We start from the raw sequence: 72,089 nt of genomic DNA, 5'->3' as shown, positions 1-72,089 counted from the left end.
GCAAAATCAGGGTTTTTCATTCAAGCATTCTCAGATGCTGACCTTGGAGGATGTGGACTGGATAGGAAAAGCACTACTGGCGGGTGTGAATTTCTCGATGGCAAACTTATCAACTGGCAGTCTAAGAAACAAACGTGTGTATCTCTATCCACAGCTGAAGCTGAATATATCGCTGCTGCATCATGTGCTTCACAGGTCATTTGGATTCAAAGACAATTAAGAGACTATGGCCTAAACATGAAGCGAATCCCACTTTATTGTGACCCTGAAAGCGCAATCCGTATATGTCACAACCCAGTGCAACACTCAAAGACAAAACACATCGCACTGAGGTATCACTTCATCAAGGACCATGTAAAAGATGGAAATGTTGAAATACACTTTGTTAGATCAGATGATCAATTGACTAATATTCACGAAAGCCTTGCCTGAAGCAACCTTTAATAAGATACTCCAAGGCTTAGGAATGATGGAAGCTGAATCTGTTCCACAACCACTTTCGCTTCAATAAGTGTTACTTTACTTTCGCTTCCATGGAGTACTTTCGCTTTCGCTCCATAAGCATCACTTTCGCTTTCGCTCCGTAAGTTTTTATCAAGTGAAATAAGGCGAACGTTCGCTCTATTTCGTTTCCGATTTTTTCGGGATCCGAAATGGACCGAACCCTCATTCCTATTCGCTTCACTCATTCTTCATAAACAAATGGTTGGTTAGTGATTTTACTCTTTACCTGTGGTTTGGAACTCCTGTATCCTTTTGTATATTATATATTCTTCTTTATTTCATCTATTTTCTGTTTTTATTTATTTTCAGAAAATCCAAAAAGATTTTTCTTTTTGTTTTTTAATTATTTTTCAGAAAACCTAAAATACAAAAATATTTTCCTTTTGTTTTATTTAGAAAATCAAAAATATTTTTCTTTGTATTTTCTTTTAATATTCTTGTGGTATTTAATTTCTTGTAGAAAATCAAAAAAAATTCCAAAAATATTAGATAATTGAGACATACTTGCAGGTAAACATTTGTTTCTAATTTCAGTCTTCATCATGGGGAAGGTATAATTTCTTTATCTCTATACTAGCTAAGTGTCCCTAGAAGCATGTTGTAGCATGTTGTCCAAAGCCTCAACGACTCTAAAGTGAAGCCTTACTGGTTCGATATATACAAATTGTTTCTTCCCAATCAGGCTACTAAATTCACTTGAGTCATGAGCTACCTTACTCTTCTCACACTGAGTTAAGAGTTATCTGCTTGGTCACTTTCTAATAGCAGAGGTACTTTCGTTTCTTTTACCACCTCAATACTTTTCTCCATCACTTTCGTTTCATGAACGTAACCCTTGAGACTCTCAGAATTTACCACTAAGGTTTACGGTTGCACAATATCTGTGTTAATGATCTTAGTTTCATTTCACAATGATCTAAGTGAAACCCACAATCCAACACCTTTAAATGAATTGACGGTGAATAAGTGAATGTTCTAGTTTTCACCAAAACAATAACGATGAACACTTTCATTTGTTGTTTCAAGAAATCTCTTTTTAATTTTGCGAGATCTTTATGAATTTGTCTAAAACCAAGACTTTTCTACCCAAAAGATCCAGTTTCGATTTTGTTTTTGAGATTTCTAATCTATCACCAAGTCACTGAAAAATGATCAAACCTACTTGTTGTTATAGGCTACACTGGCCTCACAAGTACTTCATCCAACTTTCGGTCTTATATCAAGGTCATAGTTAGATTGAAGCGAAACCACCCAACAAGCCTAAAATTTTTTTAAAAAAATACCTTTCAATGTTTCTTAACAAACAATTGATCGTTATTCAACGGGAAACCACACAGACACTTCTCAGTCTCTCTTGAATTTGAAGGAAGAGATTCGTGTCCGGGATCCTCAGTTTCGTGTCATTAATGACATCACAAAATCGCACATATAATATTTTCTTTATTTATTTTCTTTGGCACACTCTTGCACGAAGATCTTTATGATTTTCCAAAAGTCTCGTTCGTGGTACAAATGGCATTTTTCAGATTCATAGTTTCGCTTCCTCATGCTATGGTGGTCTTATATGTTTAGAAGCGAAAGGGGCTCAGTCTATTTATTTGGAATGTGAAGCGAAAGGGGCTCAGTTTATTTAAATGGAATTTGAAGCGTTAAGATAATGTGAAGAGACGGTGAATGGATAAGATTTTGAAAACGGTGCATGAAAAATTGAACCGTTACCTATCATCACGCCGCCTGACACGTGTAACATCCATAAAAATCAGACCAAATTTAATCTTTTCAAAACATTAAAGATCCATTAATGATTACAAATTCATTTCCAAAATAGTTTATATCAGAGTTTTTCCCAGAACCATAAACAAAACAGGAGGAGCTCTACGATCATGCCTTCGCCTTGCCGTGATCCCCTGATGTACCTGAAACAATAAACTGAAACTGTAAGCCCGAGAGCTTAGTGAGTTCCCCTAAAATACCGATACACTGCATATATCACATAAATATGCAACAACATGAACTGGGTCCACAGCTTTGCAGACTGGATCACCCCTGAGCCCACAGTGTAAGTCTGGATTGCGTTACGGGCCCACAGCTCACATCTGGATTGCCACCGAGCCCACAGTACGAGTCTCCCTTAGCCCGTAACTGGAATGCTCTCGGGTTTGTTGGTTACCGCACGGAGCAGTATCGCCTCAACCCATCCCACATAACATATCAACATATAACACAACCACTGGTATGCAGATAATCATATAACAACACAGGTAGTCCTACAAGTCTACCTAATTGGCATAACCACTGAGCATGCAAATAATCATATAACAACACAGGTAGTCCTACAGATCTACCTAACTGGCATAACCACTGGCATGCAACATTAGCTTGATACTCAACATACTAACACCGCCTTGGTGCCTTAGACCCCTTAGTATAGTGAGGTAACTCACCTTGCGACTGCCGACTGGAAATAGAAAGTTCAACTCTCGAATCACCGCCACGAACCCCACCACCTATACCCAACACATCATAAGGTTTATAAATTCCTGACTACCCCAGAAGTCAACTGGTCAACCCTTGGTCAAAGTCAAAGTCAACTGTCAAGGTCAACAGTCCATGTTGACCTCAACTCGTCGAGTACCCTCAGCTACTCGCCAAGTTTCTTGCAATACTTGTCCGCTCGCCGAGTCACCAGAGTGACTCGTCGAGTTCCTAAGGCTCGTGGTCGAAGCTCCACGGCTACTCGTCGGGTTTCTTTCTTGCACTCGACAAGTCCACACGCATCCATTAATTGGAAAACCCTAATTGACTCGCTGAGTTGTTCATCCAACTCGTCGAGTCTACGGCAATCTTCATCGGGCTCGCCGAGTTGTTCATCCAACTCGTCGGGTCCATGCCCATCTTCATATGACTCGCCGAGTCGACCATGCGACTCGCCGAGTCCCTTCAGTCCTTTAACCATACAGACACTTTTTAAACCATGCCAAGGCTCCAAATTGTAGATCCAACTTCCTTAGGCATGCTTATCACGTGAAGTTGCAAACTTTACGTGCATGCAAGGCTTTTAAGACCCTAAAATAACAAAAATAAGCTTGCAATGAAGTTACACACTTGAGGGAAGGCTCATACTAGGCAAAGCTGATGACTTTATGAATCTAGACGCCAAGGGGAGTCCATATATGAAGTTACAACTTCAGATCTTGGCTTAAGCACAATAAACCTTTCTTAAAACTCATGCAAAAGAGGGTTTAGGTGAAAATGAGCCAAGGAGAACGGTCTAGTACCTTCAAGAGAGTGCCTACTGATGCATATCTTGAATCCCATGAGCTCTTGCTTCCACTAGCTTGTTTCCCCAAGTGTTTCCTTCACCCAAAATCCTTCCTCCAAGCTTAAACTCTCCAAAAGAGCACACACACACGACTTAGGGTTAAAGAGGGACAAGAAGAAGTAAAGGGGAGGCTGGGGGAGGCCAATGATCCTTTAAATAGGGTGCAATGCCCTGGGCTTTAGGGTTTCATCTGCCGGCTCCTACTCGTCGAGTCCCTTCTTGGACTCGGCGAATAGGTCACTAAAATACGTGGACCAACCCTCTGCTACTCGACGAGTTCGGCAACCAACTCATCGAGTAGACCCAAAGACCAAGAAGGATTCATACCAAAAATCAACACCTGAGAATCGGGGCGTTATAACACGCCTTCGGGAGTGACAGTTGTCACATCATGCCTTTTCTGGCGTGGTTTCAGAAAATCGTGCAATCATCATTAAAGATTTTCTCTCTCCTGGTAATTGTATAAAGGGTTTTCTTGCATTCATTTTTCTTCTTTACCACTCACAAATACTCTCGAACATTCAAAAGACAATTGCTTCCTCTACTGTTCATCTTCTTTCACAAACTGCAACAATGGTCGACTCATCATCTGTTCAAGAACACACTGCTCAGTCCTCTCTCCTCACCATCAAGCCCAACATGAACTTGATCATCGACTTAGCTCCGTTCAAGTATGACACCTACATGCTGCCCATCGTCGAGTGCTTGAAGTACTCACCATTGGTTCCTGTTATGACCAAGGTTGAGTCTATGCCAATGTCGATCCTGTCCAAAGCTTTTTCTACTGCTAAATATGTCAAGGAGGAGGAGAAGATCATCTTCGAAATTCATGACAAGAAGCACTCAGTCTCCAAAAAAGGTTTTTCTCTCTTCTAGGGCTAACCTTTGTCGAATCCATGGTTCATCCGGACTCTATCTCTACTGCCCAGATCTTCGAAATGTTCTATCATATGGGGTACACCGAACTTCTCTCCACTGTCACCAAGTTCAAGAAATCGTTTCATCCACCTCAATGGAATGGTCTCTTCACTCTTCTTTTCAAAGCCTTTTCTGAGAGGGTTGCTGGATTCGACGGTGCTAGCAAACCTTTTATGACTATCCTCTACGGTCTCTATCACAGTATTAACCTGGATTATGGGTTCCTTCTTTGGGCTCAATTGGTACAAAGTATGAATTCTTCATCCCGTCACTGCGAGATCTCTTGTGGTCGCTTCTGGACGATTGTCATACAGAGGGCCATGGAAAAGTTCAATGTTCCGGTGATGGCGGACTCATTAATGTCATCGATTGCTACCTTCCACACCACAAAGATTATCATAGCTGATAATTCTAAGTTTTCGTTCATGGGATCTATTCCTGAGACGATGTACATGTGTGTTTCTGGGGCTAGCAAAATAATGAATGAGTATAAAAAGCACCCTGTTTCGGGTCCTAGGGTGCTTACCGTTGAGATGCAGCGCTCCTAGGATGATGCTGACAAACCAAAGAAGGAAGGAAAGAAAGGGGAGAAAAAGAAAGAAGTCCAAAAGGGACCATCTACTCAAGCACCAACCCCCAAAAAGCGAAAGACACAAGGTGCAGCACCTTCAGCTCCAAAGAGGCGAAAGCTTAAAAATATGAACCTGAAGCCGAATTCACCTTCTACAAGCGATACAAAGTATGTGCCTTCGGATCAAGAAGCAGTACCATCGACCGAAGGCGAAAGCTCTCAATCTGAGGGTTCGCTTCATTGTGATTTGCCTCCACATTCTCTTATACAAGAGGTACATTTCAATGATTCTGTTCCAACTTCTTCTCCTACTCATACCACTGTTCCCATTACTATCGCTCCTTGCCCACCTCCAGTTTCTTCTCAACCACCTACTTCTACACCTTTACCACCACCACTTTTTACCGAAACCACCACAACTACAATCGAACCTCCAGTTCATGTCAACGCATCTGATGCGGGGGCACAAACTTCTAGTTTTGAAATTCTTGTTACATCCAAACCACTTTCACCTACCCAATCTGATGAGTCTGACAGCGTTCTTGGTGGAGATGACGTGGAGTTTGACACATTCCACTATAGTCCTTTTAAGGTTCAGAGTGATAGCGATGATGATGCCCCTGTCACCAAGAGACATCTCAATGCTTTAAATGAAAAACTTGATACTCTGATTGCGTCTTCATCTACCTCCTCTGCTAATGTCTACTCAGAAGCAGCTATCAAAGCTCTATTTGCCTCTATGGTCAAGGAGCATGACTCATCAATTGAAAAAGCGAACAAAGCTGTGGAGGCTTCCACTCTCTCTTGTCAGCAAGCGACCTAAAAAGTCGAAAAACTAATTTCAGATTCTCAGGTCTTCCTTGACTCTCTTCAAGCAGCTGCTGCGAAGAATGCTGCTACTGTCAATGCCACCATTGTCCAACTCACAGCTTCGCTTCAAGCTAAAAAGGAGCATTTTGAGAATGTTCGCAAGGGTATTCAACACGAAAATGCTGAGCTTCAATCCTCTATAAGTTCCAGGCTTGACAAACTCCAGGCTGAATTAGCCATGGAAAGCAAAATAATGGATGACCTTGCCCTTCGCACCACTCAGCTCAAAACTCAATCCTTAAAGCTCTCACAGGCAAACAAGGAACTTGATGAGCTCAAGTCTGAACGTGATGTAATGAAGACTTGTGTGGGAGATGTGAACGCCATTCTTTCTAATCTTTTGGAGGCACATGACTCCATACTTACCATTTCTGTTCGACAACATCTGGCTGAAAAATCTCCGTGTTGAGAGAGAAGAAGAGGAGAGGGAATGAAAAGAAAAAGAGGCTCACGACACTTTGGAGAGTAGAAAAACTATCTTTCCTCTGTGGACGTTGGAGAAACTACTAAAGGAGGTTGTCGAGTATCCAAGCATTCATTGGCTAGAGCCGGTCATCTCTTTTGATCTGGAGAATATGAAAGACTCCTAGTTCGACATGCCAATTACAATGCGAGCCTTCGTTTTTCACTCATTCGAATCTATAGTTCCTGTTCCCTCCCCTGATGCGAGAGTAGATAGAGCTTTGATTGATTTCTATCTCGCTCACTCCAAGCCTCAATAACTGACCTGGAGTGCACAAAAGATCACATCAGTCAAGGTCATGAAGCCGTTCGCAGTTAGTAACTTTGTGAACGTAAAGTTCAAGGTGACGAGGGGATCAGACAATACAGTACATGAGTTTTCGCTCGCTGATCTACCCAACCTCAATCCACATGATTGGATCTTCCTGACGAACTTCCTACTTTCTGAAGAGCAAAAGTATGAACCCATTCTTGCTCACATTAAGCGAATGTTGGTCTCATACATCCATGAAGTTGCGAAGCTTGATCAGGAAGTCGCCTCTGTTTTAAAACGAAAGCCAATCGTCAAGACTATTGGTAAAGTAAGTGACGCGAATAAGATGCGAATGGGTAAAATTGACACGAAGTATCTTACGGTGATGTTAACTAGTGGTGAGAACCATAAATGCCTTTTTGTTTTTCCTGACAAACACCTATTCTCCACTTCTTGTTTGGAGCACATTCTGGATATCATAAACAGGTGTAAACTCAACGATGCTGCTGCCAAGAAGAACTTCAACGACATGCTTCGTTGGTACATCAACTTTCGTCGCACACTTCTTGCTATCATTCCAAAGCTTTTCAAGACAGTGAAGAAGACTACGCAGGCACAATAGTGATGGATCTCTCGCCTCAATTGATGCAAAGGGGAGAATGTTGGGTATAAAAGATTGCGTCATTGGGCTTTTTGTTTATGTCCATTGTATACACGGCCTGGGCCTGTCCAGTCGTTGTTTATTATTAGGGTTTTCTCGCATTCATTTTTCTTCTTTACCACTCACAAATACTCTCGAACATTCAAAAGACAATTGCTTCCTCTACTGTTCATATTCTTTCACAAACTGCAACAATGGCCGACTCATCATCTGTTCAAGAACACACTGCTCAGTCCTCTCTCCTCACCATCAAGCCCAACATGAACTTGATCATCGACTTAGCTCCGTTCAAGTATGACACCTACATGCTGCCCATCGTCGAGTGCTTGAAGTACTCACCATTGGTTCCTGTTATGACCAAGGTTGAGTCTGTGCCAATGTCGATCCTGTCCAAAGCTTTTTCTACTGCTAAATATGTCAAGGAGGAGGAGAAGATCATCTTCGAAATTCATGACAAGAAGCACTCAGTCTCCAAAAAAGGTTTTTCTCTCTTCTAGGGCTAACCTTTGTCGAATCCATGGTGCATCCGGACTCTATCTCTACTGCCCAGATCTTCGAAATGTTCTATCATATGGGGTACACCGAACTTCTCTCCACTGTCACCAAGTTCAAGAAATCGTTTCTTCCACCTCAATGGAATGGTCTCTTCACTCTTCTTTTCAAAGCTTTTTCTGAGAGGGTTGCTGGATTCGACGGTGCGAGCAAACCTTTTATGACTATCCTCTACGGTCTCTATCACAGTATTAACCTGGATTATGGGTTCCTTCTTTGGGCTCAATTGGTACAAAGTATGAATTCTTCATCCCGTCACTGCGAGATCTCTTGTGGTCGCTTCTGGACGATTGTCATACAGAGGGCCATGGAAAAGTTCAATGTTCCGGTGATGGCGGACTCATTAATGTCATCGATTGCTACCTTCCACACCACAAAGATTATCATAGCTGATAATTCTAAGTTTTCGTTCATGGGATCTATTCCTGAGACGATGTACAGGTGTGTTTCTGGGGCTAGCAAAATAATGAATGAGTATAAAAAGCACCCTGTTTCGGGTCCTAGGGTGCTTACCGTTGAGATGCAGCGCTCCTAGGATGATGCTGACAAACCAAAGAAGGAAGGAAAGAAAGGGGAGAAAAAGAAAGAAGTCCAAAAGGGACCATCTACTCAAGCACCAACCCCCAAAAAGCGAAAGACACAAGGTGCAGCACCTTCAGCTCCAAAGAGGCGAAAGCTTAAAAATATGAACCTGAAGCCGAATTCACCTTCTACAAGCGATACAAAGTATGTGCCTTCGGATCAAGAAGCAGTACCATCGACCGAAGGCGAAAGCTCTCAATCTGAGGGTTCGCTTCATTGTGATTTGCCTCCACATTCTCTTATACAAGAGGTACATTTCAATGATTCTGTTCCAACTTCTTCTCCTACTCATACCACTGTTCCCATTACTATCGCTCCTTGCCCACCTCCAGTTTCTTCTCAACCACCTACTTCTACACCTTTACCACCACCACTTTTTACCGAAACCACCACAACTACAACCGAACCTCCAGTTCATGTCAACGCATCTGATGCGGGGGCACAAACTTCTAGTTTTGAAATTCTTGTTACATCCAAACCACTTTCACCTACCCAATCTGATGAGTCTGACAGCGTTCTTGGTGGAGATGACGTGGAGTTTGACACATTCCACTATAGTCCTTTTAAGGTTCAGAGTGATAGCGATGATGATGCCCCTGTCACCAAGAGACATCTCAATGCTTTAAATGAAAAACTTGATACTCTGATTGCGTCTTCATCTACCTCCTCTGCTAATGTCTACTCAGAAGCAGCTATCAAAGCTCTATTTGCCTCTATGGTCAAGGAGCATGACTCATCAATTGAAAAAGCGAACAAAGCTGTGGAGGCTTCCACTCTCTCTTGTCAGCAAGCGACCTAAAAAGTCGAAAAACTAATTTCAGATTCTCAGGTCTTCCTTGACTCTCTTCAAGCAGCTGCTGCGAAGAATGCTGCTACTGTCAATGCCACCATTGTCCAACTCACAGCTTCGCTTCAAGCTAAAAAGGAGCATTTTGAGAATGTTCGCAAGGGTATTCAACACGAAAATGCTGAGCTTCAATCCTCTATAAGTTCCAGGCTTGACAAACTCCAGGCTGAATTAGCCATGGAAAGCAAAATAATGGATGACCTTGCCCTTCGCACCACTCAGCTCAAAACTCAATCCTTAAAGCTCTCACAGGCGAACAAGGAACTTGATGAGCTCAAGTCTGAACGTGATGTAATGAAGACTTGTGTGGGAGATGTGAACGCCATTCTTTCTAATCTTTTGGAGGCACATGACTCCATACTTACCATTTCTGTTCGACAACATCTGGCTGAAAAATCTCCGTGTTGAGAGAGAAGAAGAGGAGAGGGAATGAAAAGAAAAAGAGGCTCACGACACTTTGGAGAGTAGAAAAACTATCTTTCCTCTGTGGACGTTGGAGAAACTACTAAAGGAGGCTGTCGAGTATCCAAGCATTCATTGGCTAGAGCCGGTCATCTCTTTTGATCTGGAGAATATGAAAGACTCCTAGTTCGACATGCCAGTTACAATGCGAGCCTTCGTTTTTCACTCATTCGAATCTATAGTTCCTGTTCCCTCCCCTGATGCGAGATTAGATAGAGCTTTGATTGATTTCTGTCTCGCTCACTCCAAGCCTCAATAACTGACCTGGAGTGCACAAAAGATCACATCAGTCAAGGTCATGAAGCCGTTCGCAGTTGGTAACTTTGTGAACGTAAAGTTCAAGGTGACGAGGGGATCAGACAATACAGTACATGAGTTTTCGCTCGCTGATCTACCCAACCTCAATCCACATGATTGGATCTTCCTGACGAACTTCCTACTTTCTGAAGAGCAAAAGTATGAACCCATTCTTGCTCACATTAAGCGAATGTTGGTCTCATACATCCATGAAGTTGCGAAGCTTGATCAGGAAGTCGCCTTTGTTTTAAAACGAAAGCCAATCGTCAAGACTATTGGTAAAGCAAGTGACGCGAATAAGATGCGAATGGGTAAAATTGACACGAAGTATCTTACGGTGATGTTAACTAGTGGTGAGAACCATAAATGCCTTTTTGTTTTGCCTGACAAACACCTGTTCTCCACTTCTTGTTTGGAGCACATTCTGGATATCATAAACAGGTGTAAACTCAACGATGCTGCTGCCAAGAAGAACTTCAACGACATGCTTCGTTGGTACATCAACTTTCGTCGCACACTTCTTGCTATCATTCCAAAGCTTTTCAAGACAGTGAAGAAGACTACGCAGGCACAATAGTGATGGATCTCTCGCCTCAATTGATGCAAAGGGGAGAATGTTGGGTATAAAAGATTGCGTCATTGGGCTTTTTGTTTATGTCCATTGTATACACGGCCTGGGCCTGTCCAGTCGTTGTTTATTATTAGGGTTTACGTATTTATAGTGCATGCATGCACCATAGTATCAAGTATCATTCTTATATTTTGTATTGTAACCCTAGCACACCTCTACAGTAGCAATTATTAATAGAGTTCTTATGAGGTTACGGCCTTTTAATCATTAGACATTCTTTTGATTCATCTCGTGTTCTTATTTACTTTGTGTTCTTGTTTTTCTTGTTTAGAATCTAATCGATCTAAAAGAATTTAAGTCCTATCACACCTACTACCAAACGAACTATGGGACGAACCCGGAGAGGTCGACCAACCAGAAGGCCGATTGTGACTCCAGAAACGCCAACTTCTAGCACTCTAATTCAACCACTTCCCGAGTCAGGACTTCCTCAAACTACGACATAATTGGAACAACTAGTTTCAGAACGCATTACAATTGCAATGGCAACTACAAGGAGCTTGAAGGATGGAAGGCGACTAGTGGAAGTGAACGGACCGGGAAATGGAGCTGGAAGCACTCTTAACTCGCATCCAGAAGAGCCTAGAAGAACTTGTTCCTACAAGGACTTCATAAATTGCAAGCCAAGAAACTTTTATGGCAACGAAGGCGTTGTGGGTTTTACTCGTTGGTTTGAAAAAGTTGATGCTATTTTTTGACATATACTATTGTGCTGAGGGTAGCAAAGTGCGTTTTTCCGCATGCACCTTGATGGACGGAGCTCTAACATGGTGGACTGACCATGTAAAAAAAAATTTAGGTGTCTCGGTGGCCAAATCAATGTCATGGGAAAACATGAATGAACTTTTAATAGAGGAGTACTGCCCCCGAGAAGAAGTACAAATCCTAGAACATGAGCTTTGGAACCTAAAAATGAAATGTTCTGATGTCAAGACTTACACGACAAGGTTTAATGACGTTGCACACCTTTGTCCAAGCATGGTGAAACCGGAAAGCAAGAAAGTGGAGCGTTATATATGGGGTGTGGCTCCACAAATAAGAGGGAGATAATCTGCAACAAGTGTAACATGAGAGGTCACATCTCGAGGTACTACAGAAAAGCCTCAACCACTACGACAGGAGGAAGTCGTAATTGTTATGAATGCAATCAACCAGGGCATTTTAGGAAGGACTGCCCGAAATTGAAGAATCAGGGTGCAATGGAAGAGAACTTATGATCACTACTTGAGATGCTCTCTAGGAACCACCTATGGTTATTGGTACGTTTCATATCAACAATGTTTATGCTTCAGTATTAATTGATACTGGTGCTGATAAAAGATTTATCGACCATAGACTTCGAAACACAACAAAAACATAAATTTCGCCAACTTAATGAAACTTACACAATAGATATCGCAAGCATCCAAATAAGAAGAGTGCTTTAGAAATTCTCACCAATTGTCTTCTCACCCTGAATAGTCATCTCATTCATATAGAAACTAAGGACCCTTGCTGGTAATCTATTCTTTCTAAGTGTATACGTTAGGGTTGTATATAATTAAGATTCTATAGACTTAGGATTTGTGACTCTGCTTTACTTCCTGTTCCTTGTTTGGTTGTGGGCTTAAGGTAGAATCACTTATTCAACCGTCTATTCGATCTTGATTATATACAATGTGTATGCACAAGGCGATAGTAGATGGACCATGTAGGGATCACCAACTGTCTTCTCACCCTGAATAGTCACGTCATTCATATAGAAACTAAGTACCCTTTCTAGTAATTTATGCTTGCTAGGTTTATACGTTAAGGTTGTATATAATTAAGATTCTATAGACTTAGAATTTGTGACTCCTCTTTACTTCATGTTCCTTGTTTTGTTGTGGGCTTAAGGTAGAATCACTTATTCGACCGTCTATTCGATCTTGATTTTATATGACCTATATGCACCAGCCGATTATAGAAGGACCAGGCAGGGATCATGTACCACGAAAATATATTACTAATTATCAAAAACCCGACGAGTAAAGGCACTAATTATGACTATCCATTCGAACCTTAATACCCAAATTCGTGAAGCTCAACCAGATGCTCTGAAAGAGGAGAATGTTGGGGAAGAAGCTTTATGGGGAATGGATAAAAATTATTAACATAAGGATGATTAAACTCGTTCTTTCATGAACAGAATCTGGGAACCAAAGTTTGGTAACATTAGGAGCTTATTCTTGGATGAAGCTCACAGATCAAGGTATTCTGTACATCCTGGATCGAACAAGATGCATCTAGATTTAAAGAAATTATATTGGTGGCCTAATATGAAGGCTGAGATTGCCAATTAAGTGGGCAAATGCCTGACTTGCTCTAAAGTCAAAGCAGAGCATCAAAAGCCCTCGGGATTACTGCAACAACTAGAGATTCCCGAGTTGAAATGGGAGCAAATTGCAATAGACTTTAGACTCCTAGTATTTATGACACTATTTGGGTAATGGTTGATAGATTAACTAAGTCTGCCTATTTCCTACCAATCAAGGAAATCGACAAAATGGAAAATCTGACGAGAACATATCTCAGGGAAATTGTCAAGCTTCGTGGAGTGCCAACTTCTTTTATCTCGGATAGGGATAGTAGGTTCACGTCAAAGTTCTGGCACTCACTTCACAAATCCCTGGGAACCCGCTTGGATATTAGCAAAACATACCACCCACAGACAAATGGTCAAAGTGAATGAACAATTTAGACCCTAGAAGATATGCTACGGTCTTATGTAATCGACTTTGGAAATTCATGGGATACTCATTTGCCGTTGATTGAGTTTTCCTATAGTAATAGCTATCACACCAGTCTCAAAGCAGCACCATTTGAAGTTGTATACAGACACAAATGTCGATCGCTTATATGTTGGGCAGAGATCGGGGATACCCAACTGGCCCGAGCAAACACAAATGCCACATTGCGTACTGGGCCAGAGATAATCTGTCACACCCCGCTAAAGTGAAAACACGAGGCGTGGCAGTATAAAGGGTTTCATAGCAAAAGTTAAAAGAGAACACCAACCATAGTATTAAAAATCATTACAAATTTACAATGGGTTTGAACAACTTTTAAAAGAAATTACACTGTAAATTGAAATACAACACATGCGAATGCTCCTAAAAGTGATGTGTCTCTACGTGCCTCTTACTAAATGATTCCTAAAAAAGCATGTAAAACGAGCATCAACTATAAAAATAGTCGGTGAGTACTCACAAGTTTATAACATAATATAGTTTGAAATCATGATAATCAGAATATTGATAATAGTTTCCATAAAGAATGTTCATTTCTAAAATAAGTAAATAAGTTTTTTTGAAAAGAAGTTCATTGCTAAAGCGAGTAATAAAGTTTCCATAGATAGAATTATATTGCAAAAATGTGTAAATAAGTTTGCATAAACAAAGTTCGTTGTCATCATGAGAGATAAAGTATGTTGCCCAAATGAGATGCAATGTTCATATTCACATGGGAAATAAAGTTTCCATAAATAGAAATATACTACAAAAATTTGTAAATAAGTTTGCAAAGTTCGTTGTCATCATGAGAGATAAAGTATGTTGCCCAAATAAGATGCAACGTTCATATTCTCATGGGAAATAAAGTTCGTTACTCAAACGAGTAAACAAGTTTCATTGCTAAAATGAGCAATCAAGTTCGTTGCTACAAGGAGCAAACAATTTTACTGCTAAAACAAGTATATAAGTTTCCAGTAATAAAAGTTCATTGTTGTAATCAGAAACAAAGTTCCTTGCTATAATGAGAAACAAAGTTCATTGCTATAATTAATAAACGAGTTTGTATGTGTATGAGCAAACAATGAGTTCACAACCAAGCCTATGACTGATGCCCTATCAAGATCTATGCTTATCGTTCCATAGATTATATGGTATCATGCACTCAAGCAATCGGGCGAGTGAGGAGTTGTCAATTCCTAATAGCGCTATCCATAATGACCATTGGCTCAAAGAGTTAATGGTTGAATTAAAGTATAAGGGAAGGGACTTAAGATGATAAGGCCTCATGTTTCAAGTTGCATAAACATACATAGAAAAATATAGAAATCCAGTTTGATACAAATCAATTTGAATACAACGAACAATAAATAGTTTTTCGGACATGCTTTTCCACCCCAAAACATAAAAACCGAAAATAGGGGGAGTCATGAATACTCACAATATGTATTGAGATGATGCAAATGGTGCCTTGAACTACACTCCACTCTTACCACTATCGTTTTCCTACAATAATGGTATTCACTAGTGAGTCTCTAATCGAAATATAAGACTAGTATACTTACTACTACAATAGAATTATGCCAATATTGTGTCAAAATTTAATATTGATAAGTTACAAACATTTTTCTGTGAAAATTAAATTTCAATGAATCAATTGATTATATAACAATTTAAGTTGAAAAATTCCCATTATTGAAATGCTAATATTTAACATTTTTAGAGGTGTTCCAATGATTAAATATTGAAAAACTAAATCAGTTTAGTTCTAATAATTCCCAAACTTTGTGTTTTAGTTTCAAATGAAGTCAAGGATGTTAAGATAATTTTTCTTGCATTTTTGATATGTCTAGCTATTTTTCACCATTTTAATTTCTTGAATAACCATAAAATTATGAAAAATATGTTAATATTTACTTTTATCATAAGTATTTTAACATGGATACTCGTAGTGGATTTCAAGTATCGGGTCTCACACGAAGCATATCGGTAACATTGTTGACCATGTTTTGCACAACTTATTTTGTTAAACATTCCACGTTTTATAAAGACAGTATGTAGTATAAATATTGTTTGTAGATTGTTAAACCGATTGGTAGTGTTTATTTATATAAATACTAAATATTTTGTTTCACAAAAAATATGTTAACATTTACTTTTATCATAAGTATTTTTACATGGATACTTGTATCAGATTTCAAGTATCGGGTCTCACAATAAGCACATCGGTAGCATTGTTGATCATGTTTTACCCAACTTATTTTGTTAAACATTCCACGTTTTATAAAGAGAGTATGTAGTATAAATATTGCTTCTAGATTGTTAAACTGATTGGTAGTGTTTAGTTATATAAATACTAAATATTTTGTTTCACAAAAATATGTTAATATTACTTTTATCATAAGTATTTTTACATGGATACTCGTATCGGATTTCAAGTATTGGGTCTTACATGAAGCATATCGTTAACATTGTTGACCATGTTTTGCACAACTTATTTTGTTATACATTCCATGTTTTATAAATATTTCTTGTTATAAAACTCACGAAGTCAAAACCTGTGGAACTCACCAACAATTTTTGTTGATGTATTTTAAAAAATGTGTATTCTCAGGTAACTAAGAAGTCGGAGGTAGGACATCAGTTCTAAGGAAATTATAGTTCCTTTCTTTTGGGAATAGACTTTACTTGTTTATTGTTGTGTGTTTAAATTATGAAAATGTAATTTCGATTCCAAAACTTAATGGTTTGTAAAATATTGATTCAAATATATTAAGTATTCGATATATGTGGTTGACTGTGATCCAATTGTATAACGTCGCAACCCTGGCCATTTCCGCCGTCAGTCGGGGTGTGACAATAGGGGTATAAACTCACTTGATAGTACTGAAGAATTGAGCAGCACTTCGTTGCTAGAAAGGCTTTATTTCTGAAAGTCGGGCTTTGCGAGGGTCGAGTTTAGAAACTGAAAGACTCTTTTCTTGCGGACTTCTAGTGCCTCGGGATGTTCTTCAGGTGTTGGATATGATACCGGGGCTTCGGGGGGTTGTAAGGAGGTTTGTGGAGGTGAAAGAAGTGAAAAAGTGTGAAAAATGGTGTAAAAGTGGTGTAGGAACCAAAGGATCTCGCACCTCCTTTTATACCCTGCGAGGGTTCAGACCGAAGGGGGAGGGGAGGACACGCAGCTCGCATGCGAGGGGGTCAGGCGTCGGATCTCGAACTCGCCACTGCGATGACACGCGTCAAGCTTCGGTTGGGCCGCGCCTTCAGAAGTGAGGATCACCGACACGCGTCAGACACGGGGCGCCTGCGAGGAGTGGGTGACATGGCCTCTTCTCAACGTTGTATATGCGGAATTTTTCGGAAATTGTGCCCAGATTTTCAAAAATCCATAACTTTCGCATACGAGCTCCGTTTTCGGTGTTATCTATATGCACGCGTAGGCGAGATTATACTCTACAACTTGTGTTTAGACTTCGTCGGCTAATTTTGAATTTATTTTTAATATTATTATTTTTAACAGACAGGGACTGGAAAATCCGTTAAAAATTCATAACTTCTTCATCTGACGCCCGTTTTCATCTGTCTTTTTACCGTTGTACTACTATTGACGAAACCTTCGATTCTTGTTTAGGTTATGTTGGCTAAATATCGCTCGATCTTTATTTCGAATTTCTGGCTGTGTACTTCTATGTCGAATCTTAGAAAAATCATAACTTCTTCATATGAAGTCAGATTTGGACGTTCTTTTTATGGATATCCACGGTTTAACGTATGCTACGACTTTCATTTAGATAGTTAAGGCTAAAAACTATTTTATTGAAAACTCACTATTTACGCTTAATAGTGTTCTGTCGGTTTTGTCGCGGATCTTCGATTGGTCATCACTTCTTCGTTATAACTCAGATTTGGGAGTTCTTTATATTTTTGAAATCTTTGAAAAAATCTCTACCACTTTATTCATCCCAAACATGTTTATTTAATACTTCATTTTTTATGCTACTTTTCATCTTAATTAATTTCTATATTTATTATTTCATAATAAATTACAATAGTTGACCTAGATTATTACTTTATGAATTTACAAGCACATAGGTAAAGTTTCATAATGATCTATGTTGTTTGGGTCATGGTTAACAAATTGGTATCTCATTGCAATTGTGCTTAAGCTTTTTAGCTGTCAATTACCAAGTTTAACGTTTAAATTGACCTTGCTATGACCACATCATTGGATTTTTAGAATGGGATTTATAGTTATGAGATAAATGAAGAAATATTGATATTCAAAATCGGCCTCAACTATTAAGTTATTTACCAAGTTTTAGTGTATTATCTGCATGGCTAGTTATTTAAGAGTAGAAGTATCATTTTTTATCCAATTACTAAAAAATAGATTGATTTGGGTTATATTTTAGGGTTAAGTACAAGAAAGAGCCATGTATATTTATTAATTTGTGATATTAATAACCTATAGATGCACAGATCATGATGTTACTGAAGATGTTGAATCCAATGTACATACAATTACCATGGTGATGTTTCAATCATACATATTTCACATATTATTGATGTAAAAATATTCTGATATGAAGGTGTGAACACCAAATGAAAAAGGAAAAAGCAACAGCCACGAATAAGATGGAAATAAGTTTCGGTAGTGCTGCTTCTGTTAGTAGTAGATAAAGGCGAAAATTTAACTCAGTAGCAACATGAGAAAAAAAAATTGAAGGAAAACTCAAGGCCTAAGCTTCAATTGTACATGTTATTGAATTGTGAATTAAATAAAAAAATGCCCAAATGCATATTGGATTATTGAAGTTAAAATTAGAGATGTGATGTTGGTGTGACAACCGTCAAAATTCGAGTCGGTTCTAGATTTGACTAGAATTAGTTACACATATAGGCACAACACATATTAGACTTAGTAATTAGAAGCTAAGTTATAACCTAGTAGAAACTTGGAAACAGATAGAAACAATGGATGGTGTACTTAGATTTCACATTGATATGTGAATTCTACAACTACTTAACTGTAGTGACTATCCATATTCGAGTCGCTCTTTGAATCGAACACCTTTTTATGAATCATATACACACATCATGCACTTGACCTAGTGGTATAAATTAGGTCCGAGTCTCGTAGGAACTTAAGTCAAAGTTGAAGACTAGGACTAGTATACTCGATTCCTCAATTTTGCTTGAATCTCGGAATCACTACATAGAATGCCAATAAACCGATAAAAATAAATTACAAACATTATTTATAACTATAAAAGAGTTATAATACCATAAGATAATTTAAAGTCTCAAATATTCTATTTATTTTGATATTCAAAGTTTATTAAACTCCAAACCCTAAAAGCCCTAAAAACTCATATTTATAAACTTTAACCTTAAAAATCCTATAAAAACAATTATGAACCTTATAATATTATCTTATCATAATAATTATTATGAAATACAATTCAATGAAAAATAAAGATTTAGTTATTAACATTTACCCTTGATTTATAAGTCAAAAATCAAGAGTTTTATGCATAAAAACTAGGTTAAGGTGCACATTTTATAAAAAGTTGGATATTTTTATAAAAGATTTGAATTTTTATAAAAGAAACAAGAGAGAGAGAGCCTCTCCTCCCCTAAAATCGGATCCCTCTCTCCCCATATCTCTCTCACACTCTCATTCTCCAACACACACACATCTCTCTTCTTTCTCTCTCTAGAAAACTCTCTCTACCTTCTCTCTACTTTTTCTCTCCAAACACCACTCCATTCTCTCTTACTCCCTCTAAGAACCAAGAAATTTTCCAGAAAACAAACCCAAGAACACTCCTCAAACTCGAAATCTTCATCATCTTGTGGTATTCTTGAAGGTAAAATCGATTTCTACTTCACTTTTCCTTCAAGTTTTGCTCTTTTCTTACACTTTCTCCTTCTTCATCTTCTTCAAACTTGTTTTCTTTTTGTTAAAATGGTTTTTAAAACATGATGGATGTGCTTTAACACCATGCATGTATGATAAACAAGGTTGCATGTTCATGATCTTAGTGCAAAAATCGATTTTAAGGATTAAAACATCAAACTCAAGTTAAGAGCTTTTGAGAAACAAAATTTTGTTCATAAATGCATGTATACATTTTGATAAGTTTTAATCTTTTGATCTCTAGAAACATGACTAAAATATGAGTTTATCATGATATATTTTAAATACTTGAAAAGATTTACTCAAGGAAATAATGAAAACCCACTTTTCTAACCAATCATCATGCATGCAATCTGCCAGATTTCTTTACCTGACTTTAAACTGTCATATCTCACTCATTTCTTAGCCAAAATTCGTGATTCATTTTCTGAAATATAATATTTTGAGTTAGCTTTCAAACCCATCTGACCTCACTGGAAAATTCCAATATTTCGATTTTTACCAATTTTTACAAAACTGTTGCTCAAACAGCACTTTCCTTATGAACATTTGTTTTGTGTTGCATGTTCAAAGGACTCATTCATCACTAAAAATCATTCAAAAATTATTTTGAACTCTTAACATCATATATTAAGAGGTACAAAAAGATCTTGATTTAAAAGTCTTTGGAACATGTTGCAAAAATTCTCAAAGTAACATCAATAATCTTTACCAAAATCACAAGAACCAAGTTTTCTCTATAATGTATTGAGCCTTTAGGCATGTTTTTCGACATCAAAAATAAAAAAACAATTTTTCATTGTTATTAAATTGTATGAAGATGTGTTCTGGAAATTTTCAGCTCAATATATATTTTCTTTATTTTTACATGAAAATAATAAGAAAATAGAGTGTTAAATCATATAAAATACTTAAACTAGTAAATAAATTCTGGAAAAATTCTTGGATGATCCTTTAAGTTAATAAACATCTTCCATTAAGTTTCATCGATTTTTGTTACTGTTTAATATGGTTTTGAATTTTCTTTTTGTTTAGCTCTAATAAATCATAAAACCACATTAGGGAATATAAAAATGGTATCTAATAATTTTCGCAGCTTATACTCTCTGTGGAAGACTTAGAAAAATATTTCCAGAATTTTTTCATAATGTATCCCTATTTTTCTCCGATTTTTGTATTTATAATGAACTAAAAACTGGAAAAATAGTTTTACTCATCCAAAAATTATGAAAATTTACCAGAACACCTTGTAGTACATTAGGATGCTACATAAAAATTTTGATGATTTTTCTCTTCTGTATACTATTTTCTTCTATTTTCCCAAGATTAAATACACTTAAACCCAATTTTTATTAGAATACATACACAAAAATCATAAAATTGGGATAAACAGTTTAGAAATTTATTTTTATATTTTTCCTAGCTTAATAATGACTAATAACAGCGTTACAAAAATTTTGGGTAATTTTGGAAACTATTTTCTATTTATTTCAATTTTTATTAGAATAAATACACAAAAATCATAAAATTGGGATAAATAGTTTAGAAATCTATTTTTCTATTTTTCCCAGGGTAAGTATGTGTAATAACAATAGTATAAAAAGTTTGGGGCATTTTCTTAACCGATTTCTATTTTTCATGAATTTTTATATATTTAGAGAATTAAATATATGAAAAATGGTTATGCATATTCATAATCCATGAAAATTTATGTAGAAGTCTTCTAGTACATTTAGAACCAAAATCTGAAGTTTGGTAATTTTTATTAACTGTTTAGTATTTTTCATGATTTTATGGTTATTCAAGAAACTAAAATCGTGAAAAATAGTCAGACAAATCAAAAATTCAAGAAAATTTATCTTAAGGTCTTTGACTTCAATTAAAACGTAAATGCAAAGTTCGGGAAAGTTTAGAACTAAATTGATTTAGTTTTGAATATTTAATCATTGAAACACCTCTAAAATGTTAAATATTAACATTTCAATAATGGAAATTTTCCACTTAAATTGTTATATAACAATTGATTCTTTGAAACTTAATTTCCACAGAAAAATGTTTGTAACTTATCAATATTAAATTTTGACACATTATTGGCATAATTCTATTGTAGTAGTAAGTATACTAGTGTTAGATTTCGATTAGAGACTCACTAGCGAATACCATTATTGTAGGAATCGGTAGTGGTACACGTGGAACGTAGTTCAAGGCACCATTTGCATTATCTAAATGTATTGTGAGTATTCACGCACTCCCCTATTTTCAGTTTTTATGTTTTGGGGTGGAAAAGCATGTCCCGAAAAACTATTATTCGAATGTTGTATTTAAATTGATTTGTATCAAACATGATTGCTATTTTATTGCTATGTCTCTCTATGTATGTCTATGCAACACGGAACATGAGAACTTATCGTACTAAGGCCCTTCCCTTATCTCTAACCATTAACTCTTTGAGCCAATGGTCATTATGGATAGCGCTATTAGGAATTGACAACTCCTCACTCGCCCTATTGCTGGAGTGCATGATACCATATTCATCTATGGAACGATAAGCATAGATCTTGATAGGGCTTCAGTCATAGGTTTGGTTGAGACTCGTTGTTTGCTCATACACATACAAACTCGTTACTTGTTATAGCAATAAACTTGTTTATTAATTATAGCAATGAACTTTGTTTCTCATTACAACAACGAACTGTTATTACTGAAAACTTATATACATGTTTTAGCAATGAAATTGTTTGCTCCTTGTAGCAACGAAATTGATTGCTCATTTTAGCAATGAAACTTGTTTACTCGTTTGAGTAACGAACTTTATCTTCCATGAGAATATGAATGTTGCATCTTATTTGGGCAACATACCTTATCTCTCGTGATGACAAAGAACTTTGTTTTTACAAACTTATTTACTCATCTTAACAATATACTTTTATTATTGGAAACTTTTATCAAAACTTTGATTTCAATTCATGGAACCAGTATTATTTGTTTATCTGTGAGTACTCACCAACTATTTTTATAGTTGACGCTCGTTTTACATGCTTTTTCAGGAATCATCGAGTAAGTGGCACTTAGGGACACTTCACTTTTAGGAGCATTCGCATGTGTTGTATTTCCATTTACATTGTAATTTCTTTTAAAAGTTGTTCAAACCCATTGTGAATTTGTAATGATTTTTAATACTATGGTTGGTGTTGTCTTTTAACTTTTGCGATGAAACCCTTTGTATTGCCACGCCCTGTGTTTCCGCTTTAGCGGGGTGTGACAGAAAATGGTATCAGAGCCGAAGGTTATAGAGAATACTGGTTTTCCTTTGGAAAACCACAACTATAGCCAAAAAATTTCTAAACGTTTTTAAAATATAGAATATACTACTGGTATAACTAATTCGAGTACGCATTATTGGACTTTAATTAAGTATAGTCTGGCCAACTATGCTTAATTAAGGAAAGTTAATGTGAGGCTAGAAACGGTTATAGTAGAATTATGTTCAAAACAATTTTCAACTTAAACTATTGAAAAACAAAATTTTTTGGTGTGCGTACGGGCATTACATATTATAGGCATTCATCTAGATACACTTAGAAACTAAGTGCACTTTTATAACAATGCCTTTATTTAGAAATATTCTTGTCCCTTATCAAGTGCTAGGTTAACCACTTAGGTTATATCACTAGCCACTCTAGGAGCAATGCACATAGTACTAAGAACGGGTATTCCTCGGTAGCTATTGACTTTAGATGTAAGATTAGTAGCTAGATATACACAAGTAATAATCTTAAGTCGAAACCTATATTACAATTATTCCTCAATACCTCTTCATCGTCTTCGTACTGTAGTTACAACTAGGAAAGCGTTCTGATACCGACACGGATGAAAATTGGAGCATCGCGTAAGGAGGTAGATGAGTCGTTTCTAACTAGCCACTTGGATATCATTGGAGAGCATTCCCAATTCGACTCACGAGGAGACACGGAGGTTTAACGCATACGTGAGACCTTATTACTACGCTACAATTTAGCTCTACGTTGTTTCCACCTTGAACTTAAAACTTAACATAGGATGTCCCTTTGACCTCTATAAAAGGTCGTAAACTGTATTGACACCATAAAACGTTTTTCAAACAATTTTTCTTGTCTTTTATCTTGGGGGAAAAGACATCGGCACTCGCCTTGTACTCACCTTAGTATTTAGGTACGATCGGCTACACTAACATACTTATTCCTTATTTCTTAATCTTCCATCAAAAAGTTATTTCGTTTCATCGGTTTTATTTTATCATCGATAAAATACTTTATAACCACTTTATACAACTTACTAGACCTTTCCTAACAATTTACGTCATATTCTCGCTAAAAATCTTTTGACAACTTGCTTTAATTTAATACTTTTCTTCAAAACTCAATTTAACCAATATTTGTTTTGACATTGCTATTTCAATTTCATTTCAATCCATTTCAATGGATAGATGTGCTTTTAAGGGCATATAAACCATTTTAAAACCTTGCTTACCATTTTGACACGTTTTCGAAAAACTTAGAAACAATTTCTTTTATAAAAGTGTTTAGACTCTATGCTATAAAACTTAAACATATGACATTGAAGTTCATATTACGTGTAAAAGCTTCACTGGGTCTTTCAAACCACTTTTGTTTTGGTTGACCACTTCCTCATTTAGGCATTATGCTTTACTTAAATGTGTTTTCTTGAAACCCAACATGATATTTTTACAACTTTCTAATCCAAATGTGTTTACAAGACATCACTGGTTCCTACATTTAAAAACACACCTTATTTGTTTATTTCATTTCAAATTAGTTTTATAATTTGTGTTTATAAAACTTACAACATTGCAAAACTTAGTGTTCACTTTTAAACTTTCAGTGACGTACTTTTGACAATGCACAATTATTCATCTAAATATGTTAAGTCTTTACCTTATCCGTTTTAACCATTGTTGGACCCCAGTCAAAAGATCAAAACTATCAAATTTTCAATTACGAGTTTTAGTGTTTCTTCTTTTTCACAAATGGAGTTTAACTTAATAGATAACTCGTGGATTTTTAGCAAAACTTAGAAAACACTTTAGAACTTCTATATTTCTATTTAGTCATCAATATACATCAAATATTGAAGTTTGAAATATATCTCAACGTGGTTTTAAATCTACCTATAGGTATTGTTCTTATAATTTTAACAATAACAATCATTGTCGCTGCTACCTTCCTTTTTCTTTCCCCCAAACTTTATTTCTCGCTCTCCTTCTGATTTTAGATCTCGCACACCATAATATTAACATAATACATTGTCTAACTTTGTTTCTGTCTATTTTGCTTCTCGTGGTATCATGTTCGTATACATAAACACTAGAAGTCTACCCTTTCGTTTTGAGCGATTAATACGTGTATAGTCATGAGGCATACTTTAATTTTAGTCAACTTTGATATATTCAATTACGCCTTTTACCATATACATCTTGTTTTTATTTTGAAATCTACTATAAGCAAGTGATCCTTATTTACATTTACTCTTTCGTTCTAAATTCAAAAACTTGATATAAAATGCAATCTTCATTGTATTTTTCCTTATAAGTAATACACAAGATGAATACATTTATGCTTATAATTTTTCTATATCTGAAAAATATATGTGAATGATATGTATCCTTATGTTTCTTCTTTTCTTTAAATACATCAAAAGTTTTGAATTTTACGATTATCTATTCTCTAAATGATTGTTTTGTAGAAACACTAAACTATGAATGCACTATTTTCAAAGATTGACATTTTTACACCTTTCTTAAAATAGTATTTTACTTTGCAATTTTCAGTGAGTTCCTAAAACTCTCAAACTTGTTTTCATAAGTATTCTGACTCCTCTTAAACTTGTATTTGTTTTGACTTAGACAATTAGTCAATTTTACAAAAAGCGTAATGTCAATATTTCTAAAAAAAAAATCCCTTAATGACGACTTAAACATTTAACTTTAATTAATCTTTATATTATTTTACTACTTCGTTTGATCGCCACACATGTATTTTCATTATCTCGGAATTATTACATATTTTGATAATAGTGAGATTAATTATCATTTTTAAACACACATTTTGATAACAGTGAGATTTTTATCACTTCTAAACACTTAAAATGCTATCTACACAATGTGATTTAAAATATCATAAACTTTCACCGCCTTCATTAGAAACAATGACTCTCTAATTATATATATTCTTCGAGTATAGTTCCATTATTGTAAGAGTAACCGTAGTAGTAATTATAGCATCGGAGATCCTCAATCATTTCGTAACTTATTTTGTAGACGACACTTAAAAAGCCTTTACATTAGAGAGGTACCAAAACTTCGTTGCCTACCCTTAGTACGTATCTTTAGGAACTTACCCTTGATCATTTATTTTCATTCGTGCTACCCCTTCTTATTTCAAAATATATCTTTTCCAGATGTAGTAGTCAACCCAGAAGTGAACAAATTGTTTCTAATCTCTTTTTTATTAAGCGGCGAAGTTACACTTAGTGCAAATTTAGAATGTAACTTAAAGATCAATGCGGATTTAACGCTCAGTGCAGTTGGTGCATCATCGAAACTTATACCGCTCTCTTAATTCAGATAATATCTAACTAGATAATCTTTTCAACTAGGTCGCCATGGTCGGATCATGATTTCCCTAATCCTAATTTCTTGCAATCTAGACTGTAGAACTCGAATTAAGGAAACATTACTTTGATTATAGATAAAGAACTGGGCTCTTCCCTTGGAGAATTAACCCAAAATAATCAAAGAGTTCTCAAAGTCACCACCTCTCCAATTATACAATTGCATCCGGTTTAGTTCTAATAGAATTCGTCACAAATTGAATTTCGGGACGAAATTCTTTCAACCGGGGGAGACTGTGACAACCGTCAAAATTCGAGTCGGTTCTAGATTTGACTAGAATTAGTTGCACATATAGGCACAACACATATTAGACTTAGTAATTAGAATCTAAGTTATAACCTAGTAGAAACTTGGAAACAGATAGAAACAATGGATGGTGTACTTAGATTTCACATTGATATGTGAATTCTACAACTACTTAACTGTAGTGACTATCCATATTCGGGTCGCTCTTTGAATCGAACACCTTTTTATGAATCATATACACACATCATGCACTTGACCTAGTGGTATAAATTAGGTCCGAGTCTCGTAGGAACTTAAGTCAAAGTTGAAGACTAGGACTACTATACTCGATTCCTCAATTTCGCTTGAATCTCGAAATCACTACATAGAATGCCAATAAACCGATAAAAATAAATTACAAACATTATTTATAACTATAAAAGAGTTATAATACCATAAGATAATTTAAAGTCTCAAATATTCTATTTATTTTGATATTCAAAGTTTATTAAACTCCAAAGCCCTAAAAGCCCTAAAAACTCATATTTATAAACTTTAACCTTAAAAATCCTATAAAAACAATTATGAACCTTATAATATTATCTTATCATAATAATTATTATGAAATACAATTCAATGAAAAATAAAGATTTAGTTATTAACATTTACCCTTGATTTATAAGTCAAAAATCAAGAGTTTTATGCATAAAAACTAGGTTAAGGTGCACATTTTATAAAAAGTTGGATATTTTTATAAAAGATTTGAATTTTTATAAAAGAAACAAGAGAGAGAGAGCCTCTCCTCCCCTAAAATTGGATCCCTCTCTCCCCATATCTCTCTCACACTCTCATTCTCCAACACACACACATCTCTCTTCTTTCTCTCTCTAGAAAACTCTCTCTACCTTCTCTCTACTTTTTCTCTCCAAACACCACTCCATTCTCTCTTACTCCCTCTAAGAACCAAGAAATTTTCCAGAAAACAAACCCAAGAACACTCCTCAAACTCGAAATCTTCATCATCTTGTGGTATTCTTGAAGGTAAAATCGATTTCTACTTCACTTTTCCTTCAAGTTTTGCTCTTTTCTTACACTTTCTCCTTCTTCATCTTCTTCAAACTTGTTTTCTTTTTGTTAAAATGGTTTTTAAAACATGATGGATGTGTTTTAACACCATGCATGTATGATAAACAAGGTTGCATGTTCATGATCTTAGTGCAAAAATCGATTTTAAGGATTAAAACATCAAACTCAAGTTAAGAGCTTTTGAGAAACAAAATTTTGTTCATAAATGCATGTATACATTTTGATAAGTTTTAATCTTTTGATCTCTAGAAACATGACTAAAATATGAGTTTATCATGATATATTTTAAATACTTGAAAAGATTTACTCAAGGAAATAATGAAAACCCACTTTTCTAACCAATCATCATGCATGCAATCTGCCAGATTTCTTTACCTGACTTTAAACTGTCATATCTCACTCACTTCTTAGCCAAAATTCGTGATTCATTTTCTGAAATATAATATTTTGAGTTAGCTTTCAAACCCATCTGACCTCACTGGAAAATTCCAATATTTCGATTTTTACCAATTTTTACAAAACTGTTGCTCAAACAGCACTTTCCTTATGAACATTTGTTTTGTGTTGCATGTTCAAAGGACTCATTCATCACTAAAAATCATTCAAAAATTATTTTGAACTCTTAACATCATATATTAAGAGGTACAAAAAGATCTTGATTTAAAAGTCTTTGGAACATGTTGCAAAAATTCTCAAAGTAACATCAATAATCTTTACCAAAATCACAAGAACCAAGTATTCTCTATAATTTATTGAGCCTTTAGGCATGTTTTTCGACATCAAAAATAAGAAAACAATTTTTCATTGTTATTAAATTGTATGAAGATGTGTTCTGGAAATTTTCAGCTCAATATATATTTTCTTTATTTTTACATGAAAATAATAAGAAAATAGAGTGTTAAATCATATAAAATACTTAAACTAGTAAATAAATTCTGGAAAAATTCTTGGATGATCCTTTAAGTTAATAAACATCTTCCATTAAGTTTCATCGATTTTTGTTACTGTTTAATATGGTTTTGAATTTTCTTTTTGTTTAGCTCTAATAAATCATAAAACCACATTAGGGAATATAAAAATGGTATCTAATAATTTTCGCAGCTTATACTCTCTGTGGAAGACTTAGAAAAATATTTCCAGAATTTTTTCATAATGTATTCCTATTTTTCTCTGATTTTTGTATTTATAATGGACTAAAAACAGGAAAAATAGTTTTACTCATCCAAAAATTATGAAAATTTACCAGAACACCTTGTAGTACATTAGGATGCTACATGAAAATTTTGATGATTTTTCTCTTCTGTATACTATTTTTCTTCTATTTTCCCAAGATTAAATACACTTAAACCCAATTTTTATTAGAATACATACACAAAAATCATAAAATTGGGATAAACAGTTTAGAAATTCATTTTTATATTTTTCCTAGCTTAATAATGACTAATAACAGCGTTACAAAAATTTTGGGCAATTTTGGAAACTATTTTCTATTTATTTCAATTTTTATTAGAATAAATACACAAAAATCATAAAATTGGGATAAATAGTTTAGAAATCTATTTTTCTATTTTTCCCAGGTTAAGTATGTGTAATAACAATACTATAAAAAGTTTGGGGCATTTTCTTAACCGATTTCTATTTTTCATGAATTTTTATATATTTAGAGAATTAAATATATGAAAAATGGTTATGCATATTCATAATCCATAACAATTTATCTAGAAGTCTTTTAGTACATTTAGAACCAAAATCTGAAGTTTGGTAATTTTTATTAACTGTTTAGTATTTTTCATGATTTTATGGTTATTCAAGAAACTAAAATCGTGAAAAACAGTCAGACAAATCAAAAATTCAAGAAAATTTATCTTAAGGTCTTTGACTTCAATTAAAACTTAAATGCAAAGTTTGGGAAAGTTTAGAACTAAATTGATTAAGTTTTGAATATTTAATCATTGAAACACCTCTAAAATGTTAAATATTAACATTTCAATAATGGAAATTTTCCACTTAAATTGTTATATAACAATTGATTCTTTGAAACTTAATTTCCATAGAAAAATGTTTGTAACTTATCAATATTAAATTTTGACACATTATTGGCATAATTCTATTCTAGTAGTAAGTATACTAGTGTTAGATTTCGATTAGAGACTCACTAGCGAATACCATTATTGTAGGAATCGGTAGTGGTACACGTGGAACGTAGTTCAAGGCACCATTTGCATCATCTAAATGTATTGTGAGTATTCACGCAATCCCCTATTTTCAGTTTTTAGGTTTTGGGGTGGAAAAGCATGTCCCGAAACACTATTATTTGAATGTTGTATTTAAATTGATTTGTATCAAACATGATTGCTATTTTATTGCTATGTCTCTCTATGTATGTCTATGCAACACGGAACATGAGAACTTATCGTACTAAGGCCCTTCCCTTATCTCTAACCATTAACTCTTTGAGCCAATGGTCATTATGAATAGCGCTATTAGGAATTGACAACTCCTCACTCGCCCTATTGCTGGAGTGCATGATACCATATTCATCTATGGAACGATAAGCATAGATCTTGATAGGGCTTCAGTCATAGGTTTGGTTGAGACTCATTGTTTGCTCATACACATACAAACTCGTTACTTGTTATAGCAATAAACTTGTTTATTAATTATAGCAATGGACTTTGTTTCTCATTACAACAACGAACTGTTATTACTGAAAACTTATATACATGTTTTAGCAATGAAATTGTTTGCTCCTTGTAGCAACGAAATTGATTGCTCATTTTAGCAATGAAACTTGTTTACTCGTTTGAGTAACGAACTTTATCTTCCATGAGAATATGAATGTTGCATCTTATTTGGGCAACATACCTTATCTCTCGTGATGACAAAGAACTTTGTTTTTACAAACTTATTTACTCATCTTAACAATATACTTTTATTATTGGAAACTTTTATCAAAACTTTGATTTCAATTCATGGAATCAGTATTATTTGTTTATCTGTGAGTACTCACCAACTATTTTTATAGTTGACGCTCGCTTTACATGCTTTTTCAGGAATCATCGAGTAAGTGGCACTTAGGGACACTTCACTTTTAGGAGCATTCGCATGTGTTGTATTTCAATTTACATTGTAATTTCTTTTAAAAGTTGTTCAAACCCATTGTGAATTTGTAATGATTTTTAATACTATGGTTGGTGTTGTCTTTTAACTTTTGCGATGAAACCCTTTGTACTGCCACGCCCTGTGTTTCCGCTTTAGCAGGGTGTGACAGTTGGCAACTTGTTTTTTTTAAGCATTTGGTAGAGTTAAAAAAAATAGTATTTTAGATGGATAAATAACAAAAATATAGTCCATTAACATAATTACAAAAAATATAAAACACTTTATGTTCTATAAAGAAATATATTAAATTGCTTATAATGAGAAATAATGAATTATAAAACGATACTTTAAAATAAGATTATTAAAATTAAAAGTAAATTAATTAATTAAAGATTTAAAGCATTAATATCAAAAATGAAACCATTAAGTTATAATTCACAGAGCTGTATAAACTTGTTTAAACATATCATTTGATGATCAATTAGTAAATTTAGCATATTTATCTAAAATTAATAATTTAAAATATTCAATACATTTAATTTTGGATAATGCAATATACAACTGTTTGTACGTAAAAATGTTTCCTGATAGTTGATATTTGAATAAACAAAAATGGACTTGTGTTATAAATAAGATTATTATAATATATTTAAATAAGAATTTATTATTTCTATATAATTTAATAGATTAAGTAAATAAGATAAAACAATATTTATATAAAACTAGAAAGGTTACCCCCGCTACGCGGGGGACAGAAGCTTTCAATGTTGTTTCCGAATTGATAAATATGACAGACATATAAAGTGCAAGGATGAAAAGTCCGGGCTTTGGCCCGGACAAAAAATGTAAAAGTTTTGACTGCAAGGACCAGAAGTGTGAAAATGGCTAAAGAATTAAAGGGGTAGGAATTAGCAACTTTTTAGAAAAGGATCAAAGTTGTCAAACCGTTAAAGTTTTGTGACCAAACTTTAAATATTAAAAGGTTCCAAAAAAGTGTAAAAATATTGATTGCAAGGACCAAAAGTGTCAAAATGGGTAAAGAGTAATGAGCAAAGTTGCCAAAAAAAATCCAAATTTAGTATTCCTAACTTCCAACAATAATACAGGGACCAATTCTGCCAAAAAAATGGGAAGTTGAATGAAACACAAACAAAAGGACATGAATAAATTAATTAAAGAAGTACAGGGACCGGATATGTAAATCAAAGGACCAAACCTGGACAAAGTTACTCAACTTTACTATTCCTTTCTTCCACAACTTTAATATATATATAATAATGAATATTCAAAACTGAATGAGACATAGTAACTTAAATTGACAAATAAAAAAAATGAGATATAAAATTTGAGATACATATACAAGTCAAATTTACATTTGCGTTAAAAAATATAGTAAGACTTTTGCCTTGTTAGAAAGTTGGTTTTAGTTGATATCTGGAACGGTTTTTTTTTGCCATGTTAGAGATTACACTTTTCAATAATAAAAAATCAAAAAAATAAGTTCGTTTATAAGATATATGTGACTTGTTAAATATAACCTTACTTGCTTACATTTTGAATGTCATCACATTTGTAGAATTTAAAACTTATGGCAAATGAAATATAGTTTAATATGTAAAATTACGTCAATAAAAAACTTAATATGCGTCAGGCATCTTAAATTTTGTAAAAGACGTGTAAATTTATTTATGAAAATAGTTATGGGACCCGATAACAAAGCTTGTCTAGATATAAATCATAAAAAGCACTCTCAATGTCATTACTTTTTCTCACTTCTTTCGTTGCATTCCTAACTAATATGGAAAAAATCAATTCTAGATTTGCAAGACTAAGAAAGAAAAGTACAATGCTATAATGCTTTAAATTTTGCAAAGTGCAATGTATTTGATGAGAAAATGATTGGCAGTACAATCCTAAAATTCTTGAAACTCAAAATCTAAATAAAAACTAAAAATTTATTATCGTAGATGCCTAAATCAAACAATTACATAACATAATTTTTACTTTTGTTTCATAGATTTATTAGGCTTGCCAGCGTACGTTCTTTACTTAAAGTATGATAAATTATGACAAGATTGGTTAGCAATTATTTTTTTATTGTATAATAGATTACTTTTTGCTTCAGTGTACAACATCCAACATAAACATATATCATAAAACTATCCATCTAAAATACTATTTTTTTAACTCTACCAAACAGTTAAAAAACATGTTACCAACATCATAGCTCCGATATGAACTTCAATAATCCAATACGCATTTGGGCATTTTTGTTTAATTCCAATAACATGTATAATTGTAGCTTGGGCCTTGAGTTTTCCTTCAATTTTTTTTGTCATGTTGCTACTGAGTTAAATTTTCGTCCTTATGTACTGCTAACAGAAGCAGTACTATCGGAACATATTTCCTTCTTGTTCGTGGTTGTTGCTTTTTCCCTTTTCATTTGGTGTTCACACCTTCATATCAGAATATTTTTATATCAATAATATGTGAAATATGTATTATTGAAAGATCGCCATCATAATTTCATATACATTAGTTTCAACATCTTCATTAGCATCATGATCAGTGCATCTGAAGATTATTAATATCCCAAATTAAAATATGCATGGCTCTTTCTTGTACTTAGCCATAAAATATAACCCAAATCAATCTATTTTTTAGTAATTGGATCAAAATTGCTACTTTTACTCATAAATAACTAGCCATGTAGATAATACACTGAAACTTGGTAAATGACTTAATAGGCGAGGCCTATGTTGAAAATTAATATTTCTCTTTTATCTTATGACTATAAACACCATTCTAAAAATCCAATGATGTTGTAATATCAAGGTCAATTAAACATAAAACTTGGTAAATGACAGCTAAGAAACTTACCCACAATTGCAATGACATACCAATTTGTTAACCATGACCCAAGCATCATAACTGGTTATGAAACATAAAAAGCTTGCGAAAGTTGACAAGATATGGCTAAAATAAACAAAGAAATTAATAAACTTTGCAATTTCTTGCAATTAATCACAAAAGAAAAAAAATCGAAGTGTCGCGACCTTTGATAGATCACGGTGAAAGGATAAATATTAACCGGGTTCCACCCTATAACTCACAGTAGTCCCTTCCAACGACGATGGCCGAAGATCCCTCAGGCAATGGTGGTTTACCCAAACATATTTTTGAAAAAGTATGATAAAACAATATTATTTAGTATGGTAGACGTGTACTTGCATGAGTATTCCACGGGAAAAGTTTATAACTATTAATCCATTATTTGATGGTTTACGGAATATATATTCCTTACAAGTGGATATTAACACAATAATAATTTAATCATGACAACAACACTGAGATGAAGGCCCTGCTTCGCATGAACCAGTAGCAAAAGCTAGTTCTTGGAAAAGTTGTAAGCAGTCGATGCTGATTGCGTCACACCGTCCAAAACATGTTGGTCCAAGAGCTCTATAGATGGAAATTCAAAGTAGATGTTGTAATTAAATCATGTTTTATCGTCAATTTTTCTAAATTACCCGGACAGAGAGGAATGATGTCATACCTAAAATCGGAATACATGTCATGAAAATAAACCACAACACAAAAATCCATGACGACAAGAGAATTTTTTGTCGTGTAGGCCATTTATTTGATAAACAATATTGCTTGATTTTTATTGTAAGAATAGAATTAAAAAACGATCGTACTTTATGTCGGATTACCATTCCTTAAATAGTCATTCACGTGAAGCATAACACTTGTCAGCATTGTTCAATTTGAGCATAACATTTTGTTAGCACCATTAATTAAGATCTTTAAATTTTATTATTAACGTATGTTCATATTGAAATTCAATTATTATGTAAATTGAAGAGGTTATGTTACGTTTGACATCAATTTAAGTGTGTGTGACATCATTAACTTCAAACATAACATAACCTCTTCCATTTACATGCTAATTTAATTTCAATATGAACATACATTAATAATAAAATTTAAAGATAGTAATTAATGGTGCTAAAAAACTACTATGCTCAACTTGAATGGTGCTAACAAGTGTTATGCTTCACTTGAACGACTATTTAAAGAGTGCTAATCCAACATAAAGTATGATCCTTTCTTAATTCTGTTCATACAATAAAAATCAAGAAGTATTGTTCCTCAAGCCAATGGCCTACACAACAAAAAGTTCTTTTGTCGTCATGGTTTTGGTGTTGTCGTTTATTTGAATGATATGTGTTCCAATTTTAGGTATGACATCATTCCTCTATTTTTTGGTATTTTAGAAAAATTTACCATAAAGCATGATATAATTACAACATCTATATTGAATTTACATCTATACAGCTCTTGGACCAGCATGTTTTGGACGGTGTGACGCAATTAGCATCGACTGCTTACAACTTTGCCAAGAACTAGCTTTTGCTACAGGTTCATGCGAAGCAGGGCCTTCATCTGAGTGTTGTTGCCATGATTAAATTACTATTGCGTTAGTATCCACTTGTAAGGAATATATATTCCATAAACCATCAAATAATGGGTTAATAGTGATAAACTATTTCGGTGGAGTGGAATACTGATGTTACGTTAAACTACATGATAATCCCATAAAGCTATTAAAAAAAATTTAGTTTAGTAATGTTGGACTTATTTTTTTCGTTACCAAAATTTATTTTCAAAACTAGTAATACTAAACAACTATTTATTCGTTTATTTTTTTTTGAATGTGTAATTAATAAACAAATATACATAACACCCAAAAATTTCATAAGATACTACATAGTCGAAGCCAGTTTTAATAATTTTGAAACTCACTTTCTAGCCTTCAATGTTATTTTATATACAATGGAAACAATAAAGATATAATAAAATCCTTGAATCGGGTATCCAAGATGTCACAGCTTCCTGGAACTCCTTTGTCAACTTCATACTTTGACATTACTACTACTATTTATGTAAATTATTTTTATTGTTTTTTTTTCATTTTTAAATTTATGTTTGGGTAAACGTTGGGTTTAATGAGTTCGCCGTGTCATGTAAGTAGACGTCTACCATACTAAATAAGATGGTTTTATCATATATTTTTTTTAATTTATGTTTGGGTAAGCCACCGTTGATCTTCCGCCACCGTCACCGGAAGGGACTATTGTTAGTAATAGGGTGGAGCCCGGTTGATATTTATCTCGGATCTGCTACCTATATCTATCAAAGGTCGCATCACTTTGATTCTTTTCTTTTGGGATTAACTGCTAGATATAGCAAAGTTATTCATTTCTATGTTTATTATAGCCATATCTTGTCAACCTTGACAATCTTTCTATGTTTCATAACGAGTAATGATGTTTGGGTCATGGTAAACAAATTGGAATGTCATTGCAGTTGTGGGTAAGCTTCTTAGCTATCATTTACCAAGTTTTATATTTCATTGACCTAGCTATGGCCACGTCATTGGAATTTTAGAATGATGTTTATAGTTATAAGATAAAAGAAGAAATATTGATTTTCAAAATTGGCCTCGCCTATTTAGTCGTTTACCAAGTTTCAGTGTATTATCTGCATGGCTAGTTATTTAAGAGTAATAGTAGCAATTTTGATCCAATTAATAAAAAATAGATTGATTTGGGTTATATTTTAGGGTTATGTACAAGAAAGAACCATGTATAATAATTAACTTGTGATACTAATAACCTTCATAATCACTGATCATTATGCTAATGAATATGCTGAAGCCAATGTACATGCAATTACGATGACGATCTTTCAATCATACATATTTCACATACTATTTCTATAAAAATATTCTGATATGAAGGTGAGAACATCAAATAAAAAAGAAAAAAGCAACAACCACGAATAAGTAGGAAATAAGTTTCGGTAGTGCTGCTGCTGTTAGTAGTAGATAAGGGCAAAAATTTAACTCAGTAGCAACATGAGAAAAAAATTGAAGGGAAACTCAAGGCCCAAGCTTCAATTATACATGTTATTGAACTAAATTATAAGAACTAAATTATAGTTGAATATCTCACGGCTCCGAATATCAGCTCTACCCAACACCTAAACAGTAACAATTCCTTAGAGACAACTCAAAATACCTCCACACCCCCTTCTAGGTTAAACTTGGTCAAACGCAAAAGTCAAAAGTCAAGGTCACAACCCATGTTGACCTAACACGCTGTGTTTTCCTTTGACCACGACGTGTTTCCTTTTATCTTCATAGATGGGAAAATCCTATCTAACAAGTCGTGTTTCCTAGAAAACACATCATGTTTCCTCGAGCTCCAACAACTTAATACAACAAGTTGTTTCCTTTGACTCTGAGACTTCCCAAGCTCAGATCTAAACCAAACTAAGTCTTAGAAGGGTAAAGTTTCCCACTTTACCCCTAGGGACTACCAAAAACGGTCCAAAAACCCAACGATAAGACTTGATAGAGCAAAGATTTAACCAATGAGCACCTACACCATGAATATAAAACCTTAGAACCTAGATTTGAACTCCTTGAGTTGGAAAACCACGTAAAGTTGCCAGCTTTATGTTAAGGCATGCCCAAATGAAGCTCTTAAGATTAAAAAGGGAGTTAATGCATGCATGGGACCAACTCTTCTCATAAAGCTTGCACCTTTATGCTCAAGGAGTTCAAGACATGCTCAGATCTAAAATAACAAGTCCTCAAAACGACTTTACTCCATCATCAACCCAAAAAGGACCAAAAGCATGAAACTAAGAGATCCAAACATCTATTAGCTCAGGTTCAAACTTAATACCTCAAAGAGACTGCAACAAGTGGAGAGATTCTGGATCTACAACCTTCCTTCCAAGCTAAGCACCTTCAATCTTCAAAGTTCCTTTTGAAATGAACGAAATAACCACAAGAGTCCACTCAAGGCTCAAGAATACCACCAAGAAAGCTTATGGGACGAATTAGGGTTTTAGTGACAATGAAGACTGGTAAGGAGGCCAATCAAGAGGACTTAAGGCCAATAAATAGGGTGCAAAACCCTAAAAATTAAGGGTAGTGTTTCCCACTTTACCCCTAGGGACTACCAAAAAGGGTCCAAAACCCAACCATAAGACTTGATAGAGCAAAGGTTTAACCAATGAGCACCTAGACCATGAAAATAAAACCTTAGAACCTAGATTTGATCTCCTTGAGTTGGAAAACAACGTAAAGTTGCCAACTTTACGTTTATGCATTCCCAAATGAAGCTATTAAACTTAAAAAGGGACTTAATGCATGCATGGGACAAACTCTTCTCATAACGCTTGCACCTTTATGCTCAAGGAGTTCAAGACATGCTCAGATCTGAAATAACAAGTCCTCAAAACGACTTTACTCCATCATCAACCGAAAAAGGACCAAAAGCATGAAACTAAGAGATCCAAAGATCTATAAGCTAAGGTCCAAACTTGATACCTCAAAGACTCTGCGACAAGTGGAGAGATTTTGGATCTACGACCTTCCTTCCAAGCTAAGCACCTTCAATCTTCAAAGTTTCCTTTAGAAATGAGCAAAATAAAAACAAGAATCCACTCAAGGCTCAAGAACACCACCAAGAAAGCTTAAGGGACGAATTAGGGTTTTAGTAACAATGGAGACTGGTAAGGATTTTAGTCCCAAAAATTTTATTTTTAAATAGATAAAATAGTATTCCCACAAATCAAACATACATCTCAAAAGGAAACCAATGTATCAAATGTTATAAAAATCAGAGTAGAATATCATATGCAGAATTCCAATGGTGTGTACGATGTTGTTAGCTCGGGCTCTTCCCTTTGCAACCAGAAGTACCTGAAACGTAAACTGAAAGTCATAAGCACGAGCTTAATGAGTTTCCCAAGACACCTCATGCTGAACATATCATATAACAGTCCCCGCCAAAAGAGATACGGGCCCCACTCACACTCGCATAACGGGCCCCTCCCAATGAGATATGGGCCTTGCCCACATTCGCAATACGGGCCCCGCCCAATGAGATACATGCCTCGCCCACAATCGCAATACGGGCCCCGCCCAATAAGAATAAAAAATCAAGCACATACAAGTATCACACAGACAACAAGTATGACAGCAAAATCATCAAGGGTCGGCCTCGGTGCCTTAGACCCGCTAAACCCAGTGAGGAGACTCGCCTCAAAAAGCTGAAAGTACTGAATGATCCCTAATTGTTGGTCCTACCGCTCCCCGAGCTATCAATTGCCACACGAAAACAAATTAACATTTGGGATCTACATAAAAGCCAAAAATCTCTACTTGGGGTAAAAAGACCCTTTTACCCCTACGCCAGCTTGGTCCAAGAATGGAGCCCATCACCACCATCTAATGGGCCCAAACGTCAATTGCCTAATAAAGCATAAAGTGTGGCCCAATTTCCAATTGTGCCCAACTCCTTCACATGGGCCTTAGCACAAAGCCCAATAACATACGTGGCCCAAAACAAAAGTAAAATACTGAATTGTCATCAGACTGAGTACGCTGGGCGTACTCAGCCGGTACGCTAAGCGTACTGCATCAGGAGATTGTACGCTGCGCGTACATGCTTGTACGCCCAACGTACTCAACCAACTTAGCCAACTTCAAGATTAAGCTCCTAACCCGTTAATACTTTTCTCTGGGATGAAGAAGCCCTAAAGCTCATGAAGGGTTTAATGGAGGACTTAATGGGTGCATGGAACTCCTAAACTCCATAAAGTTGGCACCTTTATGCCAAAGGGGTCCATGAAGACCTTGGATCTAACTCTTAGGGACGTCCTAAACTGAACATCCAACCAAACCATGGCTAAAAGCTCAACTACATAACCAAAAAGGAGATCTAAGCATATAACAACCAAGATAAGAACTTGATAACTCAATCTACTAGCCAAACGAGTAGAGTTTCTGGATCCAAGACCTCCTTTTCAGAATAAGCAACTTCTAGCCTCTTCAACACCTTCAAAAAGCACAAAGATGAACACCAAGAGCTCACCAAAAGCTCACGCACTCAACAATGGAGGATAAGACTCAATTTTAGGGTTTTTGGACACAAGATGCTGATAAGGAGGCTACCATATGGGGACTTAATGACATTATATAGGGCTTGAACCCTAAAAAATAGGGTTTTATGTCTGGACACGTACGTTGCGCGTACGTGTATGCCTTCCACGATCCATCCGCTCCGACTATGCAACGCGTACGCCAAGCTTACACCCAGTATACGGCCCCATCAAAGCCCATTCTTGAGAGCCCAAGTCTTCTAAGCCCAACAACCATAATCATGATCAAAATAATAAAATGAATGATTAAATAATTTATTAATACCTTGGAACCATCGGGCATTACATAAATAGGGTGCAAAACCCTAAAAATTAGGGTTTCCTTCCCTGCAGCCAACACGCCGTGTTGAGATATCACAACACGCCGTGTTGGTTCATTAAACTCTGCAGGACAAAAGTCCTGATGCCACACCGTGTTGAGTTACATGCGTGGTCACCAGTAACTTAGCCTGAAATCCCGATACATCTTGGTCGCTCTAGGGTTTATCAAAAATCTAGACTTGTGTGCCTCCTCCATAACTGTCTGTATAATCCCACTAGACACTAGTATCCAAACCCGACCACACTAGGTCAATAGTCCCCGACTGTCTGTAACAAATCTGGTAATCTCACCCCAATGTCTCTCCTATTTCCAATTCTTCTCCTTTACTCGCTCCGCCTGAGCCTCCCGAATCAACTCAAGGAGCGGAGAATCGATCGAAATCCCAATACATATGTTCCCAACCGAAGAACCAGTCGACTTGCGGCTCAAGAAATCGGCGACCACATTCGCCTTCCCGGGGTGATAAAAAATCTCGCATTCATAATCCTTGACTACGTCAATCCATCTCCTCTGCCTCATGTTCAGATTCGGCTGATCCGTAAGATACTTCAAACTCTTTTGGTCCGTGTAGATGGTACACCGAACCCTATATAGATAATGCAACCAGATATTGAGGGAAAATACCATCGCCCCCAATTCCAAATCATGAGTAGGGTATCGAGTCTCATGCGGCTTCAGCTGTCGTGAAGCATAAGAAATAACACTCTGTAACACCTAGAATCAAAAAGACCAAGAAAGGAAAGGAAAGCCCTAAGTCAAAGGAGTCAACTCGTCGAGTCCAAGGAATGACTCGGCGAGTCGGAGCGGGATCCATGTGCAAGGTTAAGTGACCGACTCGACGAGTCGGCTAGTGTACTCGGCGAGTCTGGTCTGGGTTGGGAAACCCTAATTTCGGGACTTGGCACCCTATTTAAGCATCTCATTCCCATTTCTAGGGTTTCATTTTCAGCCTCCATTGTCCAGAGACGAAACCCTAGCCACCCAACTTCATTCTTGAGCTTATGTGAGAAGATTAAGGTCCCTTTTGAGTGCATCTTGAAGGTTGAAGGAGAAAGGAGCAAGGAAAGGAGTATAGGTCCAGAGTTTGGGTGTCATCTCAGATCATTTGAAGGTATGAAGCTCATACCTTGGCTATTAATCATCTAGATCCCTTTCTTTGCTAGTACCTTGTCACATTTGGGACCATTTCCAAGGCCAACCCGAGTATTGAGCCTTTGAGGACGAATAGAGATTAGATCTGAGCATTTCTGAGTTCTAGAAGCTCTGAGTTAGAAGCTTTACTCAGCTATGGCTTCCTTTCATGACTTAGACCTCCATTGTAGTTTAGATTAGGGTGTTCTAGCCTCATAACACCTTGCATGCACGTAAAGTTAGCAACTTTACGTGCAATGCTAGCATAAGGAGTCCAGATCTATGAGTTGGAAGTGTTGGAATAGACTGAAATCGACAGAATAGAGTTGTCTCAAGGAGGACTCGGCGAGTCAGCTCATGGACTCGGCGAGTCGGGTCGCAAAACCCAAACCCTTCTGTTTATGAGTTGGATCAGTGAGTGGGGTTAGAGAAGGACTCAGCCAGTCTATGCCCGTGATGGACATGAAGATCATGGTACTCGACGAGTTCAAGGAGGAACTCGGTGAGTCCAAGGCAATCTCCTTAGCCGATGAAGATGGATTCGACGAGTTGTAGAACAACTCGGCGAGTCGGTTGAAGATAGTCCTGAAGTGTTAGATGAAGGGGAACTCGTCGAGTTCTCGCTAGACTCGACGAGTGGAGTCGGGGTTGTTTTGGGATTTGAGGAGCATGGACTCAGCGAGTTGGTAAAACAACTCGGCGAGTCGAGTTCGGACTTCGGTCCGATGCAGGGGGCAAGGCCCCAGTTAGTCCGGATTTCGGTCCGATGCAGGGGGCAAGGCCCCAGTTAGTCCGGACTTCGGTCCGATGCAGGAGGCAAGGCCCCAGTTAGTCCGGGCTTCGGTCCGATGCAGTGGGCAAGGCCCAATATGTGCTTTATATGTTATTGTATGGTATGTGGTAGTTTGGGGGAGCTCACTAAGCTTCGTGCTTACAGTTTTCAGTTTTGGTTTCAGGTATTTCCGGTAGCGGAGAGTAGAGCTCGGGATGATCGCATGGCACACACCATAGCTAGTTAGCCTGGGATGTTTTACTCTGATAAGAAGACTATATTTTGAATTAACATTATGATTTTATGTTATGATTTATGTTATGAATTGACAATTGTGGTTTAAGTAATGTTTTTAAAATGAAATTTTTAGTCATGATTTTTGGGTCGTTACAAGTTGGTATCAGAGCCTTGGTTTGAGGGATTCGGGCGCACTCCCGAGTGTGTCTGAACTCAAACTAAGGAAGCGGTATAAAGTTTTCAAAAGAAAAGAGTTTTAGAAAAGAAAAAAGAAACTTAAAAAGGAAAAGAGTTTTAGAAAAGCAAAAAGAATTTTTAGAAAGAAAAGAACTCTGAAAAGAGAAAAAGGGTGTGGTGCATGCAATCAGCCGAGCTCAAGTAAGTACTCCCAAATTACCCATACAAGTTTATATTATGATTATCAGTTTCAATTTCAGTAGAACAACATGCTAGAATAGGACTAAGGATCTAGGAGGATGCCTTATGTGCCTGCTATATGTGTTTCAGCTTTATTAGAATTGCATGCTAGTATTGAGTAGACAGTAGTAGGATAGCCTGTTTAGGTTATGCCTGATAGTATGAGCCTGACATTGTATGCTAGTACAGTTTCTTGTTATGAGGATAGAATTGCTTCAATAGTTTCATGTGTCTGAATGCTGCTTGCTTTGTGCTTTGTGGGACTCTGAGTAATGGGAGTTAGGCATTAGGTGAATATGTCACGTCACATGTGATCAGGGTTGAATAATCTCAGACTGCTGGATTTGGCCCTATTGCGCAGCTTTCGTTTGAGTCTAACCGTTGTAGGGACGAGTCTTTTACTCGAAGGATTATCTGAGCCTCGTCACATGTGATGGTATTCAGGTGATGACTAATTGGCATTACAAGGAGGCCTTCAGCAGCTGAGGACTGGTTTGGGTAGAGTCAGAGATTTGCCTAGGGCAAGCCTAGGATGAGAGTAGCAGAGATCAGTAGCAGTAGAAGGGACTTGGTTGATTTAAGGTAACTATTGAGGAAAGTACGGATAGATGTGGAAGGTAGTATGGGCCCGTACTACTGAAAGCAGAGGATCCGTACTCGATTGAAGAGGGGCCAAGACGAAACCAGGGAAATTTTAGAGTGTGTGTGAGATCCCTCAGCAACAATGAGTATTCTGACAGTTATTGCGATATGTTTTCAGCATGGTGACGTTGCGCGAGATACCAGTTAGCAGTTCAGGTGCCGGGGAGGGATCTGGCTCAGGCTCTAGAGCCGGACAACTTGATGATCAGATGAGAGATGTCATTTACGGAGAGATTATGCGCAACATCATTGATTAGACTCCTGTGATATTCGGTTCGGTTAGGGAGGCCATCGTGGAGCTTTTGGACAGTCTTCTTGAGTCCTTTAGGGCCAGGATAGTTTCAGGGCAGTTTGGGGCTTGTCTAGAGCCCGACTCTTATGGATCCCAGGGATCCATCAGGGAGGGGGATCCCATATTTAGCTCTTGCGATCAGGGGTTGGGAGTGAGTGGGGCACCCTGTCCCCAAGAGAGTTCTCTGCGTGATTGGGTTGCTGCGGAGGTTTCACGAGTCGTTCGCGAGGAGCTACCCGACATCGTTGAGAGGGTGACTGATAGGTTGACCGAGAAGCTCCAGGATCAGACAGGGGTTGTTCAGACGATTGATAGGGACGATGGGGTAATGCAGGAGCGAGAGATTGACCGGGAGTCAGTAAGGAAGAGGAAACTGGATGAGGTTCAGTAGCCCACAGGTTCGGGTAAAAGAACCAAAGGGCCGAGTTCGAGATAGAGAGACTTCCAGGGCCACAGCCGATGCGGTAAGTGTGGCAGGACGCACGGGGGTGCGTATAGGAGTAGTAGAGGTGGTGATCCTGGCTGTTTCAAGTGCGGCCGGACTGGTCATTTTAGCAGAGATTGTACTGCTACCATCGCCCAGGGACTTGACCCAATATGTTTCTATTGTAGTCGGAGGGGCCACAAGAAGGCCCACTGTCTGAGTTTGTGTTCAGCAGGGCAGGTGACAGCTCCTGCCCCTGTGACTTCGAGAACCGCCAGCAGACGTCAGGGTCGGGCAAGGGCGCCCACGGCTCGGAGCAAAGCATTCCGGTTGATTTCAGCAAAGATTCGAGCAGCACGGGATGTTGGAGGTACGTATCTTTTACCTTCCTGTCAATTATTATTTATGATGTTGTTGTTATGTTACTGCACCGATTTAGTAGGTACATATATTGGAATATTATATTACCTACTTGTGAGTGAGTCATATGCCATCTGCATATGTTGGATTTGGAATGATAGCTGGAGGTCGTCCCCTGTAGAGCAGGTTACTACGGATGCAGTAACTGTAGCAAGTATGAGTAAGACTCGGTAGTATCTCACTACCTTCGGGAAGGTGTCGTTCGGGTATAGATCGGTTATATTCCAGCACGAGGAGCACCTGAGGGAGGTGCTAGAGACTTTGAGAAGGGAGAGACTTTTTGCAAGGTACTCCAAATGTGAGTTCTGGTTGTGCGAGGTGCAATTTCTTGGGTACCTTGTCAATCAGAAGGGTATTCTAGTCGTTACGGCTAAGATAGAGGCCGTGATACAGTGAGAGTTTTCGAGGTCTCCGGTTGAGATTCGGAGCTTCCTGGGTCTAGCAGGTTATCACCGGAGATGTATTCATATTCTTGAAGTTGTGTGATCTTTTGGATTAGTTAGTAGTGACACACTAGCAATGGCAAACATGGTTTCCAGCAGATTGGGCATAGAATGGTAGGAAGGATTGAGGATCCTTCCAGCATTGTGTGCTGTAAGACGTTAGTTGAATCAAAGTGGTGGAGAATCATCCAAGGATTCAGAAGTAGGAGCAGTTTTGAAACTGGGATAAGTTTCACATCCTTATCAGAAAGGAAAACAGTCCAGACAGATGTGTGGTTTGATGATAGTGTGAGATGGAAGTTTGGAAAAACTTGCCAGTAAGGAGATCGCATTCCCGTAATGTTTGCCAGCAAGCCTTAGGGAATCAGGTTGGGGATTCCAGTTAGGACCTAGGTTCAGTCTTGAATGATAGGTCGTATGTATACTCGTCGTCAGATGTGTTCGGATCAGTAACCAACGAATGAGATAGTGTTAGAGTGTTGTAAGTCTGTGGGTGTAGCCGTAGCATTCACTAGCAGCCAGATAGTGTTAGAGTGTTGTAAGTCTGCGGGTGTAGCCGTAGCATTCACTAGCAGCCAGATAGTGTTAGAGTGTTGTAAGTCTATGGGTGTAGCCGTAGCATTCACTAGCAGCCAGATAGTGTTAGAGTGTTGTAAGTCTGCGGGTGTAGCCGTAGCATTCACTAGCAGCCAGATAGTGTTAGACTGTTGTAAGTCTGCGGGTGTAGCCGTAGCGTTCCCTAGCAGCCAGATAGTGTCAAAGTGTTGTAAGTCTGCGGGTGTTGCCTTAGCATTCACTAGCAGTTAGGTAGTGCTAGAGTGTTGTGAGACTGCGGGCGTAGCCGTGGAATACACTTGGCTGGTAGACAGCATGAGCGCGTTGTTAGGACGCGGAAGGAACATTAGCCCCCAGTTTGGGCGTAGCAGTAAGGATGTGGAAATCCACGAAGTGGATTTCGGAATTATCTGGATGGATTAGACCTAGTTGAGCCAGTGATAAGACTGTAGGAATGCCACTGCAGTTTTGAGATCGAGGAAGCAATGGATTGATTCAGGTTACTTGTTATATAAGGCTACAATTGGTCATGTAGCAATCGCGTTTAGCTGTGGGTTGGTAACCTCAGGATTCGACGTGTAGAATCGATCAGTTAGATCAGAAGGCCGCTAGGGCCACAGTGACAAGATAACTAGTAGTTGTTAGTTCCAGAGAAGGATTTCGTTCAGAAGTTGTGTGAGGCGACTAAGTAGGGAGTCCTTGGGGTTCCGCAGTCGGGCGGGAACCCGATATTTCAGATGACTGACGAATGAATTGAGACCAGGAAGGTCTCGATAGATGTTGGAAAACAGCCATGTAGCAGCATGCTGTTTCAGGCAGTTCAGTGTTTAGGCAGTTCAGTGTTTCAGGCAGTTCAGTGTTTAGGCAGTTCAGTGTTTCGGGCAGTTCAGTGTTCAGGCAGTTCAGTGTTTCAGGTAGTTCAGTGTTTCAGGCAGTTCAGTGTTCAGGCAGTTCAGTGTTCAGGCAGTTCAGTGTTTCAGGCAGTTCAGTGTTCAGGAAGTTCAGTGTTTCCAAGCAGATCAGTGTTTCAGACAGTGTTGGGTCTCCAGCGGTAATGGTATTTCGGATTTTCATGGATAGCTTCGGGAGTGGCAAGTCACTCATAGCACGATTATCTGAGTTATGGCCAAGTATAAGTGGATCGCAGGGATAAGTGGATCTGTGAATTCTGTTGTTCTAGTAGGAACCTGGAGTAGTTAGCATGTAAGGAATGGTAAGGAATGATAAGGAATGATTTCGAGGACGAAATCTAATTTAAATGGCTGGAGTAATGGATAGTGTGAAAGGAATGTTCTTCGCAGTGCCAGGGGAGATGGTTAGTTATGGAGAGTTGCCTTGGGGAAGCCAGAAAACGCTCAAGGAAAAGAGGGTGAGCCCCTAGGATGTTCATCATAAGTACCCGGGGAGTACCAGATGGATGGTCAGTTGGGTAACACCCAGAATCAGAAAGACCAAGAAAGGAAAGTTGAAGGCAGATTGCAGGACAGTAGGCCATAGCGGACTTCGAGGACGAAGTCTAGTTTAAGTGGGGGGGAGTTGTAACACCCAGAATCAGAAAGACCAAGAAAGGAAAGGAAAGCCCTAAGTCAAAGGAGTCAACTCGTCGAGTCCAAGGAATGACTCGGCGAGTTGGAGCGGGATCCATGTGCAAGGTTAAATGATCGACTCGACGAGTCGGCTAGTGTACTCGGCGAGTCTGGTCTGGGTTGGGAAACCCTAATTTCGAGACTTGGCACCCTATTTAAGCATCTCATTCCCATGTCTAGGGTTTCATTTTCAGCCTCCATTGTCCAGAGACGAAACCCTAGCCACCCAACTTCATTCTTGAGCTTATGTGAGAAGATTAAGGTCCCTTTTGAGTGCATCTTGAAGGTTAAAGGAGAAAGGAGCAAGGAAAGGAGTATAGGTCCAGAGTTTGGGTGTCATCTCAGATCATTTGAAGGTATGAAGCTCATACCTTGGCTATTAATCATCTAGATCCCTTTCTTTGCTAGTACCTTGTCACTTTTGGGACCATTTCCAAGGCCAACCCGAGTATTGAGCCTTTGAGGACGAATAGAGATTAGATCTGAGCATTTCTGAGCTCTAGAAGCTCTGAGTGAGAAGCTTTACTCAGCTATGGCTTCCTTTCATGACTTAGACCTCCATTGTAGTTTAGATTAGGGTGTTCTAGCCTCATAACACCTTGCATGCACGTAAAGTTAGCAACTTTACGTGCAATGCTAGCATAAGGAGTCCAGATCTATGAGTTGGAAGTGTTGTAATAGACTGAAATCGACATAATAGAGTTGTCTCAAGGAGGACTCGGCGAGTCAGCTCATGGACTCGGCGAGTCGGGTCGCAAAACCCAAACCCTTCTGTTTATGAGTCGGATCAGTGTGTGAGGTTAGAGAAGGACTCAGCCAGTCTGTGCCCATGATGGACATGAAGATCATGGTACTCGACGAGTTCAAGGAGGAACTCGGAGAGTCCAAGGCAATCTCCTTAGCCGATGAAGATGGACTCGGCGAGTTGTAGAACAACTCGGCGAGTCGGTTGAAGATAGTCCTGAAGTGTTAGATGAAGGGGAACTCGTCGAGTTCTCGCTAGACTCGACGTGTGGAGTCGGGGTTGTTTTGGGATTTGAGGAGCATGGACTCGGCGAGTTGGTAGAACAACTCGGCGAGTCGAGTCAACTGGAAGGTTGACTTTGACCAGGACCTTGACCAGAGTTGACTTAGTTGACCTCTGGAGGACAGTTTAGGCTAAGTTCTATTATTTGGTGTTGGTAGCTCGGTGAGCTAGGAGAGCAGCGCTTCAGAGAATAGTCGATTAGCAGCCAGAGGATTATCAGCAGAGTTCAGCAGTACAGGTGAGTTTCCTTCCAGTAGGAACGGGTCTACGGCCACAATGCCGACCCGTTTAGATAGCAGTAGTTTCGGACTTTGGTCTGATGCAGTAGTACAGTATGCTTGATGTCTTTGTGATTCAGGCATGGTTATATGTTAGTTAGTCCGGACCTCGATCCGATGCAGTATGCAGTATATGTGTTTATGCTAGTAGTTATGATTATGTTATGCTATGTTCAGTTACTCCGGACTTCGGTCCGATGCAGGGGGTAAGGCCCCAGTCAGTCCGGACTTCGGTCCGATACAGGGGGCAAGGCCCCAGTTAGTCCGGATTTCGGTCCGATGCAGGGGGCAAGGCCCCAGTTAGTCCGGATTTCGGTTCGATGCAGGGGGCAAGGCCCCAGTTAGTCCGGACTTCGGTCCGATGCAGGGGGCAAGGCCCCAGTTAGTCCGGGCTTCTGTCCGATGCAGTGGGCAAGGCCCAATATGTGCTTTATATGTTATTGTATGGTATGTGGTAGTTTGGGGGAGCTCACTAAGCTTCGTGCTTACAGTTTTCAGTTTTGGTTTCAGGTATTTCCGGTAGCGGAGAGTAGAGCTCGGGATGATCGCATGGCACACACCATAGCTAGTCAGCCTGGGATGTTTTACTCTGATAAGAAGATTATGTTTTGAATTAACATTATGATTTTATGTTATGAATTGACAATTGTGGTTTAAGTAATGTTTTTAAAACGAAATTTTTAGTCATTATTTTTGGCTCGTTACACTCTCCCACACTACATGAGCACTGCCCCCAATCCAGTGATGGCTGCATCACAGTAGACCACGAAATCCTCAATACCCTTAGGAAATGTCAATATTGGGGCCTCCCATAGTTTTTGTCTCATGATATCAAATGTTGTCTGTTGCTCTGGGACCCAGTGGAAATCTACGACCTTCCTGGTCCGATGAGTGAGGGGTACCACAAACTTGGAGAAATCCTGAATAAATATCCGATAGTAACCCGCCAAACCAAAGAAACTATGGATCTCTGAGGGAGATTTCAGAACCTCCCACTGCATCACGACCTTAATGTTGGACGGGTCGACCAATATACCATTCTAGTTAATGAGATGCCTTAGGAACTGGATCTCTATTAACCAAAAATTACACTTCTAGAACTTGGCATACAACTGTTCTCGCCTCAACACTCCCAAAAGCTCTCGTAGGTGCTCTTTGCGCTGCTCCCTGGCCTTGGAACGCACCAGGATGTCATAAATGAACGCATTAACTGATCGATCAAGCATTGGTATGCATACCCAATTCATCAAATCCATAAATGCTACAAGCGCATTGGTGAGCCTAAATGGCATCACCACAAACTCATAATGACCGTATCGAGTTCGGAATGTAATCTTCTCTACATCCTCTTCTCTAAACCTCATCTGATGATACCCTAACTGCAAATCTATCTTGGAAAACCAATATGCACCCTGTAGTTGTTGATCGAAGAGATCATCAATCCATGGAAGTGGATAACAGTTCTTCACCGTCAACTTGTTCAGCTCCCGATAATCAATGCACATCCGGTGTGAACCATCCTTCTTTTTGACAAACAAAATTGGTGCTCCCCACGGTGAACTACTAGGTTTGATGAACTCTTGGCAAACAGCTCCTAGAGCTTAGAGGACAACTCATGCATCTCCGATGGTGCCAAGCAGTACAACGCCTTGGAAATTGGGGCTGCACCTGGCACTAGATCAATCTTGAACTCAACCTGCCTCTCGGGAGGTACTCCGGGTAACTCCTCCGGACATACATCGGCAAACTCCCTGAAAATCAGCACATCAGAAACTAAAGTCTACTCCCCTACTCGCGTATCAACCACATAAGCCAAATAAAACCACATACCCATGCTGGATATACTGCCAAGCCCGGGGAGCCGAACAAAACCCACTAAGCAATCCAGATACCCTCTCCAAAGATCACCAGTTCTCCCTTACTTGGGGTACAAACTACAACTCGCTGGCCCTCACAATCGATCATGGCCCCAAACCAGCTCATCCAATCTATCCCTACTATCACACACACATCCCTCATGGGAATAGCGATCAAATCAATTGGATAGGAAACCCCGAAGATCTCCAAAACACAATTCTGATACACACTGAATGTAGAAATCCCGTGTTCGTTGGCAATAGAAACCCGCAATGGACACTCCAACTCGCTAAGAGTCCTACTGAAATCCCTACTAAAAGTCTGCAATAAAAACAACCGAATCGCACCCGAGTCAATTAGTACAAGAGCAGGAAGAGAGTTCGCTAGGAAGGTACCTAATATAAACATAAACATGAGCGTCTCGTAAAATAACTGGTAGAAATGATAAACAGAAACATACCAGTAACGACATCTGGCGCTGTCCTGGCCTCCTCTGCCATAAACCGAAAAGCATGACCATGAGACTTCAGAGTCTTTGCCCTGCCCTGAAGCCTATCCGAGATCCTCAAATTAGCTGGAACTGGAGCAAGCACCAGCCTGGCAGTAAGCAAGGGACAGCTAGCCTTCATGTGGCCAACCTGGTCACAATGATAGAAAATCCTGGTGCTAGGTACTGGAGCCTGCTGTCAGCAATCTCTCGCAACATGGCCCTGCCTGCCATAATTGTGGCATGCAGAAGAAGATCGGCATCTACCACCATGAACCTTGCCGCAATACCCAAAAGTATGGCCCCTCTAACTCACTGTCCTGAAATTAGCGGCCTTAAACCACTTCGCTGCAGGCTGTGACTGCATGGGTGCCTACCTCTTCTCCCTCGTCTGGAGCTCCATCTCAATCTCACGCCGCCTGGTGGCCTCCTACAACTCCAATAATAAACCATAGCGTTGGGTGGACACAAACTGTCGGATGTCTTTCTTGAGCATGCTCAAGTACCGGGTCATCTAATCTTGCTCAGAAGTAGCAAACTCAGGGCAAAACATAGCTCTCTATGTAAACATCTTGGTAATCTTTGTCACCGACTCCATCCCCTGTCTCAAATCAAAGTGCTCCTAGGCCAACCTCTCCCGCTCCACCAGTGGAACATATCTAGAATAGAACATCTTAGAGAACTGCTCCCAGGTCACAGCAGCCCTCTGCTCAGCAGAATATAAACTAGTAACAAGTCTCCACCAATCCTTTGCTCCGGACCGCAGCAGGTCAGAGCACACTTAATCTTCTGGTCAGGTGGGCAAGAGCAAGTAAAAATGCATTCCTCAATGTCATATAACCACCTCATGGCTATAATCGAATCCTGAACTCCCTCAAACTCTAGGGGCTTCGTATTATCGAAGTCCCAGTACTGAAAAGCTCTCCCAGCACCAACCCCTGCAGTGACAACGACTGCGGTGGCTGCAACAATAGCACTCTCAACAAGGGTAGTGTATCTATCAATAAAGAACTCCATCATTGCGGTCTTGATAGACCCAAACATCTCCGTCATCTGCCCTCGGACAATGGTAACAACCTCCTCATGTATAATCTCCCTGATTTGGTCCCCGGTTATTGTTGGCCTATCCTAGGCACCCGCTCCAAATCCTAACCCGAATCCTGCCTCAAATCGTCTCGTTATCACCATATTGAAAAATAAACCATGATCCACTACTAGAAAAACAGCCTTTTACGACTCGCAACGCGTGTCGTAAAACGCTCAGACGACGCGCAAATGCGTGTCAAGGAAGGCCATTTCATAACGAGAGACGACACGCTTTTGCGCGTCGTCTATAGACGACACGCATTTACGATGAACATTTATGACACACATTTACGACGCGCACTTACGACGCGCAATGCGTATCAAGGAAGCCCCAATCATAAAGGAAGACGACATGCATTTGCGTGTCGTAACCTTACGACGCACGTTTAGGATACGCATTGTGTATCATTAAAACCCCTGTCATAAATGAAGATGACATCCATTTGCGTGTCATAAACTTCAACAACCATTTACGATATACATTTACGACGTGTATTTACGATACTCATTTACGCATAATACAAAAATATGGAAACAAATATATACCAAAACAATAAATTTCATCCATAACATCATGTCAAAATATTGTAATACATTGGTATTAAGGGGATCGGATTGTACATTATTATTAAGAGGTTTTCCATAACTATATAACCTAATACTACATTGCTATTAAGGAACACCTTCTTGTTTCTACTTCTTATTGTTATGCTTCTGTTTCCACATGATGCCATCTTCAGTCACCACAATTGTATGGGCTCTCCAATAGTAATAAAGTATGTTTCCCATAAGCTACAAAAAATAAGTAATCAAGTTAGAGAATTAGAAAATAAACCCATATTATAATTTGTTAATTACTATTGAACTATCATTATTATTGAGAATTAACCTGGTTTTAACAACTTGTTGTCATCACATACTTGAGTTAATTTTATTCTTTAATGTTGTCCTATGAAGCTTAATCTCTTGAAAAAAAATTTGTTTTTATTCTTCATGTCGAGTTGATTTTATTTCCAACTTTGGTTCCATTTGCTAAAGGATGAGGTCTTGGAGGAAAGACATATGTGTGTCTAAAAGCTGTGAATAATCTGAAATTACATCTGTGAGGGACTTTGATGACTTATTTGATTTGATAGTAATATTTAGGGATAACACTCAAGGAATGATCAGTTAAAGAAACGTAAAGAAATGCAAGGATAAAAAGGCTCATGTTAGCATGGAAATACAAGATAACAGACACAATTAACATACAATGTTGGATGAATTTAGGAATTGGAAAAGCTCGTGTTAGCATGTAAAAAGCCCAATATCAATAACAACAAAAAAGCCAAGGCAAGGCAGATACCTGAGAGACCAAAATGGCATTCATTGTTCATGGAGAATTTTCATGACCATATGCAGGACAATCCAACAATCCAACCATCAACCATGAATGATATCATACTTTATATTATATATCAACCATGAATGATAGCATACTTACCTAGTGGAAGCCTGCTCTTATCATATGTCAAGAAGTCATGAATAATAATGCTTCTCAGCAAATCAGCATAATGCTTCTCAGCAAAAGCTTGATCAAAAGTCAAGAATTTCAAACCTGAATAATAAAATAACAAAAGACACATGTTATTTTCATACATAATATCTTTGATTATTAGAAAATGCGGGTGTGTGACAAAATTAAAATAAGTTTGGGTGGGATAACCTGTTTAATTAAAATATATTTTATAGCAATTTTTATGAACAGGTAGTGAATCTTGAAAATTGATGTTTTTACATTTTCTTTTAACTATTTGACAAATATAGACAAAAAACATGTAGAAAACCAGAAGGCATAGCCAAAAACAATACCCAAAATGTTCTAATTAAGTAAATCAACTGACCTTGTTTGGCATCAGGAAGAAGTCCTTCATCAGGCGACTCATTTGAATCATGTTTCAGAAAAAATAAATAAATGGAGAATAAGCAAGTTAAGTATAGAGTAGAGAAGTTATAATTAATATAAGAAACTGCTTTATTAATTAATAGCTAAAATATTACTATAATTTATTATACCTTCCTTCCAGATGCGAAGTTAATGGTGGGGCCTCCAGTCACCTCAACTGCAACAACTCCAGCAAGCTGAAAAACATATATTTCATCATAATTTTGGAAATTAAAAGGGTGAATTTGAAGTTCATTTGTTACAATTTTATCAAAATACCATAAGTTTAAGAATGATGCAACCACTAAATTGAAGCTATTAGCATGTAATCAAGCAGGTATTTAAACAATTAATTAATCACTTGATAGAGATCAGCGTATGTCACTCTTGGATGTTTGGCCTTTACTTCTTCTGTTATTAAATCAATCAACACATGCAAACTTTATCAGCAACTTGAATAAAGAATAGATGCATTCAACAGATGAACAGATTATGGCCAAAGTTCCAATTATATCCAATATTACTACAACTTAGTCACCTCATGATTTGAATCAGTTTGAAAACATCAGGATTTTTGTTATCTTTCTTAAGCATCTCCTGAAGAGCATCCACTGCCTAGTCTGTTCTAGTGAAGACCACCCTTTGGATTGCTCAACAAGCTCCAAGATTTTTTTCATGAAAAATAAAAACATTTAAATTTATGAAACTGGGAAAAAATATATAAAGATAGCTCAAGAACTACTTTAGCAGATGTGTCCTTGGCTAATGGAGTCTTGTTCTTATGTGCAACTATAAGTCCCACATAGTAGAATTTGTTTAAACCAAGTCCAGCAGCAGTCATATCACGAATAATTGCATATATGAAAATGGTAATTTAATATTATATGATCATCGATAATATGTATCTATTGAAGTGTTGACATATAAATAGATAATGAAATGCATACACTTGATATACTCTGCCAGTGGCTGCACATGCATTGATCAGACATATAAATGTTTGTCCAGTAGGTTTTACTTCAAGCTTCTTCATTTCTTCAAAGATCTTTAGTTAAAGAGACAAGACAACAAATGGTTAGGAGATGAAAAGCTATGAAGGTATGATATATAGTTACAGATACTATATACCCGTGTTGCTTCAGTGGAGTTCTTACACTACCCACATGTTGAGATCATGAAGTTGTACAAAACAACCTGTAACAAATATGAACAATGTCACGAAACAATTAACTGTTAAAAACAAAGTAACAGGAGGCAGAGATTCGATCATTAGAAGCTTACATCAGAAATCAAACCCATGGATTTCATTTGATCACGGAAGAAGAAACAGTCCTGTAGACGGACGCCTTTCATACTACCAGTAGTCAGTGTACGAAATGTATCTTTCTCTGGTTTCACTCCATCCAACATCATATCAACATATACATCCCTCAAAAAGTAAATCCTATAAATGAACATCCCTATCAGATTCATGAATTTAGAATTCTCAGAAACCCTAAAAGTAAAGTGTATGATTAAACAATGAAACCATTGCGAAATGAGGGCGAGAGACATACCTTCTTTGAGAAGTGAGAGATCCAATGACCGTATTGTATTCAGACATTAAGCCACTTTACCCTTACCTTCCAACAACAATATTCAAAGGGAAGAAGTAAAGTATTGATGTCTTGATACATTAAGCCACTTTTTTGCTTAACCCATTAACTCATTCTATCTAGATATCCGGATTAAAAAAAATAAAAAATAAAAAGAAAAAACCACATATAAACATATAGATTAAGTACTTAACCTATTTAGCTCATTAAATCCAAAAGAAACAAACCCTCAACTTCATCCTATAGAAAAAGACCCACAAAAACAACAAATCATTGCAATCATATGATGCTAAATGTACACATTTAAAGTATTCTCAAAAGTCAAGCAACATGGTCTTATGCATAAGAAGCCATTCCAACAGTTGAGCTAGATCGGTTGCTTTAATGAGCAGGCTGAGTTGTAGCCTTAGTGAAGTACATGTAATAATACACATTCAGAACCATTGTCACCACCACAAACACTGCTCCTGCAACAAAAACACCTTTCCCTAATGTATCACATAAAAAGCTTTGTCATACCCTTGTATTTAGTATGGTATGCATTCTTCTTTGCCCCTGCTATCAAACAAGCTTCTGCAACCACAAAACTCAGCCTACAAATTATGTAAAAAGATAACAGTTTTTAGTTTCAAGTTTCAAGAATTGGGACAAAAAAGTTTGTTTCTTTTGTATATATGTTGAGAGATTTACAGTGAGAATGTGAAATAAATGATGGTCCAAGCTCGATTTCCACCAGGTGCTAATGGCCTTCCAAAACACATGCATTTGGTTACTCCCATGAGTAAGGATTCACCTGAGAGAAGAAACAGAAAGGCACCAACGCCATAGCTTGTTGCTACATCTGAATCGTACACGCAGTAAGTGGAATTAGTTGCATTATCTGTGCGAATGGTTCCCTGTCATCAATAAAGAACAAATTTAATAACCTAGTGTTCACGAATCACGATCATCATGAGTTTCGATTATCTGAAAATGAACTGCATAAACAGAATGGAAGAACTCTAAGAACAATTACAAGCAAAAAATCACTAAACATTGTGTGAAGGTTCATAGCAGCTTTAGTGTTCAAAAACCTAGATCTCATGAAGCTGAAGAATGGAATTGAAATGGCGAACTCATTTAGCAAGTCAGCAGATATAATCGTCGCTAAACATGAGAAAATCAATGTGAACAGAGGAATCGAGCAGAAAACCCTAGGGATGAGCCTTTTCCTTCGCCCATCTTTCTTGTGCTGCTGCTGCTGCTTCTTGGTTGTTTGTAGAGAGAGAAAGAGTGGAGTGAAAAAGGGTGTGCTACTGTTGATTAAGTAAGAAATGGAAAAAGAGCGGCGAGAGACATACCTTCTTTGAGAAGTGAGAGATCCAATGACGGTATTGTATTTAGACACATTGTTGGCGTATTTTCTCTTGGCAGAATCGTCGGCAGAAACGGCAAACTGACGACAGCCAAGTGCTGCGAGCAGTGGTTGGCGATTGGCTAATGAACCAACAACAGTGAAAATGAATGCGATTTTGAAGTAGAAAATGAGAAAGTGTTAGGGAAACTAGAGTGAAACCTCGATGTTGTCAGCAAGGCGAGGTGGGGTGAGGTACTGCGATCATCGATTGTTGCAGAGGACAAGGAGAAGTGAGAGCGTTTTCGTTCTTAAAAAAAAACCCTCCTGCGTTTTTATGGAATTTAGTAGTGCGCCGATATAAAAGCCCTAGTTCATGGGTGCGCACTTGTGAGGTCCAGAGCATAAAATCCCTAGTTCTTTGATATTGGGGACAAGAAAAACCTTAAAATCGCCGGCGTTTTGAGTTTGAGGAGTCGTAGACCCCCAAGCCGACTCCATGAAAGATATTGTGAGGTTCGATTTTTTGGGGAAGGCGGGGTACTTGAATTATTTGGGGATTTGGTTTCCCCCGTTAGTTGCATGAAAGAGGGACGCGCGTATTAAAATTTTATAAAACGACATCTCTACACGACAGCCACTTAAATTTAGGTGCCTTCCGTGTTTTTAATTTTTTTCGTTGGACAATAATTTTAGGGCACGCACAAATGCGTGTCCTCTATCCTTCAAATTTTGCAAAACTGACATTATTTTTTAGGGCACACACAAATGCGCGTCCTCTATCAGCGCGTGTCATTGTTTGTGCGTCATGAAAGGGCTGTGCTTCCAGTAGTACGAGCCCATACTACCTTCCACACATACCCGTATTTGTCTCAGAGGACCGTCACAACAACCCTAACAATAATCACTAGAATACGCATACAATCTATCTTCACTTTCCTAGAGGAAGGCTAAACATGGTGTAACTGGTCTGCTGCCCTCACACAACTCATCCCTAAAACTTCCACCAACCTTGCCGCACTCGTGTATGCTAATCATACATAACACTGGATCCTATAGACAGTCGAACATTTGATCCTACCCTAATCCCACAACCAAACAAGGAACAAGGAATAAGGCCAAATTAAACATTCTCAGGCTATAAAATCTTTGTTATGTATAACTAGGATGCATACATAAAGCAACTACAGTAATTATGTCAATTTCATATAAGGAACCCTAGGATATCACGCATCATATAATTAGGAAATTCTAACATGAATATCCTGAAGATCCCTAGCCTATCACTAGCTATTCTAACATATCACAATATCAAATAATAGTGTGGTAATTTGGGGTCAACTTATAGGCTCTGACTGACCGTACACATCACATCCTCTTTGATTATTTTGGAACAATTTAAAAAATAATTTTTAATACTTTTTCCTCAGTTTGAGATTGGATTCACATGAGTGTTCCTCCAATTCACTTAAACTAAGGATCTGATACCAACTTGTAACACTACTAAAAATCACAACAATTTTAAACTTTTCAAAACCACCCCACAATTATATGGATGTTTACAACCATTGTTTTCAAAGTGTTTATGTAATATTAGAGTATCTTAAAATCTTAAAAACCCATAACAAAAGGATATGCACGGTCACACCTTTGCCTTTCCACGATCATCTGAGGCACCTGAAACGACAAACGAAAACTGTAAGCAAACGCTTAGTGAGTTCCCCCAAAGTAGCACCATATAACATATGATAAATAACAACATGCACTTGATCCACAACTAATAGTCTGGATTACCCCTGAACCCACAATATGAGTCTGGATTGCCCTCAGCCCACAAATCAAATCTCGCTTGCTCCCGAGCCCACAATATAAGTCGGGATTGCCCTCGGACCCACAAATTATGTATGGGTTGCTCCTGAGCCCTCAGTATGAGTCTGGTATACCTACCGATTCTCAACTCGTATTTGCAATGCTCCCTGGTTTTTTGGTTACAGTACAAAGCAGTACAACCTCAATCCAAAACAATATCTCGACATGTGAACAAATAATTTAACACAAAACCAACAATTAAGGATAATCATACGGATCAAATACTCAGTTAAATATTAGTATATCACTATCCTATGACTAGGATACATAAACTAATGGACTGGAATGGGTGCCTTTGACCCATGATACAGTGAGGAAAACTCACCTCGCAAACTGGACAAAAGCTGATGAGGTCTCTGCTCCGAATCTCAACTCTAATCAACACCTATGTTTTGGTGAAAAATCGACTAGATGAATATCAACCAAATTGTATGAGAGGCTGTGGTGTTGTTATTAATGAGAATATGGAATTGAAATCTAAATAACACAGGAGGTTTACAAAGAAAGCCCTTGATCCTTGCTAGGATCTCCGGCATAAAACCTTGGGAGATGATAATGATCACCTGCCTTGTATGATCTTATTGATTTGAACATAAATTACAGAGATGAGCTTGATAATACGATTACAAATGAAAAAGTGAGTCTAGATGAGTAAGGTGTCAAAGAATTGTGTTCGTTGTGTGTGTTTTACAGGTGTATTTATAATATAGGTTAAGTAACTAAATGTCCGATATCTCTGGGATCTTGATGAGCTGGTATTTACAATGTGCTTTCACTTGGTTTTTCCGGGTCTTAAGCCTGATTGGACTGATTCTTCGTTGTGAATGAGTCCTCCCATGACTATTTCTACACATGTGTTGATTAAGAACGAAATATAACCGTTATAAGTGTTAGTAAATAATAATAACGATAATAGTCAGGATCCTGAGATATTTGAGGATCCTGAATATTTGATGAGGTTTGAGGATCCTGAATGCTTTGAGGATCCTGACCCTAACAATTGCCCCCAAATTACACCTGCAAAATATTTGAATTGATTTCAAGTATTTAAAGTGTATAATTTAATTAATTGGAAATAAAGGATTTGAAATTCAAACTCTAACGGATAGAATTGTATCCGTTCAAAAGATATGATTGTGTTGTCAAATCACTTTTTCCTCCTTGGTTTGAAGGTAAATTTCTTTCTCCTTTCTTCTTAGTTTTCCTGTTTGTTGATTATGGGTAAAGAGGCACTCCATTCTCACTTGAGTATCCTTGATTTTCTGACGAGGACTTCATCAACCAGAGGATCCTGTCTTATGAAGAGACCTGTTCTTTTGGTGATGACGACATTGAGTTCCTGAAGTCAATTGGAGCTTTTCCTTCCGATGTTATTTTCAAGCCTTTTGATGCTAAGACCCAAACTATGCTCATGATTTGGAGGATCATGCTCTAGGTTGATCGATTGAATCAATCTAAGGATCTAGACATGGGATTTAGATAAGTTGGACCATGTTTGTGATCGACAAAATTTTGGGTCCTGTCCTTTCCTGCTCAGAGTCAAAACAAGTAAATCACATCTTATTTTGAAATTAAAACAAAATGAAGGTTCTTAGAAAGAGAAATATTTCTTTGTGAAACGTAAATCCATCTCGCCGGTGATCTCCTGCCAAGAAATCGGGTTAGAAAAGGTAGGATGTTATTTTATTTTGTTGAGTATATGAAGTTCAAACTTTCTTGTTTTAATTTGTTTTGATGCAACTTTCAGGCTTGAGGATCTCGTCCCTACCACTGAATATACTGCGGAGAGCGTTGGGAGTTTTCTTGCTCTGCCTGAGACCGAAGGATCCTTTAGGTTCGAACAACCCAACTTTTAAAAGAGTAAATCTGCGATTGTACCCATGTCGAAAGGTAAAGATCCTTTATCTCTCTATTTTTATTCTTCATGAAGGATCCTAAATTTATTGAGTTCCTTTTGTTATGTTTAGAATCCAAGGCTACACACTCTAGTGATTGGTTCACCCTTGTTGATATCAACTCTACCATGTTTGGTGGCCAACTTTTGGTGATGAAGGATAATACCTCATCTTTTCTTCCTATGAAGAGAACCTCGATAAATCTGACTGTCAATACCCCAGGATCCCGAAAGAAGAAGTCGGCTGAGACCTTGGATTTGGAGAGCCTTGATGTGGACGAGGTATTAAGGAAGCTGATCTCTTTCTGCCAATCTATAAGGATTTTTATGCCTTTTTTTGTTAATTTTATTTCATTTACCGTGATCTTTTACAGGTTGCTTGATCATATTTCTTGATCCACCGAAGATCTGGAGGTGAAGCTTGACCGATCGGAGCATGCGAGGATCTTAGAATGTGGAAGATTGGCATGAAACCCTGGCTAAGTTGATCGAAAAGCTTGTAAATGTTGCTTAGTATCCTAATGACCCTTAGGTTTAGTTTTGATGAAGCATTCAAATTTGAGGAGCTTGTTCCCCTTTATCTGTCTTTATTTCTTTTTCATGTTTAATCTGCGTGTCAAATATAGTACTAGGATTTTTATGTAGTTAGGATCCTGAAATTAGTGAATAATTTTCAAGATAAAATGATTTGATAAGGATTGAATTAGTTAAGCAACTAAAAGTAATAACTTAAAATAATAAGAAATGACTTTGTTAACCAATTTAAAATATTTAAAGCATCTTTAAAAGTTTGATGATTGACTGGTAATCCTTAAGAGATTCAAATAATTTTTATAATCAAACAAGTATAAAAGAATTTCTTAAGAACTAAATTTGGTAAATCTAAGTTCTTTAAAACTTCTTTAAAGATATCAATTTAAAATAGTAAATGACTCTGAAGTGATGAAAGTTTATAAATCAACAATTGGTTTAGGATCCTGGAAACTTTAAGATCCATAATTTTACTTAAAAAAATTCAAATTTAAGAAGAAGGAAAGATGGAACCTGATTGTATTCGAGTTTTTCCTTAAGCTTCATAAGTTTTTTAATCTTAGAATTTACTGAGGATAAATCTCAACTTAGGAAAGAACTTAGGATCGCTGTTGACTTCTGATGATAAGATTCTTACTGATGAGGATCCTTACCGATAAGGATCCTTAATGATGAGGATCCTTAATGATGGGGATCCTTAATCATAAGATCATACGACGAAATTCTTATCTTAGGATTACTTGTTTAGGTTACAGACTTGGGAAACACCATAAGTTCAATTGATAACATGTTAATGTTATATACTTGGGAGGATCCCAACATGTGATATATTTCATGGGAAATATCCCTACTTATGATAACATGAAAATGTTATGATTCGTGTGTATTTTATGGGGAAAAATCCCAACGTTTGATAACATGAAAATGTTATAAACATTAGGTATTTTTTGGGGAAATCCCAACATGAGATAACACGTTAGTGTTATAAATCTGGCAAACTACTGGGGAAAATCCATGCATAACTCTCGCTGGGGAAAATCCCAACCTAGGTAATATTGGGAAAGATCCCAACTTAGGTAATATTGGGAAAGATCCCACATAGTTGTTCAACAGGGAAGATTCCAGCTTAGAGTTTTACTAGGGAAGTTCCCAACTTAAGAAATATTGGAGAAGATCCAACTCAAGAAATAATGGGGAATATCCCAACTTGAGAAATACTAGGGAAGATACCAACTGAAGATGATAACTGGGGAAAATCCCAACTTCAGATAATAACTGGGGGAAATCCCAACTTTAGATAATAACTGGGGAAAATCCCATTTCGTAAGATAACATGATAATGTTATAAAGTAGAAATTTACTATAGGATCTTAACGTATATTCAGAAATAAGAGGGTTGCCAAGTTACTAAAGCGTGAAATGATCCCCTTATTCACATCCCATAGTTAGATATCATGCGCCCAGGCGAGGTGTAGAAACCTAAACTCGTGAGAAAGAGGTCATTAACTCTTTAAACTTTAGGATCTTAACATTTGTTCAGGAATAAGAGGGTTGACAAGCCACTAAAGCGTGAAATGATCCCCTTACTTACATCCCATAGTAAGATATCGTACGTCCAAGCGGGGTGTGGAAACCCAAACACGGATGAAAGAGGTTATTAACTCTTTAAACCTTAGAGGGGATTAAGTACCCTTAAGCGTAGGAGAGATGATCAGTCTCTAGCTTGTGTTATATGATAGTTTAAAGATCATACCATTGATATAATGGAATTGTCCAAGTGTTAAGACACTGAGATCTTCGTGTGTCAAGATCCTTATGTTTCAGGATCTTCAACCTTGAGGATCCTTATGTTTCAGGATCATTGCTTATGGAGATCCTTAGTTGTACGTTACTATAATGTACGCTTCAAGGTGTATAGCATTTCAGGATCTTGGCAAGATGCTTCCTTCTGGGGTAGCTAGCCAATATGTCCTCATTCATGTCTCCATGTCAATGAGATAGGCATCACACTTCTAAGCATATAGGAAGGCATCTTTCTTAATGGTTGGATAACACTATCTTGTTATTAACACTTTAGGATATAAGGATCTGCCCCCAGTGTGATTGCCACAATCTGCTTCATGTATGTCTTTTAGAACTTCTATATCTTCAGGATCTTCCAAACATCTAAGATATGGACCTGCCATGGTTTTCCTGTATAATTTCCCTTTGATCATCATAAAGTGTGAGACCCTCATCTCTAATTGCTGCTAGGTTGGTCGTCTGATCATGGTCGTCGAGGTTGTCTGGTCTCTTGGAGGGATCTTAAAGGAAGATCCTAAGTTGGTTGATGCGTCTGCCTCGGCGTTATCTTCTCTAGGAACTTGATTCAGACTAAAAGCTTCAAATTTGGAGGCTAATTTTTTAAGAATTTGAAGGTACGGTGCTAGCTAGTCTTTTTCCATTAAATGCATATGATACATTAAAGTGGTTAGTTATTAAAAAAAATCGACATATACCTGAAGATCCTTGACCAGCTATAGCCCCATGACCAGTACTTCATACTCTAATTCATTGATAATTGCATTGAATTTATGACTAAGTGCCTGGGGTAGGATGTCCCCCCTGTGCCAATTTTAGTATGATCCATGGGCCTACTCCTCTAAATTTGCGAGTTCCATCTGTGAAAAGCGTTTATTTTCCCATGTTTTCTTCTTTTTGGAGTTGTCGGTTTTCCAATTCTACTTTGGGTTGTAGATCATCACTAAAATCAGCCACAAAGTCTGCTAGTGCCTATGACTTTATTGAGTATCTTGGCTCATATTTGATGTCATATGTGATGAGCTGGATTGACCACTTAGTTATTCTACCTGAAATTTATAGATTTCTCATGATATTCTTGGTAAGATAATAGTTTTAAAATGTTAGTATGAGTTTCAAAATAATATCTTCATTTGGTAGAAGTTGTAACTTGTTCATGTATTATTTTTTCAAAGTGGGAGTACCTGGTCTCAAGGTCTAAGGGGCTTTTACTTACATAGTAGATGGGATGTTGGTCCCCATTAAGATCCTTAGCTAAGACTGCACTTACCGTGTTTGAGGAAACTAAAAGGTAGAGAAGAAGTGGTTCCCCATTTAATAGTCTTACCAATAGGGGTGCTGAACTTAAATATTTTTTAAGTCACGGAAAGCATCTCTGTGTTCCTTGGTCCACTTGAACCTTTTGTTTTTCTTCAAGGCGTCGTAGAAAGGCTTGCATCTTTCTGAGGATCTTGAGATGAACCTGTTTAGGGCTACCGCTCTTCTGGTTAGTCTTTGAATATTTTTTGTCGAGGATGGTGATCTTTTATCGAGGATGGCCTTGATTGGCTCTGGGCTCACTTCAATTCTTCTTTTGGCCACCATATATGCCTGATCTCATTCCAAAGTGACACTTGGAGTGAGTCAGCTTCAGGTTATATTTGTCAAGTATGTCGAAGGATTTTTCAAGATCCTTGAGATGATCTTCCGCTTTCTTGACCACCATGACATCGATGTAGACTTCGATGGTGTCCCCCAGTTTCTCTTTTAACATCTTGGTGACTAACCTGCAGTATGTTGCACCTGCATTTTTAAGACCAAATGGCATGGTAGTATAACAATAGATACCTGTTGGAATTATGAATGTCATATCCTCTTGGTCGGATGGTTCGATCTAGATCTCTTAGAATCTCGTTTCTGCATTCATGAATGTTACTAATTCACGACCCCCTGTCGTATCTATCATGAAATCATTCTTCTTCTATACTATGACCACGTTGGCCAGCCACCTTGGAAACGTGACTTCCTTGATCATCCCTGCTTTGAGAAGTTTTTCCACTTCCTCTTGAATAATCAGATTCGTTTCAAGTGCCAACTTCCTTCTATTTTGACGTATGGGTCTGAAAGGTTAATTTTATGGGTTATAATATTCGTATCGATACATATCATGTCTTCGAGTTTTCATGCATAGGTTTTCCTTCTTTCTTTCAAGAATGTAATTAGGTCCTTTTCGATGTATTCTGGTATTGAGGATCCTATGGCTACTTTGGTGTCAGTATCCTCAAGGTTTAGGGGAAATTCTTTTATACCTTTCTCATTCGCTTCTAGTACGTCTTGTGCCCTATGCTTTAATTGCTATTCTTGCCTTGGTACTGAAGAAAGCTTCATTGAGGTCCCATAACACTCTTTGGATTCCTACTGATCTCCAAGGATCTTTACTTCCCCCCAAGGGGTAGGCATTTTGACACATTGATGGTACATCAATGAAACTGCTTTCACATCATGGATCTATGGACTACCTAATATAACACTGTAGGAAGAAAAAGCATTAGTAACATAAAATCGTTGCATAGAGTTTACCCCATTCGATGTAGATAGGTAGTTTTATTTTTACAATTGTATGCTTTGTTTCAACGTTGAATCCTATTATTACTGAGGATCTTTTGATTATCTTGGATTATGGGATGTTCATCTTGGCAGAGCATCTAAGAGTGTGATGTTCACCGAGGATCCTTCTATTATCGATGTCTTCTTCTAGGTTATTTCTTCTTTCTCTTTTTTGGATACCTTAGCGTGTCTTTTTGCTGCATAGCAAGAAGTTCCACAAATATCAGAACCTTAAAGATAACATTAATTACCTTGACGTATTCCTAGGATCTTTGAGATGTCCTTTGCTTAGGAGATAGCTGATCTCCTTTCTGAGGGATATGCAATCCTCAATGATGTGGCTGAAATCTTCATGGTATGTGCACCATTTAGACTTGTCTTTCCAACCACTTGATTTTTCTCCTTTCCTTAGCCGCCTTGCTTTCTCGCCAAGATCCCGCATGGCGAAGATTCGACCTTCTTCAAGTCGAATGAACCTCGATGTTCTACTTCTGACTTCTTTCGTTTTCCTATGTGGGGTCATTACGAGATCCTCATAAATGGGAGAATCCTTCTTTAAATCCATCTTGAAGGCTTCCACAGCAGTGACTATGTTAATATTAGGAATAATTAGCTCTTCATTGCTAAACCTGTTTAGAAAATATCTAAAGGATTTGTTAGGATCCTAGAGTACTCGATGTGGATCACTAGTGATCCTTTTTAATGTCCATTTATAAGAAAATCGACTATTAAAAAGATTAACTAAATGATCAAAAAAAGTAATAAAGAGGAACACTGAGAAGCTATTTCAAGGCCGATCCTGTGAGGGTGGAACCAAAATAGGCTTCATATAGATGTGTGGGAATGGTGATGATCTCCATTCTTTCTTTGTATTATGCCACACATTCTTCCGGATCCATGGTTCCATTGTAAGGCTTCGTGTTGGGAGTTTAGAAGCGCTTTGGGACTTCAGCTATTGCAAGAGCAAATCTTGAGATCTTGTGGCTCGTGGGAGATACTTCTAGTATAGGTTGGACCACTCCGGGTACACTTGAGATCATCTACCTTAACTATTGAAGTTCCTTTTCCGTGACCGGGCTTATTCCTATATCAAGGTCCAAAGAGTTAGTATTGAAAGTATTATTATTCACAAAGTTACTAGGATCCTTGTTATCGGGAGTGATGAAGATTTCATCGGGATCCTAGATCATATGGGCCTGCTCGTTTGGAGTTACTACCCAAGTGGGGGGCAGGCGTGGGTGCTGAGAATCCTATCTCATAGCGGTTTCCAGAGCATCCTATCTCACAGTGGTTTCATGAGGATCCTACATTGTCAAAGTTCAGGATCTTGGGTTACAAGATCGAGCGTGTTGCTCCTTAAGGCTTATGGATCTCCTCCCTCGTACTATCCATTTCCTTGAGCATCGTCATGTTGTCCTTATGCTTCTGAGTAACTTGTTGTTTGAGTCTCTTCATCATAGAAAAGAACTCACTGTTGGAAATCACTACAGGAGGATCCTGAGATCCTTTGGATCCTAGACCTCCACAGCCGGTATTTAGAGAGATGCTCTTCCGAGAAGTTTCGAAGGTTTTCTTCTGACCTGGAGGTTTGCTTGGAGGTGTTAGTAGATTTTTAAAGGAAACGGTAGGAATAGAGGAAGAAGATAGAGTTGATTATGTTGACATGATTTTTCGAGGATTGAGAACACCACAGCCCCACGGTAGGCACCAAATTGTTTTGGTCAAAAATCGACTAGATGGATATCAACCAAATTGCATGAGAGGCTGTGGTGTTGTTATTAATGTGAATATGGAATTGAAATCTAAATAACACAGGAGGTTTACAAGGAAAGCCCTCGATCCTTGCTAGGATCTCCGACATAAAACCTTGGGAGTTGATAATGATCACCTGCCTTGTATGATCTTATTGATTTGAACATAAATTATAGAGACGAGCTTGATAATACGATTACAAATGAAAAAGTTAGTCTAGATGAGTAAGGTGTCTGAGAATTGTGTTCCTTGTGTGTGTTTTACAGGTGGATTTATAGTCTAGGTTAAGTAACTAAATGTCCGATATTTTCGGGATCCTGCTAAGCTGATATTTACAACGTGCTTTGACTTGGTTTTTCTGGGTCTTAAGAATGATGGGACTGATTTTTCATTGTGAATGAGTCCTCCCTTGACTATTTCTGCACGTGTGTTGATTAAGAACAAAATATAACTGTTATAAGTGTTAGTAAATAATAATAACGGTAATAGTCAGGATCCTGAGATATTTGAGGATCCTGAATATCTGATGAGGTTTGAGGATCCTGAATGCTTTGAGGATCCTGGCCCTAACAACCTATACCAACCAAATTACCAATCTCAGTTAAAATCCCAAAATACCCTTAAGGTCAAACTTGGCCAAAGTCAACTGGTCAACCCACCGAGTCAACTGAGTCAACCTAGCTGAGTCAACCAAGCTGAGTCGACCTAGAGTGAGAATGCGTTGCGTACTATGGAGGTATGCTAGCCATACTCCTCCTTGACCGCATCAGGACCCTTGACTGCATACGTTGGGCGTAAACCCAGAACTCCTTTTTCCTCCATTAAGTGCTTATTGCAACGACTTAATATGCCTAAACGCATATCCAAGGTCAAATGTCATTAATAGTCATAAAGTTTCCAACTTTATGACCTTGCATGCTCAATAAGTGCTTAATCCATAAGGACCCAACATCTTAATGCCTTAAGACTCTTAATAACATGCATGGGACAAAACTAGCCATTAGAACTCCATTTTTATGACCTAACTCCACTACTAGAGTATGAAAATACAACTTAATGAGTCAAGAAGATGCCATACTGAAGATCTAACAATTTTGGACCAAAAGGACATAAAAATCATCACATAAGCAAGATCTATTAGACTAGCCATCAAGGTATGAACTTTATACCTTCTAATGATGGAAAAAGATGCCAAACTTCCAGAGCCAAGCTTGCTTCTATCTTCCAAGCTTCACCACCACCTTCATCTTCCTTTGGAACACACAAAAACTCACATTTAACCTTCGAAATGCTTTAATTGGGCTAGGGTTTGCAAGAGAACACATTTATGATGATGGAAGCTACAATTAGGGAAGGAAATGAGGCTTAATGATGCTTAATTATGTGCAAAACCCTGAAAACTAGGGTTTGGGATCTGGCTACGTACACCCAACGTACTAGGGTGCGTACTAGTATGCCCAGCGTACTTACGTACGCATGGTGTACTCCCTCAACCTCAAAATTACAGAAATGCCACGAGGCCTCAAAAGTACACTTTCCTACCCTAAGGGTCTAATTAGCAATATAATAAAATCATAAGGCTTAAAATTAGAAGTACCTTATCGTGAAGGGTCTAGTTTATGGTTTGTGCTAGGCTATCTGATGTTTAGGTCTTAATGAGTCTTTTTTCATGTAATAGAGTTGTTTGGAAGTGTTTACGGCCAAAAGTCTATTTACAGCCGTAAACAGGTTTACGGCCGTAAACCTGTTTACGGCCAGCCTTTCCCCTATATAAAGGGCTTGTCAGAGCCTTTCCCCTATATAAACCTGTTTATTGGTCTATGTGTGTGTGTGTCCAAGTTGTACCTGACGTTTCTTTGATATAAACGTGTGCAAAGCTTGGTTTAATCTTCTTCTACTCCATTCTAATCTTGTTTGATTATTATTTGTTTGATCACTGGTTCGGATCCTAGATTTCAGGGCCTTACAATTGGTATCAGAGCAAATCCGGTGTCAAATCATCTTACAATCACGTTCACGGTCAAAGGAGCTTATTTTCGTCATTGTTCGAGGCCTGATTTGGTGTCTTCGTAGCAAAAGGGGATCAGATCTGCTAAAAATTTGTGTTTTCATCAAAATCTGGGCATTTACGGTCAAGAGTTCACGACCGTAAACTCCTATTCACGGCCGTAAACTAGCAATCTTCAATAACCGTATACTGTGTATCTTCAGAAACCGTAAAAAGGCGATCTTCAAAGACAGTAAACTACCAACCGTAAACTCAAACTACCAACCGTAAACTCCTCAACCGTAAACTACCAACTGTAAACTCCTCAACCGTAATCAGCCAACCGTAAACTTGTTTACGATCGTAATCTTGTGACCGTAAACTAGATTTTTGGTATTTAGAGAGTATGATTTAGCCAAGGCATTGTGGGAAGCTTTAATTGAGGTCTATGAGGGTAATGAAGACATGAAATATAGTCGCCAAGACATGTTAAGACAGAAATTCAATATGTTTAATTATGTTCTTGGAGAAACTCTAGAAGCCCAGTTGCAGCGTTTTACCACACTCACCACTGAAATGAGTTCAGCTGGGATTTATGTGACTAAGTCTGAGATAAACAAAAAGCTGCTGAATTCACTTCCGAAGGCATGGGATATGAACGTGGCTGTCATCAAGAAGACAAAAGATCTCAATCGTCTCAGTCTTGCTGAAACTATGGCAATCATCAAAGCCTGTGATCTTGATGGTAAGCAAAGAGAGATCAATCATGTGAATTCCTACTCGACTACAAATCATGGGATTTCTTCAAATAATGCCTTTTCATCTTTTACCTCCTCTCCAAGTCAAGCTTTTGCCGTTCAACAACCTCAGAATCAAACCTTTGGTGCTCCATCATTTGCACCATTTGTTGCTTCATCATCTATGTCTCATCCACAAAGTCAGTCTTTTGTTGTTCCACAAGCTGTTTCCTCCTCCAAAGCACCAGTTATGGTTCCTGCTCCCAATCCCAAAGAAAGCGATGAAAACTTAGCTCTTGCCACCAGACTTGTCAATTGCTACAATGCTTTTGTAGCTGGAGAGCTTCCACCGCAATTCTCATTTGCTGATCTGGATCAAATTCATCCAGAAGATGTGGAAGAAATGGATATTACTTGGCAGATATCAATGATAGTGTTCAGGGAAAAGCATTTTGCAAAGAAGACGGGAAAGAACAACTGAGGGATGAATGCTGATAAGAAGGTTGGGTTTAACAAGGGCAAGCTTCGATGTTACAATTGCCACGAGCCAGGTCATTTTCCTCGTGAGTGTCCGAAGCCAGACAGAAGGGTACGCAATGATAGAACAATGGTTCCAGTGGGAAATAGTCGTGGAAGTGCTGCTATCAACAGTGAGACTGCTAATCTGGCAGTGGTTGCACAGTCCTTTGACTGGGAGGACCAGATTTAGGCACTGAACATTTCAGGACCTGAGAGTGCTGACTTTTCTCAAATCGATGATGCTCCAGAAGAGAAAGCTGAGGTTGATCTTGAAGAAGAGATGATGGAGTTGCAATTTGCCTTTATGGTATCTTCTACTCCAAAACCTGAGAAGAAAGAGGTAAGTCGGTCTTCCAGTTCTCAAACATGCATTGATAATTTCAAAAATTTACTTGAGCATATAGAATTATTGCGTAGAGAGAACGAGGACCTAAAATATGAAGGATATCAACTTAGGAAAGAACAGAAACCTCTAAAAGCACAATTAGAAACCAAAACAAAAGATTTTAGAAAACTTCAAGAAGAATACAGTAATAAATGTGCAAAGTATAGATTTGTGACAAAACAACTTGCTGAGTTAACTGCTGAACTTGACGCATTAAAACATAAGTTTGAAAATGCGGATTTTAATTTCAGAAAATTTGATGCGTCGAGTGAAGTAGTTGCTTCAATGATGGAAAATAGTTTGAGATTTAAAAATAATCAGTCAAAGGGTTTAGGATATGATAAAGTGCCTCCTCCTTTTAATCATAATTATCAGTTTAAGCCATTGACTGAAGAAGAGATGGACAGAGAGCCATTTCTTAAATATGGATTTGTGTCAGGAGGTAGTATTAATGTTGAAAATACTAATTTTTCTACTTCCCATGCAGATTAATCTTTAAGTCAATCAAAGCAAGAAGCTGAAGGATGTGTTTCTGAAAATAAAAATGTTTATGAACCTGCTGTTTCTATTTCAAATGATAACACTTTCGTTTCTGATTTTAAAATAATTTATGTATCTTGTGATGATTCTGCATCACAAAATGATAACTCAAACTTTTTCGATATATTTGATGATTTGTTTGACAATACCGATGTTTCTGTTTCAAGCACATCCACTTCACCAATCACACAACATGGTTCACCCTCATCAATCACACAATTTCATTCTTGCACATGTTCTTGTGGGAAAAGTAAGGGTGTCAGTAAAGAAAGTAAATCAGACAAAGGCAGTACCAGTTACAATAATAATAATAAGCAAATTTGTTTTAATTGTGGTACTGCCGGTCACATCGCTAGGAATTGTCCTAATAGGGCATTTGTGAATTTTTCGTCTCAAAGAGGAGAGAACGAGTCTCGAGGAAGGTCTTTAACTAGAAAATGGCAGTTTTTCAAAAGAACAAACATGTTTTCAATAATAAAGTCACAAATAGTTTGCCAAAATCGAACAAGGCTAAGCCGAGGTCGGTTTCGTCAAAGAGCCGATCTGGATCTTCAACCACTTCTGGTAGAAAATCCAAATGCCCAAAGCAAACGAGAAGGAAAAATGTTTCAAAATCTACAGTGATTTAAAAAAAACTAAATACCAGTGGGTGCCCAAATTAACTTCCAACCAATCATCATCATCCTCTTAAAGTGTTTTAAATGATGATTCAAAATCAAAAAGTTCAAAAGATAAATATGTGATCGCAAAGGGTCAACCCAGGAAAGTAATGACCTGGGTCCCCAAATCTAAATGATCCCGCTCATTTTGCAGGGACAGTTGCGGAGGAATGTCGTCAGACCTTGGTATGTCGACAGCGGCTGCTCCCGGCATATGACAGGAGACATCTCCCAGTTGAACGACATTCAAACTTTTAATGGGGGATTCATTTCCTTTGCGGGCGGAGAAGGCA

This window comes from Lactuca virosa, chromosome 2, assembly GCF_052849685.1.
Source record: "Lactuca virosa cultivar CGN04683 chromosome 2, Lactuca_virosa_CGN04683_v6, whole genome shotgun sequence".
Classification (NCBI taxonomy): Eukaryota; Viridiplantae; Streptophyta; class Magnoliopsida; order Asterales; family Asteraceae; genus Lactuca; species Lactuca virosa.
The sequence above is the reverse complement of the archived record's forward strand: the minus strand, read 5'-3'. Positions refer to the sequence as shown.